The 65,554-nt window shown below is 34.5% G+C and overlaps 3 protein-coding genes across 3 annotated transcripts; 2 read left to right on the forward strand and 1 right to left on the reverse strand.

Moving 5' to 3' along the window:
- Positions 1–13,676: 13,676 nt before the first annotated feature.
- Positions 13,677–15,598, reverse strand: LOC121806567 (GSH-induced LITAF domain protein-like). The gene is made up of 3 exons (XM_042206670.1): positions 15,208–15,598; positions 14,069–14,195; positions 13,677–13,982 (listed from the first exon to the last, which is right to left on the reverse strand). The coding sequence occupies exons 1-3, from the start codon at positions 15,435–15,437 to the stop codon at positions 13,899–13,901; spliced, it is 441 nt and encodes a 146-aa protein (XP_042062604.1). The 5' UTR covers positions 15,438–15,598; the 3' UTR covers positions 13,677–13,898.
- An 8,937-nt stretch (positions 15,599–24,535) lies between these two features.
- LOC121806298 (NKAP family protein-like) lies at positions 24,536–26,545 on the forward strand. The gene is made up of 2 exons (XM_042206293.1): positions 24,536–25,031; positions 25,977–26,545. The coding sequence occupies exons 1-2, from the start codon at positions 24,828–24,830 to the stop codon at positions 26,361–26,363; spliced, it is 591 nt and encodes a 196-aa protein (XP_042062227.1). The 5' UTR covers positions 24,536–24,827; the 3' UTR covers positions 26,364–26,545.
- Positions 26,546–40,498: 13,953 nt separating this feature from the next.
- Positions 40,499–44,670, forward strand: LOC121809214 (protein TIFY 9-like). Its single transcript, XM_042209753.1, has 7 exons — positions 40,499–40,757; positions 40,827–40,965; positions 41,061–41,121; positions 41,210–41,318; positions 41,410–41,467; positions 42,464–42,604; positions 44,652–44,670. Exons 1-7 carry the CDS (start codon positions 40,634–40,636, stop codon positions 44,668–44,670), a joined length of 651 nt encoding a protein of 216 aa, XP_042065687.1. The 5' UTR covers positions 40,499–40,633.
- Positions 44,671–65,554: the final 20,884 nt, after the last annotated feature.

The raw sequence follows: 65,554 nt of genomic DNA on the forward strand, positions 1-65,554 counted from the left end.
CGTAGAAGCTAGCCGCCCTCGGCCCTTCGTCGGCTATAATCATGTTGTGTAATATAATACACGTGAACATGATGTCGGCGATATTATTCACGTACCACAGCCGAGCCGGGGCCTTCACAATGTTGAATCGAGCTTGAAGGACCCCGAAGGCTCTTTCGACATCTTTCCGCGCTGACTCTTGACGCTGCGCAAAAAGAACCCGTCTCGGGTCGTGCGGGTTGTGGAGCGTCTTCACGAACGTCGACCACCTTGGGTAGATACCATCGGCGAGATAGTAACCCATGCGGTATATATTTCCGTTGATGGTGAAGTCGATCGCCGGTGCTACACCATTCATCACATCATTGAAGAGTGGTGACGAATATAGCACATTCAAGTCGTTGTTGGATCCAGCAACGCCGAAATATGCATGCCAAATCCATAGGCGGTAGTCGGCGACCGCCTCAAGGATAAGCGTTGGGCCGCCGCCTTTGTGACCGCTCAAGTGTTGCCCCCTCCAAGCAGTCGGACAATTCTTCCACCTCCAATGCATGCAGTCAATGCTGCCAAGCATTCCGGGAAAGCCATGGACTGATTCATGAAGACGAAGCAACCGTTGGCAATCATCAGTGGTGGGTGCTCGAAGGAATTCATCCCCAAAAGCAGAACGAACGCCCTCGCAAAAATTCTTTAAACATAGGATTCCAGTGGACTCACCGATATGCAAATACTCGTCGAACATGTCGGCCGTTTGCCCAGTAGCGAGTTGTCGGATGGCACACGTACACTTCTGCAACGCCGTGATACTTTGCCGGCCGGCTGCATCTACACCTGTTTGAAAGTATTCAACACGTGCGGACAATGTGTTGACAATTCGCATGAACAAGCGCTTTGACATGCGAAAACGGCGCCTGAAGTAATCTGCCGGAAACCGCGGCTGGTCGGCAAAGTAGTCGGCAACGAGCCTTTCGTGGGCTCCCTCCCGGTCACGATGGATGTACCGTCGATTTGATCTGGTTCGTTGAGGAGGAGGAGCAGGGGTATTCGCCGCGACATATGCTTCGTAAGCGGCACGATGTTGTTCGTAGTATTCTTGTTCTTCGCGTTCCGCTTCCGCCATAATATGGGTGAAATCCATTTGAGATTTTGAGTGGGGGATGAATGTGTTGATAGTTTGTATGAGAATTATGAATGAGAGATGAATGAGAGATGATTTGATGTGATAAATGGATGATGAATGTGTGTATTTATAGATGATTTTGGGGAAAAAAAAAATAAAAAAAAATAAAAAAAATTCAGAAAAAACGGGAAAAAAACGGCCATATTTTTGGGATTTGGAAAATATTTTTTTTTTATTTTTTAGCATTATTTATAATTAAATACCGATTTTTAAAAAAAAATAAAAAAAAGTTTAAACACAACGGCTATGCCGTTGACGAATGGGAGCGCGCCACGTGTGCGTCCGCTGGCACGGACGTGCTCGATACATCGAGCAGCGCCGTGCCAGTGGCGCGGCTGCAGCGGCGGCGGTCCTGCGCCTTGCCAACGGCGCGGACGGCGGTGGCGTCTTTCGCCACCGCTGCGGATGCTCTAATTATCGGTAATGTTGTATTACGATCAAAGTTTGGCGGGGGTACGAAGTGGGGACCACTTCTAAAATATCTTTACCTTTTTGCTGAGCTGGCATGTGCATCTTTTTTCTTTTCCTTTTTCTTTATCGACAGTATTCTATTTTTCCGTCCACAAGGAAATAAAATGTACTCCTTTGCTACGTGTCTTGCTCTCTACTCCCTTCGTTAGAGCATCTCCAGTAAGACTGGACGTCAAATAGCCCTCACATAGCCTTCACACTGCCACATCATCAGCACTACAATTCTCCTGCCACATCAGCTTGCCACATCAACTGGACATCAAATAGCCCTCACATAGCCTTCACACTACCTATCCACATCACTAATAATAATTATATAATTTAATTTACACTCGTATCAACATACGGAATTTAATTTACGAGACAAATACGGAAAATTCGAATAATAATATTAAAACTTAAAAAGTACATTAATTTTTTAAAAAAAAGTACAAAAATTATAAAAAAAGTACAAAAATTAAAAAGTGCATTAATTTAAAAAAGTAAAACAAAATCACTCCTCGACGCCGTCTTTGTCTCCGTCGTCGCCCAGCGCTTCTTCACCGTCGTCGCCGCCGCCGCCTCCGTCGCCACCTACGCCGCGGCTATTCCCGCCGATGTCCCTCCTCATCGCCTCCAATTCTTCACGCTGGCTCTGGAGCAATACACGAAGAAAATCCTTTACCTCGGGGTCCACCGCCGCTTGGAAGTCGGCTAAGGTCTTCACCATTTGAGCGCGCGTTTGTTGGCGCGCGAAGAATTTGAGCTCCTCGGTAGACCTGCCGAGGGGGGATGTCGAATGGACCCCCTGGGAACTCGGGGTGCCCCCCCTCGCAACCTGTTGCGCCCGCCTTTGGCCAACCGGGCGAGGTCGGCGACCGAACGAACGAGGAGTCGGGACCTCCTGGGCCGTCTCGGGGAGGTCTGTCGAACCACCGCTGCTGCCGCTATAATCTCCGGTATAGTTCAGTTTCTGCCTCTTCGGCCAGCCAGCGTCGACGCCTGCCCGGAATTTCTCCGACTCGTTGAGCACAACGTAGCAGTTCCAGTAGGTAAACTCATAGTACTTCTTCTGCGGATCGGGGTAGGCTCTTTCCGCAATCCTCCTGCAGTCTTCCTCTGTTTGGCCATTGGTCTGCATGCGGAGGGCGTTGGCGTACAAACCCGAAAATCGAGAGACGCCAGACCTGATTCGGTCCCAGCACTTCCGGACCTCCTCCCCGGTGCACGGTCTCCCTTCAGGGCAAAATGCCCTGTAGGCTGCGGCTACCTTGGCCCACAAGTTGACGATCCTCTGGTTGTTCGAAATGAGAGGATCGTCGCAAACACTCACCCACGCCTTGGCAACCGCAACGTTCTCCGCGTCCGTCCACTTCCTCCGGCCCCGGATTTCCGCCTCCGGCTGCGACGACTCGCCGACCCTTCTTCTTACCCCGCCCTACTCCCTGGCTTTGAATGAGAGTTTCCGGAACCTCGTTCATATCAAAACCCAAGTCCGCTAAGGAGAAGGTCTCCGTATACTGTGCATCCGTTGGGGTCGATGTGTGTGAAGAACCGGTGGAAAAATCAAAAGTCGGCCGATAGGCGTTGTCCCCCCCGTGCGTCCCCTGCGCCGGGGGAATCATCTGCTGCGCCGGTGGAATCATCTGCTGCGCCGGTGGCTGCATCCCAGGTGCCCAACCCGGCATCATCTGCATAGGGGGCTGCATGCCGGGTGCCCACCCCGGCATCATCTGCTGCCACGGGTACATGTTGTAGTACCTGGTCATCGGAGGCCAACCACCTCCCCCAGGAGCCGGGGAAGTATGGGACCCTAGCCCGGGAGTCGGGGCCGTCTGAGACCCTACACCGGGAGGCGGGGGAGTCTGAGACCATCCCCCGGGAGTCACTGGAGTACCTTCGTAGTTGTTCTCCATTGCTCGTTATTGATCTTGAACAGAAAGTAAGGTAGAGAGAGTACTCGTTAAAACAAGTGGTGCGAATGAAAATGACGTTCAAAGCGCGTATATATAGTGTTTTCAAAAGAAAAAAAAATAAAAAATAAAATCTGACGCCGGTTTGACGCCGATCCGGGACCCACAATGGCGCCGTGAGGATCGGCGTCGGAACCGGCGTCATCGCGCGAATCGGCATGGCCACGCCGATTTCGCCGACGCCGGTTCCAATGGTTCGGCGTCAGAACCGGCGTCGGCGAAAAATCGGCGTCGCGATTTTGACGCCGTTACTGGAGATGCTCTTATTCCACGCAAATGATAAACTTTGAAATTTAAGAAAATGATTGTATTATTTATTACATTAAGGGAAGAAAATAAAATATTGAGAAAAAATAAAAATAAAATAATAGAGAATAAAGTATTAGTAGTATTTTTTACTAAAAAATAAATCAATCCTTGAATTAGAATAATCAAAAGTTGATCACTTGAAACAATACAGGAGGAGTATTTCATTTGGGATCTATAAAGGTTGTAATTAATGTGAAGAATATTAGTAGAAACAATTAGTAAAATTGCAATAAAATTGATAAATGCACTCAAAAAATAAAATAAAATGATTTTTTGCATTCTAAAGAATTCGGTTCCTAATGTTGCTTCATTCAACGAAGATATAAATACACTATAGATCTTAAAAATTGAAAAATTATTGCATTTTCTTATGATAAAAATAAATTTATATTGAACCTTATATGCATGTGTGAATGTAAACATTTTAATTGCATTGCATAGTGCATACTAATCACCAACAAATAAAACTTGATTGTGTACTTGTTAAAGCAAAGACATTATAGTGGCAATGAGAATTTCATTGTTGTCGTTTTCAAGAAAAAAGAAACCATGATTAACATTTAATTCAACTTGCACTAATTTCATATACTAATTAATACTGTAGTATCCATTGTATAAAATTGATACTCCATTATTTCTCTTTTTTGCACTTAAAATGTTACGTATAGTATTTAATAGAGGAGAAGACAGTGACCGGACCAATGAGAGTAGATAAATCTTATTGAAGAATTTGTATAGCTTTAAAGTCCATTACCTATTGGTGGCTGCCTATTTTGAAATTTCTCTTGAAATATGAATCTATCTTCGAAGCATGGATTACTCTCCACTATGGTGGTGTTCGATTTTCAAGATAAAATAATACCAAAATAATTCAAATTGAGTTGTGAGATTATTTTAGTTATAGGGAGTTAGTTATGACTAATTATCCCATGACTATCCATCTAGGATTGAGTTGTGGGATTAAATCTCATAAACCAAACACACTACAAATTTAATCTCGGATACAATCTTGCAAACCGAACACTTCCATATGTACGGAAATTTTATTAGCTATTATTATCAATAGGCCATATGAGTTATTTGTAGACCAAATATTGTATTAAATGTCATCATCTAACAAATAAAAACGTTTTACACCTAAAGTATTCATATACATCATTGATTCGTGAGTATGCTTGGAAAACTAAATAAACATTTTACGCCTAAAGTATTGATATACATCATTGATTCGTGAGTATTGTTGGAAAACTATTGCCCGCACAAACAAACCTCATATATACCTCACGTTAGGGGCAGACACAGAAATAAATATCAATAGGGAATGAAATTTCTAAATTTTATTTTGATATATATTTTTTAGTAATTTAAATAATTTATAGGGGCTTTTATATTAGATTTCATTGAGGGCTTAGAGCATCCGCATCGCCGTCTCGATGCGGGCTCGGTCTCGTCTCGGCGAGACGAGACGGCGATGCGGGTGCTCCGTCTCATCCCGTGTCCCTCCTCCAAGAGGAGGTTGGCGAGCTGTCTCGCCACGCGCGTTGGCCACGTGGCGAGCTCTTGTGCGGCCGTGACGCCCACTCGCCGGCCCACGAGTGTGCGTCGTTTATATCCGTTAAAAATGTTTTTTAAAATAATTTATAGGGGCTTTTATATTAGATTCATTGAGGGCTTAGAGCATCCGCATCGCCATCTCGATGCGGGCTCGGTCTCGTCTCGGCGAGACAAGACGGCGATGCGGGTGCTCCGTCTCATCCCGTGTCCCTCCGCCAAGAGGAGGTTGGCGAGCTGTCTCGCCACGCGCGTTGGCCACATGGCGAGCTCTTGTGCGGCCGTGACGCCCACTCGTCGGCCCACGAGTGTGCGTCGTTTATATCCGTTAAAAATGTTTTTTAAAAAAATCTGAAAAAATTCGGGAAAAACATTATTTTCCCCCCCAAAATACTAGCTGTTTATAGCCGTTTTTTTCAATATTTTATTTATTTTTTTAAGCCCCCAATCACTTCTATAAATATCAAATCACTCCCACAAATTATCCACCATCAAAAAACTCTCTATTCTCACTCAAACACTCTACATTCTTCATCTCAAAACATTATTCTTCTTCCAAATTTAATCAATTATATATTTTTCGCATTTCCGGATGTTGTAATTTTCGTGGTTTTTAATGATTTTATGAATTATTAGTATTAATTTAATATTTCAATGAAATATTAATTGAATTTGTTGGAAATAAAAATAAAAAATAAAATTGAATGAATAGTTAAGAGATGAAATGGTTAAGAGATGGAGGATTGCAGATGTTGTCTCTTAGTTAAGAAATGGAGTAAAAGTGCAGTGGTGCCCATAAATAATTAAGGGATGAGACGGTATTGAGACATAGATGTGGATGGCCTTAATCCCCTCTCACTTTCTCTTTGGGTCCGCCCATGCTCACATACCACACGAGCAACAACGGGGAGATCGAAGACAATAAAAAAGTAGGAAATTTCATGATTCAGATAGCTACGAGATAACAAGGGCTTCAATGGCTTATGCAATAGTAGACGATACCAGGGAGTCGACGGCAATCTTCGCCGAAAAGAAAACCTAAAGCCATTCTATGGAATCGTCGCTATGACGAATGTGACTAAATTTCACAACCTAAGTTGAATTGATGTAACACAATTACAATTTATCTAATGTTCCGGCAACATAACTTAAAATCATAGACCACTATAACACTATTGTGGAATGGTGTAATGCTAATGTAATAAAGCATGTCCATAAAGTTCACTCTTGTCCATATTTCCCAAAAACAAAATAATGCATAATAATATCAAAGGTAGTACTCTTCCTCCACACTAATTAGTAGTAGTAACTAGTAATTATACACTCTATATTGATTAAAGATTCGAATAATTAAATTACATAAGTGTCCTTGAACATTATATATCTATATGTATGAAATAAATATTTTGGAGTGCACGAATCAAGATCCAACTAAAAACAGATAAAGGACATTTTTAGTTAGTTAAATACGACAATTTATGTTTTCAAACTACACCACCGCTTCAAAAAGCTTTATTACTCCTTATTTATCTGGACTAAAATTAAAGAATATAAATAGAAACGTCACATAAAAGCAAAATATTAAGATTTAACTCATGGCAAATGTGTTCTCACCTTAATAACATTTTTCTTTTGAGCCATAATTTTTGGATTTTTTTCAAAAAAACCAATACAAATAATTACGTCTTCAATTTTACTATGTCTTTATATGATGGTTTTGTTGGATCGAAAATGAAAGATTGCAAAAGCAATCGACTTTTCAATATATATGCCATTAGTCGGGAGTCGGGAAGTATTACTTTTTCTTACAATAATTGTTGTGGATAAGTATAAGACATTATCTTCTCTAATTCATGTAATATGCCTTTTCCAATAATTTCATCAAGCACATATATACTGTCTATTTTTTATGTTCGTCAACTCTTGTAATAAAATGTTTTTTGCATGTGTTAGTAATTTCTCATAGTAATAATTTTTAGAAAAGAGTAATATATATATATATATATATATATATATATATATATATATATATATATATATATATATATATATATATATATATATATATAACGACATAAAGTTAACGAGTGGTTACAAAATACTAAAATTATTAGATTTAATAGGAAGATGGAGGTTTTGAGTTATTCTTTCAAAGAAAATGATGTAGGTCAATGATAAAAGGATAATAACAATGTCGTTGCCAACATTAAAAGGTGAAGCTCAAAATTGTGATAAGAAGAATTGATCCCAACTTTGCATAATTAAAGTTTGAAATGCATAGCATATAACATAATGGCTCCCTTTGAGTATAGCGATGTTTGGTGTGGTGAAATTCAGTGAATTACTACTATTTATTTTATTCTTTTCAAATAATGATAATTGGATTTATTTTATTTTATTCTTTTCAAATAATGATAATTGGATTTATTTTATTTTATTCTTTTCTAAAAAATGATAATTGGATTTTTAAGTATTTGATTTGGCATGCATGAATATTTCAAACCAAATGAAACAGCCATTTCAACTAACTGATTCAGAATATAATAATTTAATAGTTATTGTACATACAATCCTATCTTAATCCAATGTGATATGTTCCTCCATTAGTTCAAATCAAACTAATTTTTCGTTTGTCAGTTCGTCATTATATATTTCATTTTATTATAAAATTAATATTCTCTTTGTCCTATTATATTTGACACATTTATTTTTGTATGTATTTTAAAAAAAATTATACACAGATTAAACTGAAAGAAAGTAAAATACGAGAAAGAATAATATAGTTGAGACTCTCTTTTACACCGACAATTCTTTCACAATTTTATAAATTCAAATTGAGTCAAAGTAACACACATGCACAATGAAATGAAGTGGTATACATCGATATGTTGATGCATTTGTGCACTCGTTCAACATGGATTATTACTCAAACGAATTTGTTAAAAGAAATTTCTAGCTACTCATGTATGCACTGCTAAATACTAATAATAATAATTTTTTTCTCATTACCTTTTTTATTAGACTGGCTCCTAGTAAGAAATCATCAAGAACTAATAATAATTTTTTTTTCTCGTTACCTTTTTTATTAGACTGGCTCCTAGTAAGAGGTCATCAAGAGAGTTTAACAAAAAGTAATAAAGACCTTAACAACAACAATACACTTTTACGAACCAATAACAACTTGTAACTATATGACAATCAAAATGACAACTGAACATGAACCGAAAATTATTCAACTAATTGCTAGGGAGGGAAAACCAAGCAAGAAAACAAAACAACAAGATAAATCTAACAACGAGCATAAGGCTAAGGTTCCAATCAAAGACCACTAAAGAGGTTTATCTTGCTCTCGGTTTGTTGGAAAGATTTTTTAACTTTGCTTGTTCGGTGGTTATTTGCTTGTGGTGTGAGATTTGGACGCGGTTGTGCGCCTGTTTTTATTTTTTGGTTTAGCCTTTGTACTTAATTTTCTCATTGGTCTTGACTGATTTGTACTTTTGTTGGGGTATTGTTGTTGAACTCTTGCTCACCATCCTTGGTTTGAGTCTTTTATTTATCAAAAAAATAATCAAACAACGACCCAACTACAACATGATCAATAAATTCAGCATGTGTGAAACGACCCTTACGTGCTTCATCCCGAAGCCACGTTAAAAATTAAAGGAGAAATAACATACCAAAACACTATATATCTCTCAGACGTCAATGGATTCTACATTTTGAACATTTTCAAGCTGGCTTCTAAAACTTTTTTAAAACTTCTAAAAGTTGCAAAATAGGTTTCTAAAACTTCTCCCCATCATGATAAATACTAGAGATATAACAAGTTCTAAAAGTTGAATAGTCAGTTAAAAAAAGAATATTCTGTCTAGAATAAAATTGAAGATTTATGAAGTGGTGTAAAAATTATAGTTGTAACAAGTGGCTATTGACAGCGATATTAGATAGAGGGACAGATATTTTTCCAGACAGTGGAAAAGGTGGAACTGAAAAAGGCAGTGACAATATATTATTATGGGTCAAAGTGAATAAAATTAAATTATTGACAAAAAGCAGTCATCGAGAAAATAGGGGGACCATTATTTTTATTTTTGGTAAGATTCATTTTATTAACCCACACTCAAGACTGACAATGCCACGCACTTTACTTTAAACAGAAACTACTTAATTAATTTAATTATGCTAATCATTTAGACAAGCCTATAATCATAGAAAAATCAAGGGAAAAACTCTCTTGCCCTAAACCCCTAATATAGTCTCATTTATCATGTGCTTGTGATAATTCAGAGTCAGATTTATCGGTTAAACAATAAATTTTTTCGACTTTATCAAATACTACTATCTTATATTTTAATTAAATTTTGACTCGTCGCACTTCTTTAAGAACTAGTTCTGAAATCATGAGTTTTTAATATTTTTAAATTTTCTCTTGACAAAATATATTGATTCTCCATTTATAATATGTTGATGATTTGATAAACACATGTTTCAAATTGATGAGTTATTGAATTATTTGTTAAATGTCTTTGTGGAATAGAAATTGGACAAAGGTTTATGACTTTTCAAGACTATTGCGTATAATCTTCCACAGATGGATATGTATTTACAAAAAGAATATTTTTATGATATCATATACTCCCTCCGTCCCGAACTACTTGCACTTATTTCCTTTTTGGGCGTCCCAAGTTATTTGCCCTCTTTCCATTTTTAGTAAAAATTTTCACCTACAGCCGTAATATTTGACTTTGCTATACACTCATTCCTTAATCTCCGTGCCGAAAAGGAAACGTGCGAGTAGTGCGGGACGGAGGGAGTAGTATAAAGACAAACAGTATTTAAACTTTAAATAAAATCACGTGCAATAATGTATCGTAACAGCTGCCTTAAATTTTATTTTTGCCATTTTCTAAGACAAATTTTTGCGGCTCCCTAGGTATGCTTACGTCACGCGTGACATTTTCATCATGTCCATTTTGGTAATTTCGTATTTATTTAAATAAAATAATTATGGTCTATTACATCTCTAGAATTAATCCTTTTTTTCTTTATTATTTATTCATTTCACATAGTATTTTTTTTAACTTCCACGAATTCACTTTAGTTGATGTGTGGTCCCGTTAGATCTCTTACCAATTACTACTACTATTACTCTTTTTTCCACAATAATTGAATCATATTTTTTTTATTTTGAACATTTTATACTAGTAAAATTATTTTTTAATAAAAATAACTTTTTTTTTATTTTGTCTCCACTACTATGGAAAGGATGGAATAGTATTTAAGTGTTTCTATAGTATTGATACACCATGTAGCTTATATATTTGTTAGATGAATCTATAGTAATTTATAAATGTCAAAAAATTTAAGATCTAATTTTGAAGATATTGTTAACAACATGATGATATAATTGCATCACAATCCTTCGAAATTGGATTCACCTTTCTTTTTCATTCGGTATCTATTGTTAGTAGAGGCCATTGCACCGTTTTTATAATTAAGCGTTGACAATAATCTTCTTCACGGTGTACGATCCAATAACTTCTGGTTTCTTGGTATGACATTCAATATTAATTTTATTTTTGAGCTATTTTTCAAAAGCAAATATAAATTAATTATATTTCAATTGATTTGAAATCTATACATTTATATACGACCAATCAGGCTATATTTCAATCAATTTGTGATATAGGTCAAAATAATATCTTTAGTTAAATATTATAATAATAAAATTTAGAATTTTTACATGTATTAATTTATTTATTCGAGACTAATTCATATTAATGTAAACATACTAGAATATTTCAGTATATAAGTATTAATTAAATAATTTTCATAATTATAAAAATAACTAATTATAAAACAAATTAACTTTAATTTTTTCATAATTTAAAATTAAATCTTATTAGAATCTTCAACCTAGAATAACCAGTTACTTATTCAATATTTTCGTATTAATCAAATAAAATCATTTTTGTATTTATTATGTATTAAGTAACAATTCTAAAAAAATGTGGTAATGGATTAGTGACCATGAATATTTATGTGGACACTAAATAGCACTACAGCCACTATTATAAATTTATAATGGGCCAAGCCAGCATAAAAATGGCAGGCAGCCCATGTCTATTCCATGTTTTAATAATAAACGATTGGTGTTATATATTAGGTCAAGAACTTTATAAATTAGTTATCAAGGGTGTGTTATATTGCTAACTCACATTTAAATTGTTAACTATAACTAAATGATATACATTGGATTATGAAATCAAGGCACAAGATCATTCATATCAATACAATTCACATAAAATGTCAATTAAGGGTATTAATGTCAATTGTCCAAAAATTAGTTATAACTAACTTTAAAAAAACATTCAAAATTTTTAAGTGATTATAACTATCTAAATTTAAATTTAAATTTTAAATGATTATAACTAACAGAGATCTTCACTTCCATATATTCTGATGTTAAAATTTGAAAAAAAAAATTGAATTTTTGTATTTTTCTTATCTTTTTAAATTGAAATAATAATAAAACGAAATTACAAGTGGCAATTTGTAGTCTCTACTAATCTAATAGTTTTAAATTAGTAATAGTTAGTAATTAATGATTGAGTAGGTATCAATATTACATAGGTTGATTTCGAGATTACTGAGGTTGGATTATACTTTAAAAGCCGAAAATGTAAAAGTTATTCAATCGGCCTAGATATTGTGGAATAGTACTACTCCTATTCCTATATAAAGAAAGTCTTAACGCTAAACAAGATTGATTGAGAAATTAGGAGGGATCGAAACATCATGAAATCAAATCCACGTTCATGAATTACAGTGCACATTTTATTTGAATCTTCACTAGCAAATGTGGCCTTTTCGTTTTGCCAAAGGTCGACAATCTCTCTCTCTCACTCTCACACACACATGTAGTATTTCGTTATATTAATATTTCCAAATCAAGTTTTGATTACGTTCAGTAAAACAGATCCATGGATCACACAGTAATAAATGAAGTTGATGATTTAATAATATAAGTATTTAGTAATATTTCTAAAAATAGTTTACATTAGAAAATTATTAAGAATATGAATGGAATCTAATTTTTAGGATCAAAATTTATAGAAGCGTTTCTTTTCGGCACGATATTTAAGAAACTTATGTTAAATGAGTTAAGTAAATGAATAATAAAGTAGAATATGAAAAAGGTAGAAAGATGAAGAGAGAATAAAGTAACAGAGAATTAAAGTAAGAAAGAAGAAAAGTTATTGCTTTTTGCCAAAAAAGGAAATGAAACTACTCCCTCATCCTATGCTGAGAGACATTTCTTTTTGCCATGGATTTAAGAAATTGTGTTAAAAGTGAGTAAAGTGAAGGAAACATAAAGTATGAGATGAAGAGAAAATAAAATAATAAGAGTTAGTAAAATAAGAGAAAAAATAGGTTACTTTTTGCCCAAGAAAGAAATTACTCCATTGGGAGAATATGACACAGCTACAAAAGGACTGTTGTAGTAGGATTTATGATTTACATATCTATTACTTAAAATCAATTAATTAGCAAATGGAGTATACTAATTAAATATGTTTATTTTTAAAATTATAAATTGAAATAATAACAATAATAATATAATATACTTCACAGCAAAATATGATCAAATTTTAAAAATTATATTAAGATTTGCTTACATAATTATTAACGGAAAACTTAATAATAGTGATAAAATAACAATATTTATTGCATTATGTTAGTTTTTATTATAATTAAGTATGAATGTATGATCCGTGATTAATTACATTAAATTTTGATTAAAAATGTAACTCTTACTATGAGATGGATTGATATAACAAAATGTGACTTTTATCGTGGAACGGAGGGATTATATTCTTTGAATGCATAACAAAGATAAATCAACTAAGATTTTTCTATTTGCCTCCTCCATTCATTCCACTCTTATTCCATTCCATCTTCTACCTAATATCACCTTATTGCATGACTATGTCAATGACTCTTAATATCCAAGCAAGAAATGGATTTTATACATTCCTAATGTTTCAGCCTTTCAGGCATGAGGGTTTATAAGCTTACAATAAATCCTAAAACAATACCAGAAAGAATAAAGTAACCTTAAACATTCAATTAGAATGCATATCAAAAAATTACCACACATCACATGTCTCATATTGTGCCACATCCCATGATAAACATTCTATATGCTCCTCCATGCAGGGGTGGAAGGGAGGTTACAAACAAAATATGCATCAAAAGAAATTTTGGCAATAGTCAAGGGTTGAGAGATGATGGTTTATATACAAAACTCAACTCAACAATTTGTTACAAACATATACACACTCACAGTCTCACTAACACATGTATATAAATGTATTGAAATTTTCAATTATTTAAAGTTTGTAGACAGTATATAGAAATTGCAAAGGGTTGAAAGCGATACTGGCCTCATCACGTCACGCAGGCAAGGCAAAGCTCCCTTGTACGTAATGTGGAGGATCCATCACAGCACAGATATCGGACTTCTCAAAATCAGCAACCTAGCAAATGAGCAAAAGCAAAATTTTCTCAAGAATTGGTATATGGCAAATTCGTGGAAAAGGTTAAGAAAATTAACGAATCAAACCTTCTCGTTGCAGCTGGGACAATAATGATATTTATGCCATAGACAATCCATTGAAGGGCATAGAAAGCATACTCCAAGCATAAAAGGCATCATGCAACCAACAACTGCAGCTAAACTTGGTTTAGACCTGCATTACAACCAAATCAGAGTAAGCAAAATGAAAAAAAAAAACCATCTGGTAAAGAGTTCATTTTTCTATTCATATAACATTGTCGAATTTTCGGCATTTTGTGTGATTTACTGTAGGAACTAGGAAAGCCCTTATCATCAGAGCAAACATGGAGCATAATTATTGACTTGAAATTCTGAACTCAATATTTGAAGTACAGCCCCTGCCGAGACAAATTTTTGTGTCCACCATTGAATATACCGAATTTTACTTCCACTATTTGAGCTATTACAGCCAGTGCTCGTTAATTTCCTATAAGTTTAACAAGGAATGAATTGTTAAGAAACTTGAGTGTGGACAAAAGCTTAAGCTTTGATTGAATGACTCTTCAATACAGAATTTCCATTCCTGATCCAGTCCATGGGGGAAACCAAAGCACATACAATGTATATCAATGTTCAACTGAGAGTGATCGATCTGTTGCTCCCCACAGTTTATCTAAGCTCTAAACTAGTCAGAAGATTCCATTCCAATCTGGAAACATTACTATCATATTTTAGTGGCACTCTATCATCTTCATATTGCTTGTCCTAGTTAATTGTCTATAAATTCAACAAGGATGGAATTAAATGAAAGAAAGTTGGTGTGTTTGGACAAAAACTTGAGCTATTATCCAACAACTAGATTCTTCAATACAGAATTCCCATTCCTGATCCGATCCATGGGGGAAGCCAAACGACACACGGATTGATGTTCAGCCGAGATCAATCCATCGATTCCTCGCCACAACACAGCTTCCCCAAACTCTAAACTAATTAGAAGATTCGACCCCAAACCATCAACACTATGAATTAGGGCTGTCATATTTCAATCGATGCTCTAACCTAATTAGAAGATTCCATCCCAAATTCCCAATCCATAAACCCTAGAAATTAGGGCTATCAAGTGGTGCGTAATAAAAAATTGCAACAACAAAACAAATAATCACAGAATCCACAAGTAATAGAAAGAGGGCAACAAGTTCACTCACTTGACGGTGGTGACGCCGGAGCCACCGCAGTAAGGGCAATTGAAGGGCGCAGGGGTATCGCGATAAAGAGTCTGCTGAAGGGGGATTCCTTTGGGGTCTCCAACGATGGCGTTTGGAGGGATGGCGCCAGCTTGATGTGGATTCTCTACGTAGAAACGCTGCGGCAATGGCGGCTGATAATTGTACGGAATCCCAATTGCGGGTTCTTCGCTCTTGGCCGCTTTTTCCATAGTTTGTCGAATACTGCTTCAGGGGTGATGGAAAGTTTGTTCGGATCCCCCAAAATCCAACTACTTGATCGTAATCAAGAAGTTTCGATGAAGTTTCGATGATTTTTGTAGGGAGAGACTGGGAAATTAAGCAGGGGAGAATAGTAAGTTTGAATATTGGATTATCTTCCAGAAGCAAAAATGTTGACTACTCTCCCTCTATTTAGACCATCCACAATAACCGCCCAGCGACCGCCCAGCCGAGCGCCGGCGCTGGGCGGTTCGCTGGGCGGTCTATTGCAGCCGCCCAGCCGCTGACTGGAGAGAGAAACCGCGCAGCGCTGGGCGGTGGCGTGGCACTGGGCGATCGGCTGGGCGGTCCTTTCGGCGCTATTACAGCTCCCGGATCGCCCAGCGCACCGCCCAGCGCGAAAATTAATTTTTTTTTTCCGAAACACTATATATACGCGCTTTGCTCGTCATTTTCATTCGCACCACTTGTCACTCTTTTTTATTAATGTATTTTTTTTAAAATTAATGTATTTTTTTTAAATTATTGTACTTTTTAAAATTTTAATAGTATTATTAAACTTTTCCCGTATATGTCTCGTAAATTAAATTCCGTATATTGTGTGATTGTTAATTATGTCATTTTATATAATTGTTATTAGTGATGTGGCTATTGATGTGGCTGGGCTATTTATGATGTGGCTAGGCTATGGCTGGGCTATTTATGATGTGGCAGGAGGATTTTTAGTGCTGATGATGTGGCAGTGGCTAGGCTATGGCTGGGCTATTGCTGGGCTATTCCTATTGTGGATGGCCTTAGGATTAATGAGATTTTAGAAAGTTATTTCTTTTTTATATATACAATTAATATATTTCCTCGGTTCTTTTTAGTCTGTCTCATAGACATATTCTTCACCGACAATACTTTAATTATTTTTACTTTCTCTTTTTATTCCTTTATCAATTGTGTGTTAAAACTTATGCCCAACTAAAAGAATAATGCTATGCGGCCACATTATGGCCAGCCATAAATAAATTAATTAAATAATAAAATAAATTGATTTTTTTCAAATTTTTGGTTTAATACTACTTGATTTTACTTTTATATCATCTTCATTATATGTTGCTCAACATGTTAGTGTTGCTCTTTCGTAGTTTTTGCTCAACTTATTACTACTGTCATTTCTTGATTGTTGCTCAACGTATATAATAATTCGTGATATTAATGTGTTTTACGTAATGGAATTCAAAGATAAGTATCAACTCACAAGTCCATTCACACACATATAAGTTTATATCGATAATTCTAATTTTTTTATACATGTAAATAGACTAAATTAACTCTTTATGACCGGCCACATTATGACCATTTAGCATCACTCCAACTAAAAATGCATATTCTTATGGAATAGGAGAATAGATAATTAAAGTATAAAATGCGTTATTATTCGTGTATATTTAAGGAGAGAAAAGTAGGGCAACTAATCAATTTAAAACCCTTCTTATTTCCTAAATAAAATGGAATAACAAAAAAATCAAATCGAGGTAGTAATGCCTCTGTCTGTGATGAAATGTTCCATATTTGACCGGCACGTGTTTTAAGAAATTGTTTGACTTCATATAGTAAACTAGATAGAAAAGTTAGTGGAATGCGAGACATACTTTTATATATTGGTTTTATAATAAAATGTGAGTGAAATGAGTTAGTGGAATGTAGGGTCCACTTACCAGATATAGTAAAAATGAAATGAGACATTTATCGCCGGACAGACGAAAAAGGAAAAATAGGACATTTAACGGGGGACGGAGGGAGTATATCATAATAACAGGCCCAATTTAAAAAATGGACCCAGAGTGAATGGAATTTTCTTCTCACTTTTCATAAAACCACATAATTTATTGGGCCTAATAATAAGAGGCCCATTATGTCAATATCAATGATCACATCAGCTTTTGTTGATGAGGGAAACAATATTGAAATGCAAAAAGAGAATATTTACAACTTTATACGATTTCATGAATCAAGTTTGACCACTAGGTTCTAGGTCTAACTCAACTAGGTTTTATTTTTATTTATAGATATAGTTTAAAGCCATAACCTATTTTAGATTTAATAGGTGATAGATACAAGACAGTGTTTTGAGAAACTCTTTTTATTAGAGAAAATGGTTTGTAGATTGTAGTCTAAATCAAACCAAATGTGTTTTCATTTTTAATTTTATACAATATAATTGTAATTTACATACATTTAAGTTGGATCTATGTGAAATAAAATGGAATTTGAGGTTAATTGGGAGGTAAAAAAAAAGGGAAAAAGTAGGAATAATTGAGGGGAATGGGAAAGAGAGAGGTCTTAGATGTCAGAGAATTCAGTAAAAGAGTTCAGAATAGATTCCACATGCGGAAAATTACGAATTATGTAGAAGTACTTTTCTGATTCTCTCACACATTCCACCATCTCGTGATTCACCCACTCCTCTACCAACACCAACCAACATTCATTTTTTATGACTAATATTTTTCATTTCATTTTTCTAATTTTTTTACAATAGTTTTTTATTTATTTGAGCATGACTTGATGATTGAATACAAATATAAAATCATTATCATTTAAATCACAATTTGTCATTAACTTCAGGTAATTTTATAACTTTTTAAAGAGGAGTATAATATAAAATCAAAACTTTTCAATGTTTTACTAAATATGTTGTGACTATTAAAACGACATTGTTTTCGACAAATTAGTGTTTGTTTTGGACAAACCGAAGTCATTTTATTTGGAAGTGTTGCTTAAAACCACACCGATTTATGAAAAACGATAATATGATTGTTTGTCATTTTAGATTTGATTTTGATCGCTAGGTTACAATTGTTTAAAACTACTCCTATAAATTTTATTGTATCAATTTCAAAAGCTATGAAGTTCAAAAAAAAAATGATTTGGATAACAACTATATCAAAAAATATTTTTGAAGATTACAGAACCAATTCTATGGGTGGGTAAATGAAATAGAAGTAAAATGTAGGACGAATATGCAAAGTATGTGTGCCTACATACTTGCTCCCCCAAAATAAATTATTAAAAAATTACTAACAATTAACTGAACTATAAAAACGCCCAGGCATTCTTTTCGGTTACTGTGTTTTCAATTTCACACCTGTAATTATTCCTTATTTTTTTTGATACCTTAAAAGATGGAAAACTGATTTCGAGACATTCTGTCACGTTACATGAATCATAAGCTCTACTAATATTCATAACAAAAATCAATTAATCTTTTATGAAAGTTCCTATGCATAACATGCATGTTACTCAACAATTTTATTGTTAAAGAGTAGTTGCCGTATAAAATAAAATTGAAGACAAATAATTGTATGAGGAATCTTGGAATGTTTATCTTTGTTGTCACCTTTTTGCGGGGCAAGGTAATCGCACATTGGATCATCGCCAGTTCAAAAATACGAATTTGATAGAATTTATCAGTACCCATGGGCCAACAATGGGATTGGCGCACCCATGTGAGCCCACCCCAATATAACGGTGCATCACATAATATATATATAATAAAGAAATATCTAGTTTTGTGGGAAAAAAGAAATATATAATGGGAAGTATGTAGAAAAGAGTAATAGAGTTTCAATTAACAATAAAGAAGGTTTCCATATAACATAAAATTGAATATAGATCATCAGGCTAATGACGAATCTAGAAAATGTTTATCGTGGAGATGCATCGAATGGAAATGTGATTGCGCAGGGAAAAACTACCCCACATTGTATCGACGCCAGCTCGAAAGCCCGAATTTAATAGAATTTTTCGATACTCATATGCCAACAATATGATTCGCCGACCCATGTGAGCCCACCTCAATCTGTCAGTGCATCACACAATATAGTTTTTTAAAGATATAATACCTATTTTATGTGGAGAAGAAAAGAAAGAGACAAAGAGAAGTGTAAAAAACTAAGAGTTTCAATTTATAATAAAGAAGGTTACCATATAAAATAAAATTGAACAAATATCATCACACCAATGACGAATCTAGGAAACATTCATTAAGGAGTCGCATCGAATGAAAATGTGATTGTGAAGGCTAAATTTGTTGCACATTGTGTAGACATCAGCTCAAAAGCCGAATATAATAATTTTTCGGTATTTGTATGCAAGAAGTGAGATTGGCCAATCTCACTTGAATCCATTTTCATGTCACTATATAGCATAACATCTTTCATAAAGAAATACCTATTATATTATGGAGAAAATGGATAGAGATTATGAGAAAGTAAGTGTAGAAAAGTTTCATTTTACACCAATGAAGGTTGAGTCATAATTCTTATTGTATAAATAAAAGTATTAGAAAATAGCATAAAACCCTAGCATATAATATAATATGTTGGAAAGCAAGAAACATGGTATCATAATTACAATATAATTCTTGATTTGGAAACAATATCTATGAAATTCATGAGAAATAACAAATGCTTGAAATTAATGATTTTTCACCTGCGTCATAAATACTAACCTTGGTTGCAATGGGGGGAACATTTATTCTTTGTAAGAAGTTACTATTTCCAACTAAACTAAAGAAACATATGTTACTCTTTCATGAGTTTGAGAATCTTTCAGACAGCATCGTAATGGGACATATACATTAAAAAAAACATCTTCATGGAGTACATAAAAGAACATACGTTACCATTTCATGAGTTGAAGAATGAAAAATAGGAAAAAAAGAAAACACTTATAATTTTAAGAAAATAGTATTGCTTTGAACATCACTAAAAATATCATTTTGTATATGGATGAGATAATAGCAAAAATTCAAACTTTATAATTTAATAATGACAGACTAAATTTTAACAATTTTTTACTTAAATGATTGTTATCCAAAAAAATATAAACATCAAATTTCTCATCTTGAGCCTACGAGTCCACTATAATGTATCCGCTATGTAATTTATTGCGTTGGACTAATAAAATTCTAAATATGTTAGAGCATCCACGATGGGGCGTCTATAGTCCGCTCTATGCACCGCCACATCATCATTCTATGCTCCTACCATTTCCACATGCAGTAGGACGCCCTAAAGTCCGCCCTATAGTTTTAACTACTATTTTGTTAATTATTTTTTTATGTTTTCAAATATGCCATGCAAAATTATAAAAAAAGCACCACGATGAAAGGCAAATCCCACATTACTAATTAAAAAAAAAGTTACAAGAGTTAGAAATAAAAAAACAAGTTCACTACAAATAATAGGAAGAGCATACTCTACATCATTCCCAGCTTGGCGCAGATCATCGATCATCAACTTGAGGTATTCGGCTTTGCCCGGGTCCTCGCACTGCATGAGGGCGTGGTGCGTGTCCAACAACGTCCTTCGGTTGGAGGCCGCCATCAATTCCGCGTAGGCATTTCCCGCAGCCAAAGTCGGGGCCGGGGTCGGGGTCGCGATCGGGGTCGGGGCTGGGGCCGGGGCCTGTGAGAATGTCGCCTCTGCCTTGCCCTTGTTCTTGGCAGCCTTGCTGCAAATGGGACGCCGGGGGGACATCGGTGTGCCAGAACTCTCATCCTCGTACATCAGCCGGTTGAGGTCCATCGGAGGTGCGCCGCTGTCGCTGCTCGTAGAATCACCGGCGACGGTGTTCTTCGCCCTCTTCGCCGCAGCCGATAGGGGCAGAATCATCCTTTGAACTTCTGCTTGTCCTTCAAGAGGAGCCATGAGTTGTAATGCTTGAAATCGCTGTACAATGAAATGTACGACGCAACCGCTTTATCGCGGACATCCGTCAAGCTCTCACTGCTGCCCTTCCCCTCAAGCACTTCTCGTACTCCGACGAGAACAAATAGACATGCTTCTTCACCTGATCCCAGTGCTTGCGGAGCTGCTTCCTATTGCGCTTGTAGGCGGCCGGCGGCTTGGCCTCGTTGTAGCGATCAGCGATGCGCTCCCAGTACAGTATTTGTTTTTGGTTGTTGGCAAACACCGGGTCCTCTGAAATATCAATCCAACACCTCGTCAAGAAGATGGTTTCATCCGGGTTGTGGTTCGTCCTCCCTGGGGCGAACTCTTCATTATTCTCCTGAAGCGGCAACTTCTGGGCCCTTTGCCTGTTCCGCTTCTTCTTGGTAGCGGAGCCCGAGGCGGCGGCGGCGGAGCCAGAGGCGCGGCAGGGTGGGGCGGGGGCGCGGGTGGAAGACGGCTCCATGTTTGATAACCCGTACGAATCCGTACTGAAATCGGGATCGTACTGGGTGTTGGAGTCGAAGGGCCGGTATTTATCAGTGTCTGTACCCGGCCGAACATCGGACTATTCGGACTTGGGTAATCACTAGAATTCATTTTATAGTGTAAATAGAGAATGGAAGAGTGAATGGAAGAGTGAAAGGAAGTTGTGGTGTACATATAAATTTTGAAGAATTAAAAAAAAGGAAAACGCGTTGCATCATCCGCGGTATCATCCGCGTCACCCGCAGTGGGGCGGACGATACCGCGAACGATGCCTGGTCGAAGGCCTATCGTCCGCCGACGAAGCATAGGGCGCGGACGATGGACGTGGCATCGTCCGCATGACTACAGTGGCGGATAATAGTCCGCCAGATGCATCAGGCGGACTATCGTCCGCCCCACTGTGGATGCTCTTAGTAGTATATAATATACTTCAGTGCAAATGACAAAATTGCTCCTAACATTTTAATCTAGATAAAATTTACTATATTTTTTATTAAATGTATATTACATAATGAATCCAATACTTTTATGTGTTCCAGTACAAGGGGGGGCTCATGAGTCACAATAAGGAGACGTTTAGCATGTATACGAGTTAGTTATCGCATCATACCTATAAAATTATTTGTATAATCTAATGGTGATTGCCAAGTGAGTTACGGGCCATGTGCTCATAATATATGAGCAAAAACTACATGAATGCATTATTCATTTGCGGGACAATTTTTACAAAAAAGTCACAACTTTCTCGATAAAATTAGGGATAACTACCTTAAAAGTCACAAACTTTGCCCAAATTTTGATTTTTCCCACGACCTTTAAAATTAGCGTATAAAGTCACCAACTTTGCATTTAGTTGCCGATTTCCCATGATGGTTTTTCCGGCGAACGAGTGAGCTAGCGTGTCATTTTTAATTGACGTGGCGGATCGTGGCGGCTGACATGGTCAACAATTATTGACTATGCAATAAAATAAAAAATAAATTTAAAAAATAAAATTAAAAAATAAAATTAAAAAACAAAATAGCCTGTGAAGAAAGCTAGCACATTTAGCCCGAGGAACGGGAATCAGAGCCACGACAGATATGAAGAGGGGGATCAAGGCGTTGAGAAGGAGGTACACAGCTGATGAGGAACGATCGATTGACTTCACTACGAGGTTGTATAGAGTAGCGCTTACACCAATGAAGCTGACGATGAGGGAGAGCGCGAACGACATTGCAGAGGGGAAATTCTTGATGCAGAGAACAAAGCAGACTGTGTTGAACCAGCAGATGCTGCAACCAGCTAACAAGCAAAGTATAAATACCTACAGTTGAAATTTAGGCTTCAATTCAATCAAAATGATTAAAATTGGGGAGAAATGCACACACAAACACACATGGGCATTTCAATTCAGTGATAAAAAATTTCATTTACAAAGGAGCAAATAATTCTTCATGGATTCAAATATTTCCAGATCAATCCACAACCTAATCAAATTACTATCGAATTTGCAATGTTACGAGATACTAGATTGCATTATTGCATTTTACTGTAACCGATAATATAGAATTGGAGCTGAATCAACAAAACCTAATCAAATTGGGGGGAAAGAGAAAGCAACTAACCACCGAATACGGCAGCATAATCACTTTAGCAACGACGAGCCATTGCGCGCCGTAGCCGACGAGCCCCATCGCCGCGACAACGAACATTACTGCCCAAAGCGGCATCCACATGACGGCAAGACCTGCCGACCAGCCCAAGGCCTTGCCGAGGTCGGAGGCGGTGGCGAGATAGTTGAGCTGGACCTGCGAAACCCCCAAAACCGACTTGAGCTCGGAAGAGTAGGGGAAAAGTCGAGGTTAGTCCCCGTGAAGGCCTGTATCCAAATAGTGGCAACGAGCACCATCCATTTCCCCGATTGGGCCACCATTGTTGAGAAGAGAAGGGGAGAGTAGCGTTTGATGTTGAGCAAAGCGATTGTGAGGGATGAAACGATGTCGTTTTAGGTGTTAGAAACGACGCCGTGTTACGATTTTCCGATGCCATCCACGTCAACATTCAGGCATGCCACATATGACACTTAGTTGCCGGAAAACACAGGGTCGAGTCAATTTGTGAGATACCAGCGACCCGACAAAGTTGGTGACTTTATACGCCAATTTTAAAGGTCGTGGGAAAAATCGAAATTTGGACAAAGTTGATGACTTTTAAGACAGTTATCCCATAAAATTATGATCGATGCCAAATATCCACACGAAGCTTTCAAAAAGAAAGAGGCTAGTGGCCTTGATCGCAATTAAGCTAAAATCACACATATATATCCAAAATTACAGAAAATTTAACCCAATACATCAAAGTACCAATTTAATGAATAGCCTCTAGTCGCCACCGTTGCCATCATCGCTCATCCCAACTCTCCCCCACCTCTATCAAATACTCCTTAAACTCATCTCTCCTTCTGTACAACAAACCAAAATCTTCCTCCTCCAATTATCAATCGACGAGCATCAATGGAAATCACTGGAGTTCGTCACAAATTAGAAAAAAAGGAAGGCGAAAATCAAAGAAGAAACAGAGGAGAGCTAAAAATTAAAATATGCATAAATTAAAATATAAAAAACACATATAATCAAAATAAACACTAATTTTAAACCAAAACCTCCATATTTTAACAAAGAAAAATGCATTAACTTTCCAATATATATGTGGAACACTCCAATTACATAAGATGTATAAGTAGTTAATAACATTAGCAAATCCAAGGTACATACCGAGTAAAACGGATGGTTTAGTTAACAACAGATTAATATTGAATTAAGTGCAAGAAATATATTTTGATATTGATGTAAAATATTTACATGTATATATAGGTTGATATTGAATAGGATTAGGAGAAAAAAAAATAGAAAATGGTGTTGTCCCTAGTTTTGATTCTTTCCAAGATATCATATCTCACGCGCACTCCCAACCCTCTCTCAAACACTCCTTCTCTTCCCATTTAAATATTTCTATTTTTCTTTTTCACAACACAAATTCCTCTCAATTCTTCTCACCAATCTCTCTCCCCATCCATTCCCTTTTTTCCCTTTCTTTTCTGCAATTTTCAGTTTTGATTTGGCCGATTTATTAGGAGTTTGTTGAGATTTAGGTGGGATTAGTTTTATTAAGAAAAAAAAAAAGAAAATGACAAGTCCAATTCCAAACATGGCTACTATCACAGCCTCTCTTGAGAGATCTCTGCAGAACTGCTCCTTGAACCACCAGCACACCACCTCCAGCAGCAGTAGCAGCAGCGCCAGCGGTGGAGGAGGCGCGGCGGCGGCGGTGGAGTTGAATTCCGAAGGCTCATCCCTTCCTTTCCATTGGGAGCAATGCCTTGATTTAAAGGTCAGGACCCAAAAAGGGACAAATTTTATTTTTTTTGGAGATCGCTTTCGCTATTATTGTTGTGATTCTGGATTTTTATTTGTATTTTTTTTGATTTACTACTACTACTATTACTACATTTAATGCTGGGAAACCTTAAAGAGATTTCTACATCTTTGTGTTTGTTTTGTTTCTTTTTGTCCCAAAAATGTTTCCTCCTCTTTAATGGCCTCTTCTTTGTTTGTGATTAGTACTTCATTTAATGCCCTTTAACAAAGATTCAATCTTGATAAATCCCTTTTCGTTTTTTGTGATTTATTTTGTTTCTGGGTCTTCTTTGTTGTGAATACTAGTACTACTTCATTTAATGCCCATTAAAAAGATTCAATCTTGATAAATCCCATTTCCTTTTTGGCTTCTTTAATGGCTCATCTTTGCTGTGTATTCTACTACTCCTTTTAATGCCCTTTACAAAGATCCAACCTTGATTAATCCCATTTCCTTTTTTGTGATTTATTCTGATTCTTTTGTCCCAAAAATGCTTCCTGGGTTCATCTTTATTGTGACTGCTACTACTACTTAATATTATACCCATAAAAAAGTTCAATCTTGAAAAATGCCATTTCCTTTTGGTGATTTTTTTTGTTTTGTTTCTTTTGTACCAAAAATGTTTCCTCTTCTTGACTGGCACTACTTTATTTAATGTACTCATTAAAAAGATTCAATCTTGGTTAAATCCCATTTGTGATTTACTTTGATTCTTTTGTCCCAAAATTGTTTCCTCCTCTTGAATGGCTCATCTTATTACTACTACTACTACTACTTCATTGAGTACCCTTTACAAAAGATTCAATCTTGGTAAATCCCATTTCCTTTTTTGTGTGTTGTTAAAACTACCCATTAAAAAAGATTCAATCTTGATGAATCCCATTTCCTTTTTCATTCATTTTTGTTGCTCATTTACAGACTGGTGAACTATACTACATAAACTGGAGGACTGGCATGAGGGCCACGGAGGATCCCCGGACAGCAGCAGCAGCCGAGTACGTTGACGACTGCTCCTCGGAGGAGGATGACAGCAGCTCGTACGACAGCGATGGGTCGTCGTTGGAATCATCCCCATGCTCCTCAAGAGAGCAATGGAGTGGTAAAAGTAATCAAGAAAATTGTTACTATGATGATGAAGAAAGGAATACCAACAATAGCAACAGCAACAATAGTAATAATGTGTTGGTGGTTGCTGGTTGCAAGAGCTGCCTAATGTACTACATGGTGCCCAAACAGCTTGAAATTTGCCCCAAATGTTGTGGTCAACTTCTCCACTTTGATCGATCTGAAAATGCCTCTTCTTGAATTCTTTCTTTTCTCTCTCCCTATTTTCGATTTGGTGGAGTGTTTGGTGTTGGGTGTTGATGTGGGGAGTGGATTTTCTTGATATAAGACAAAAAGAATTCTCATTCTTGTTTCAAATTGTTCCATCTTTTTCTTGCTTCTCTATTGCTATGTAATAATATTGTATTCATTGTTTTTGGTTTTGATATCTTGCATTTATGAGTTTTGGATGATTCAGTCATTTTTTATATTTTTTTCATGCACTCAAAAGGGGGTATTTGTACTAAGATGGTTTGGTGTTGAAGATGTTTAAGTACAAAAATGTGAGATCTTTGGCTTCTCCATATTTTTTATATGGGTTGTGTATTTTGTTATGATAATTAAATTTGTTTTGAAAGGATATTGTGATGGTATATTTCTAATTAATTTAAAGGGAATGCATGAAATTGAAGAGATAAAAGAGGATGATTTTATAAAGATTTTGGTCATTTTTTTAAATGTTGCTTTATATTTTAGAAGTTAACATATTTTTCTTATTGTTATTTTTTTTGCTCAATCTATCACGTTCAAAATTGGTTGGCAACTTAATTTATAAAGGTTTTGGGGCATTTTCTTTAAAAGGTCTAATTTAATAACATAATGTTCCACTTTTTTGCCCAATTTATCATGTTCGAAATTGGTTGACTTATTAAGTTGAAATGAATGATTTGATTAAAGAGAAAAAGTTTATCCATCAAATATGAGATTGACACCTCGTATCCACGAATTAAAAAATTTATTTCCCTTTTCCCATAACTTCTTCTTATAAAATTAATCAATTGCTTATAGATCACAAACTATGACGTTTGTTTTAGGATAGTACTATATTAATATGGGCATTTTTAAAATTGACTTTATTTTTTGTACGAATTCGAGTTTAATCTTATGAAGAAAATAAGAGAAAACGACATAATATGAAGAAAATTGAAAATGATTTTTTTCCTCAGGTAAAATTTTTCACTCATAAATTATAGTGGGACATTCCAATGTGCAAATGGAATGGATGAATTATGCAATTTCACGTATAAAATTAATTTATAAACGTTAAGAAATAATCGCGCGAGTTTATAAATAATGAAAAATGTCGGATTATTTTTTAATAGAGGGATCATCAACGAAACATCATCACGGAATGGAGTCTATTTAATTAATAATACTAATTAATGTGATGAAGTGAATACAGCTAGATCAAATATGAAGTCGTATATAAATAGAAATATAAAATTGTAAGTTGCAAAAACATAATACACGATTGGATGATATTTCTTAGTCGTAGGAGAAAACATCCTCTCCACCATGTTGCACTAATCGAAGTCAAAACCATATTGCGTTATAATATAAACATTAATTATATTTTTAAAAGGAGCAAATAGTAGGAAAAAAAAATTCAACTTTTGGTCCAATTAATGTTGATTCACCCCACAATTTAAAAAATCAGCAATAAATTATTGGAGAATTGAGTTTTTACATTTAAAAAAAAACTCTTACTAGCAAATATTCTGGCTATTTATTTGTAATATTACGTCCAATTTTTAAAATTGCACACAAACTAGAATTGTAAAAAAAATCATGGCAATTTGTTTTTTTTTAAATGTACATCCATCCGATAGTATTAATATTGGCAAATTGCTTTAAATTTTAAAATACAAAGAATTTTTGGGGCCATACAAAAAAATCAATCTATAGAATATAAATTTTCCTTATCTTGGACCTTAATAATATTGATTAAACTCTTGGAGGTGGGAGTAATGATTGATCTTGAGCTAAAATTTCCCTAAAATTCCGAAAGAGTTTCATTATCACAGCTGGTGAATACACGAATTCAAATATTAAATCACGATATAGGAAATTAATTCTCCATCCGTAATTATAGGACTTGACTTTGGATCATCCCAGTAATAATTAATTAACACTCGAATCTTGAAAATGCAAAAATTCTAATTATAATCTATTAAGATGTATGCACGGGACGGATAGTATTTCTTTTGCCAATTTGAGCTGGTCTTGGGTGCGGCTTCATTCATCCATTAAATTACTAGACAAATTAATAAAATCTAATCAAGAATGAATAAATTTTACCTATGCAAATTTGACTTTAATTGGAATTTTAATAAATCCTCTTTATACAACCTACCTAAATCTATTTATCATTAAGGTCCAAATAACTTTCGGGGGGTTGTAGATTTTCGACAAACTCTTGTTTTTATCTAACTACATTGGACCATTGGTCCTATTGAACTACATTGTATATTATCAAGTTGATTAGAGTATGTATATTTGTAATCACAATTTGAATACAATTCTATTTTCTTAAGAAAATTCCATTGAATAATTTGGAATTTTGGATTGATCAGAATTGAATAGTTAAAAGGTTACTTGAAACATGTTAATTCACTTTATTTTATTTTCTTTCTATTAAAAATGTTAAATAAGTCGATGGAAGCGGGTTAGACACGTGTGTTGTTGTAAAACTCCGTTAATCGGGTCGGGTCGGGTCGGCAATCCATATAAGTAACCCTTCTGATCCTAATCCTTCTAATGGGTTTGGATCCCCTGCTGTGCAATCCACCACAGCAGGGGATGCTGTTACTCACACTACATAATTTTATATAAAAGATATTAATATTTTAATGTTATAATTTATAAGTATAATATTGGTGTGTTTGTAACAGCATCCCCTGCTGTGGTGGATTGCACAGCAGGGGATCCAAACCCCCTTCTAATTAGTATACTACTATTAAATAGTATATTTTGAATTAATGAACGATGCTTTCGACACGGATGGTATAATTCTTTTATAGATTTACGAAATCCATAAATTTCTAATTCAATTGACACGAAATTTTTCATTGATTCATCATTCGAATTTGTCATTTCTTTTTTTGCTTTCGATTTCATTGCAATCTTTTATTGTCTTTTACAGTAATATTTATTTGCTAGATTATGAATTGATTCACTTACGGATTATTATAGCCTAAAATCAATTTTGTTTTCATTGCAATATCATAATATATTCGATATATTATGAATTGTTTCTTCTGCCGAAAATTTTCTAGGCATTTTGTTTCAATGTTTTAGACTTTTGGCTCAAATTTGTTGTATTTTGTAAGCACATTTGAGATGAAACAGATTGCAGGATTTATAGGTCGTCGTCCGATGAATTGTGCGACGAGAGAGGATGTAGCAGTAGCCATTACAGAGAGCATGTCATCTTGATTGTATAAAGGTAGATGAAAAGTTTGAGTTGACAATAAATCCGTCACCAACAAGAAATGTGTCGTTCAGAGTGGGACGTGAGAAAAGTATTTAGGAAAATGAGGGACATATAAGCAAAAATGAGAAAGAGATGGTCCATAGGAATAGAAGGTGGGGCTGATGATCATAGCTGGAGAGAATGTAGCAAACAAAGGAACCTTTTGATTCAAATTGCATGGCAGAGAGAAAAAAGGAATCTCTGCAGAAGAAAAAAGCCCTACAATCAAACTTTTCAGAGAGGAACAACCCATTCATATATACTCCATATGCACCAAGCATGGACAACACACACATACACACACAGTGTGTGTGTGTGTGAGAGAGAAATTAATAGGCCAACAGAGGACATGAGATGGACCTTTCTTTATCCTCATTGGTACACTCATTGTCTCAATCCATCAACATCTCTCTTGAAGAAATGGCTTAGCTATCTGTGTGTTATATACATTTCTACATAATATTTTATTATATGTAACCAAGATATATATATATATATATATTCCTATATATATATATATATATAGAGGGATGTATTCATTTCCTTTTCCTATATTTCCTCCTTTTTCCTTCTTAATGTCAGCCATTAGATTAGAGAAATGGACGGTCAAGATCAACATTGGGTAATTAATCCCGTGTTGCATTATTTGTCCTATTTTGTGCATTATGAGGGTACAATAGTAATCTAATAATGGCTGGAAACCGCTACGAATAATGCACCACATGGTCACGAGTAATGCATATAATTGACTATATAATGCACAATATGTGAACTGCAATGCATACGATAAGATGTACCATGTTATGATGTTTGGACACACGTTTCTTGTTTCCCCTAAGAGTTTAATAAGCTTAGGGGCTAGGGTATAGCATGTACGCATTAATAACAAATTATAAAACGATACGAATAATTCACCAAATTGTCACGAGTAATGGATGTTATTAACTATATAATGCACAATATGTGAACTGCAATGCATCCGAATAAGATGTACCATGTTATGATGTTTGACACACGTTTCTTGTTTCCCCTAAGGGTTTAATAAGCTTAGGGGCTAGGGTATAGTACGTAGACATTACTAAATGCACGTATGTAATCTTCAATCCGTTGATTAACCCATATACACAATACCTCAAATAATGCATAATATATTGAGATAATGACAATTAACAGCTACATAATGCACTACCTAAACCAAATAATGCACATACGTATATTCCAATAACAACAATTTGTTAGTAATGTCTACGTACTATACCCTAGCCCCTAAGCTTATTAAACCCTTAGGGGAAACAAGAAACGTGTGTCAAACATCATAACATGGTACATCTTATTCGGATGCATTGCAGTTCACATATTGTGCATTATATAGTTAATAACATCCATTACTCGTGACAATTTGGTGAATTATTCGTATCGTTTTATAATTTGTTATTAATGCGTACGTACTATACCCTAGCCCCTAAGCTTATTAAACCTTTAGGGGAAACAAGAAAGTGTGTCAAACATCATAACACAGCACATCTTGTTCGTATGCATTGCAGTTCACAAATTGTGCATTATATAGTCAATTATATCCATTACTCGTTACCATGTGAAGATTACATACGTGTCTACGTACTATACCCTAGCCCCTAAGCTTATTAAACCCTTAGGGGAAACAAGAAACGTGTGTCCAAACATCATAACATGGTACATCTTATTCGTATGCATTGCAGTTCACATATTGTGCATTATATAGTCAACTATATGCATTACTCGTGACCATGTGGTGCATTATTCGCAGATACCAAAATGTGGCAGTACTTTTCCGTCAAATGTCAATAATCCTGTAATGCATACAACCACCTTCTATAATGCAACACGGAACCAGTTTTATAGAATCAATCTGATCCGTTGATGTCTTAGATCTAACGCGTAATATTAAGAAGGAAAAAGGATCTAAGATGTGAAAAGGAGAATAACGCTCCCCTATATATAGGGTTGTTTTATATATCAAACTAATTTTAAACGCTAAACACCAAACACATCATTATAAAACAATGCGGAGTTCATTACAATTTTATTTGTAGTTCATTATAGGGAATTCAAAGATATAAAAACAATGACATCATCTAGCATAATATAAAGATCTGAAGTTCATTATAAGTTTGTTATTAGTTCATTATAATGAACTCCAGGCAACATTTTGACATCGAAAAATCAGAATTTGGACACCCCCGTCGACAGAATTTGTACACTCCGTACATCCCCCGGTGACATAATTTGTACATTCCGTTGACATCGACCCCCGGTGACAGAATTTGTACAGTCCGTTGACATAATTTGTACACTCCGGTGACAGAATTTGTATACTCCGGTGACATAGTTTGTATAGTTTGTATTTTAGAGAGTTTGTATTTGATCACACCTCTATATATATATATATATATATATATATATATATATATATATATATGCAATGTCACATGATGCATATAGGATAAGGTGAGGGGGTTTGTATTGCGAATATTGCACAGTCCTTTTGTTATAATAATTAAAATATGAATCATTAAAGTGGTGAATATATACTTCAATAATTTGCATATTGTGTATTTATAATTAAGTAGGCTTTGATGTTTTGGCTTTGTGGTAATATTGATATTGCCCGAGATGAACGAGGTCAAGACTAATTCTATGTGGTATGATCCCGATATTACGCATCTAATCTTATTTATCAGACCGAACAAAATTTGTAAGACTCATTATTGTCTACTAGAGAGTTAACGTTTGGTGGTGCGATAAATTGGCACAGATACGCTACGGACATACCTAGGTCCCGTCTAAATAATTCCTTCACCCGTCTATGAATAACAGTTATGTTTTTTATTTTCATTTGGTCTATTTACTAATATTAGGCACTATCTATTTATGACACTTGACATTAAAGAGAATGCTATATAGTGTGGAGGAGAGGATTTGTTGAGATGTTGGAAGCAATTAGATTTGTGTAGCATTGATCGATCGTCCATATTTTATCGTTTTCACAAAGTGTTGAAATTGAAGAGAATCTCAACTTGTCTTCTTATTACACGACTGGTCCTTTTGCTACCTTCCATCTCTTTCCAACCACTCTCCACTCTCTTACTTCTACCAATCTCATAAAGTATATCATCTAATTTACCTTTGAGCTTCATATCATCCATACACATTTTTATTTAAATTAGTTATCATAAAAATTACTAGAGTTGACTATTTACCAAAATTCGTATCACATCAGAGTATGTACTTTATTGTGTAATGAACACCTTTTTTTATTGTGGAAACATAAAGATTTTATTTAATTTTCAGTGCAAGTAATTTTAACCATATTACTTTGATCCTTGTGTAGCTCTAACTAGAACCGGTTTGACCCACGGTTCTTTCTCTCAAACCGATCCGATTTTTTAAAAAAATAATCAAAATGCTCAACCAAAACATTGCATAAATCCAGAGCCTTTGTCCTAGCGGCTAGGAGCTTAGACATTATTGTATGAAGTGTTGAGTTCGAGCCCTCTTAATATCAGCTGTAATTTCCTCTTTCATATAAGAGTTTAAAAAACAATAAAAATAAAAATAAAAATAAACATTGCATAATCAATAACTGAATATATGAAAAGCTGCATACTTATTCACACAAATACTACTATAATACTATAAAATATTAAAAAAATCATTCGGAATATAATATTTTAATGGTTTTCCCTCTCCTATTTCCATAAATGAATAGAAGCACAATTATTAAGCAAATTTTGGCGATGAACATAAAAATAAATAAGATAAAGTTTATAGTTGTGGGATTTTTGCCGACATCGAAGGTGAGATTTGACATAGTTAATGATTTTCAAATTTCATGTGACGTGTTTAGGGATTATTGTTTGAATGTTTTGTTTTCCTGTCAACTGTGGTGGGATCAAATCAATTAACTTCATATTCTCCCTGTCCCATTAAAAATGACGCACTCTTCTTTTTTTATTTATCCCATTTAAAATGACTCATTATTAAATTTGAAAATCTCTTTATCTCTATTTTATTCTCTCTTATTTTACTCTCTCCACTTAATATACAAAATAAAGTAGCATAAAATCCCGTGCCATCCAAGGAAGAGATCATTTTTCTTGGGATAGAGGGAGTACATTTCTTTTCTTTTATTTCTTGTATTAAAAAAATTGTAAATAAACTGAACCCCCACAATTGATGTGAAAAGTTGTGCAGATAATTCACATGCCGAAATATTCCTTTCATCGGGTATTTTCACATATTCAATTATTGAGTTCAGACACATTTAGTATATATCCATTGATTTGAAAGGACATCACTCAAATCTAAACACACATACATTAATAATCCATACAAACAACTTTGACATATGGTTTCAAGCATTCTGTTCTGAGATACGAAATCACAATATTATGATGACACCATAGTTAAAATGACAACCTAAGCAAACAATCTATCATACGTAGGCAAATAACTCGGTATATAGTTCCAAGCAATCTGTGATACGAAGCCAGAGATAATCAAGCATTCTACGATACATAGACAAACATAACTATCACGTGACAGACTAAGGTTGAATCTAGTTCTAAATCTAAGGATTCTCATTGGTGGTAACTTGTCATTTTAATTTAAGTTGTCATTATAACTCTATACATATATCCAACTAATCTTTTCTCTCGCATCCCTTTGCGTTTCTTAAATTTAGTGCTAATCTCAAATAGGTTTCTTAAAATTAGTGCTAATCCTAGATGGAAATTCAATAAGGGATGAAGGAAAATTTTCTTAAGCTTGTCCAAGAAAACTAGGAAAATGTAGTACTCCACAACTAGGCCCATTTACTAGTATAGTCCAGTGTCATTGTTTCAAATACAAAATCAAGCTTTTGAAAAAGCCCAATATATTAGAACCATACCAAATACTACAATAGTCCCTGCAAATGAGAAATACCAACACTACATTATGACATACTACTTATAACACTACAACATACACAAATCAGACAAGAAACAACACCAACACTTGATCAACCCTATTAACACACACACACACACAAACCAGAACCGAAACCGACAAACAAGTTAACCGCTCCCTAGCTCGGAACGTGCTGCTGCATGCTCCTGTAATCAGAGACGCTGTCGAGCAGATGGTGGGATGCTTTCTCAAAGTTGACAAACCCCATCAACCAAAACTCGTGCCCGTCCACGGTCACTAGATGTATATTCTTCTGGGGTGGATTCTGCTTCAAGACCACAGGGGCGACATTGTGGATGTGCCCAGGGACGGATCCGGAAATGTAAATGGAAGGGGGCAAAATTATATGTATAGGAAATTTGAGAATTTAAGAAGGGGCAAATATAAAAGAATTTTAAAATTTTTGCAAAATTATTAAATAAAATAGTATATATCAATATATTTGAGGAGGGGCATTTGCCCCACCTAGTAATACATTACATCCGTCCCTGGAAGTGCCCCAACGGGATGGTGACCTTGTAGTAGGCCCACGTCTCCTGCCCGGAGGGTGCCCGGAAGGACAGTGGACGATCGTTGCAGAAAGCCACGCGGGCAGTGGAAAGGTAGAGGGTCCCAGCAACAGGGCCAGTGGTTGTGGAAAGATAACAAGCAAATGTTTTCTTCAGCTTCTCGTCTGCACCCGCCTCGAATATCTGCTTGAACAGAGACTCGAATCCCCCTTCAGTTCCGGATGCAGATGGCCCGGTTTTCACTGCAAACACACAATGTAGTTAATTACCAGAATCATATCATCCATTAATATAAGCAGTAGCGGATTTAGGGGGCGAACCCACGAAGTTAATGGCAACAAGAAGCTGATGATTTCGGGTTTGGCCTTATTGGATTGCGTCGACCCATTCCCCACAATTTGCTAGCCCTACTTAAAACTAACATAATTTTACACATAATAATCTACTCAACCACAAACCTTCAAAATCACTCCATCTTGTTTCTATTTTAACGTTATTGTACCCAATTAAATCAAACATTTAGCATCACAATCTAGTGAAAACATACACTAAACTTAATGAAATCAAATTCAGGGGTCTGTTAAACTTGTGTCAAATGATGACTTTAATCCACATGTAAATTACAAAATTGTTGATTTATTCAGGTTTTGGTGGTAGCATAACTTAATATAAACCATATTAAACAAATAAAATAAGTTAATTTAATAATATTACAATATTTTTTCGCTACACATTACTTGTTGAATATATTGCCACACATTACTGCCGCTTCAATTTTTTGCAAGATATGTTTGATTCATGTTTCTTAACGATTGTTAAAATTTAAGTGAACCTTACTATTAATATATGGAGGCCAAAGCAAAATTGGGCTTTGAGTTAATGCTTCACCACTAGTATTTTGTCATTTTTGTAATGGGCAATTGAAAGACTTTAACTTTCTGTATCACAAACTTTTAAATGGGTGGATGTACACATTTCAATTGCAATGCTCCAACGTATCGATATTTTGGAATATAGTATAATTAAAATTATCAATGGATTAATTTCAATTTTCAACGAGATCTAGAGATTTAACCTGAAATTAACTTAATGTTTTTGCAAAAAAATGTTCAAGATGGTTTCATGGCTCTAAACTAGGTCTTCCAAGTTTTACCATGACATGAACACGTACAAAGTTAATATATAAGTGTATAAACAGGATAAGGATGTGATAATTTTGGGTTGATAAGGGTAACCCATTAATAATTAATAGTACTACGGTAGTATTATTTTAATTAAATTTATTATTTAATTTTAAATCGTTTATTAGAGTTAAATTATGTTATAATTTTCTCATTTTTCGTATGTCATCTTAGGTAATAGTGTCAAGTTCGCGCCGCTAGCAATATATTGTTAGTATAATTATTATGTCATGTTAACACGAATCATGATGTGCTGATAACAGATTCTTTTTTGTACAAGTTGTGTTTGAATTCAAATATAGCATATTGGATTCATGTTAGAATTTCCCTAATTAGTATGTCGTGTTATTAACATATTAATCTTCACTAATTGTCGACTTAGTTGAAACTCAGTTGACATTCTAAAATCTTCACTATTTGTCAACCTAGTGAATTATAATTTTAAAGATATTTCCTAGTATCTAAATCTTACAATTGCCTGATCATCTGACAAATTGCAACTTGTGAGACAATTTTAATTTAGGGATATATTGGTCGTTAATATTTAATTTAGTTTAATACTATAACGATTAAGTGTTTGAGTGCAAATTCAGTGTAGTAAAGTTTCCCTTCCATCTCCCCCAACCCTAATCATCTCTTCCAATCTCTTTTATGCTCGCTTATCTCCTTCACCTCTGAAATCAAGCTAGCTCCACAAACTCTAACAAAAAGATGAAGCTCGACTATGATCACACTGATACCACGATTTATTACCAATCATATTCCTTTTGTAGTGAAGGTTGAAGGACGAAGATGACATAACGTACGTTTTGTCCACATAATATTTTGTGTCTACCAGATCAGAAATAAGATCACGAGACAATTAAGAAAAAAATACTCCATAATATGAGCTATTTCAAAAAATTGCGTGATTAATTAGAAATTGACTAAACTTTGTATTTTTTCGACAATTTATCCTTTAAATTGCACCAAAAGTTTGGTTTGCTTTATGTGAAATATGCTAGCATAACATTTACATTCTGCACACCATACACTTCCAATGTGTGTTAAACATATTTCTATAGAGATAGAGGAGAATCTAATTTGAGACATAACTATTTGAACTAAGAGCATTCACAGTGGGCGCCCTATAGGACGCCCTATCTTCCGCCACATCAGCATTTTATCCTCCTACCATTCCACCTGCAGTGGGATGCCCTATAGTCTGCCCTATAGCACCACAATTTAATTTTGTATTTAATTTTTATGTTTGAAAATATATCAAGCAAAATAAATAAAAAAAGCACCACAATTAAGGCAAATCCTACATTTCAAAGAGTGGAGATAAAAAAACAAGTACACTACAGATAAAAAGCGCATACTGGGTGTTGGAGTCGAAGGACCAGTATTCGTCAGGGTCTGTACCCGGCCACCGTGCACCACCACCGAACATCAGAAATCCGTCGGGACTATTCGGATTTGAGAAATCACCGGGATTCATTATAAATTGAAATAGAGAGAATGAGATGAAAGAGATGAAAGAGTGAATGGAAGAGTGAAAGGAAGAAATAGAAGTGTGGCGTATATATATAAATTTTGAATAATAAAAAAAAGGAAAACGCGTTGCATCAGGCGTGCTATCGTCCGCGTCGCCCGCAATGGGGCGGACGATAGCACGCCGATGCGTATTCAATGGCCTATCGATCGCGGACGATGCATCGGGCATCGTCTGCATAGCTACAGTAGCGGACGATAGCACGCCCGATGCATCGGGCGGACTGTGTTATGGGTCTGTTTGTTTTTGAAATGTGTTATGAAAATGTGTGTTGTGTATACATCAATTATATGGGTCTGTTTGTTTTTCTTTTCCCTCTAAATGGATAAATAATACTATAATAAGATATAAATTCATTTAAAATGAGAATCATAATTTTTAATATATATCTTTTCTCATATCTTATTTGGTTAAAAAAAATTATCTCACCTTTTATATTACATTGTATTTGGTAAAATATGAAATACTACTTATTATTAGATGTCCTTATCATATTTTGTTCCTTGTATTAAAAATGTGTCTAATTAGACGATTGCAAAAGTCCTTTAATCAAAAAGATAAAAGTCGGTAAATGATTACTCCTACTATCTAATATTTGATCTTTCATTTATTTATGAAAAATAGTCTTATTTTTATTTTTCCAATTGTCTCTTAATCTGATGTTAGGGCATCTCCAACGCCACTGCAAAACGCAAATTTGCAGTGAAAACAACCTCCAACCATACTCAAAAACGCATCCAAATCTGTCCTTTTTTTTGCGTTTGTGAACAGTACTACTCCATGTTTGCAGTAGAACTGTAGCTCGACGCAAAACTTACCAGAAATTGCAATTGAGTCCTTTCTTTTTTATGATATTTGAAGAAGGCCGAGGGCTGAGAGATGCTGAAACAGAAAATTGGAGAAGAAGAATTAGATGAAGAAACTACTTACCTAATTATAGAGAGTTGTAGATGGTTGAAGAACTTGTGAAGAATGTGGAGATGAAATCGAATGTACAGAGAAGGAAGAAGGGGAAGATTGAAGAGTAGCGGCGATGGGAGAGAGAAGGGGAAATTACAGAGAAGGGGAAGATGGAAGAAGGTAGCGGCGATGAGAGAAAATTAGGTTTAGTAGAATTAATATAGTTAATTACGAGATGGGCTAATTAATGGGTGATGAGAGAAAATTAGGTTTAGTAGAATTAATATAGTTAATTACGAGATGGGAAAATTAGGTGTAGTAGAATTAATATAGTTAATTTATTGAGTATTAGTTATTTTATCGAATATGAATTGTAATATTAGTATTTAATATTATAATATAATAAATTAAATAATAGTACAATATTTAGTAATAAAAGTACTCATATTACGTAACACGTCCTACAAATGGAAATTATGTTACAACGATATAGAACTAAAATAAAAACAAACGACATATTACAATAACAAAATGAAAAACATAATCTAATAATTCGGTATACCAGAACCAGAACCTCCTATATTATCGAAGTATCGAAGTACGAAGGATATGCAAAACGAAGGATATTATCGAAGTACGAAGGATAAAGAAGTGTTGCGTGACATAATGATTACATGTATAATTTTACATAACATGATAGGTGAAGATGAACGTGACCTGAGTTCTCCAATCGAAGTTGCTAGACACGCACCACAATCAGAAGTTGAGATGACGACAAATGAAGATGTTCGATTTCAAGAGTACTTGACTCGGTATGCCGCAATAAGAAATAAAAATGCACATCTAGAACTTCGAAATGCATTAGTTGATCATTTGTGGGAAAATTTCTCAAATACGCAATCTTGAATTTTAGCTACTTTTTATGTGTTGTCTTATGTTTTATATAAACATGATGTCTTTGAATGTATTTTAATTTATGTATAATCATGTTATCTTTGAATGTATTTTAGTTTATGTTTGAATGTTATTATAAGTACGTTTGATTTATTATAATTTGAAGTTAGTGTATATTTTATTGAATGCATAATATATTTAATATATATATATGTATATATATATTATGATAAATAATTGTATCAAATTATTTAATTATATTTGGAAAATTATTGATAAAAATGTTGTGGGGTGAATGTGTAATTTAAATAAATATGTAGTTAAAATTGAAAAAGTAAAAAAAGTAGGTGAATATGGAATATTCTTTTGGGTTTTGAGTTTGGTGTAAATGATTGGAGTAGAATTACTGTTTGATGTGACAGAACTGAAAAAATGGGTTTGTGTTTAGTGTAAATGGTTGGAGATGGCCTTAGGGGAAAATATCTATGATGTGACAATCATATAATACTATACGAATAAAATATTGGACTACATTATCTACATAAACAATATCGTTTATTAATACTACAAAACAACTAAGTAAAATGTAAAAATTATGATATAATAGACATTTTCTTGGCAATTTGCCACTTTTTACAATACTCTTTCATAAATCATCGCATTAAAACATGTATGGTTACGTATTTTTTTTCATAATGTGAATGGTAATTGAATTCAGGAATATCCACTTTAGTAGCCTAGAGAAAATTTCAATTCCCCCAAATTTAAACACCGAGACCAACCCATCAACAACAATAGAATATATTATATATACACATATTTAAATTAAAGCGGTAATACCTCACCTCCATAAAGCACTACCCTGAAACCTCATTTTCCTCGTTTCCTTGCTTTTCTGTTTTACTATTCAATATTCAACACAGTTGTATTATATATATATATATATATTTAAACCATATATATTCACCGATAAGAAGATCAAAGCATTATGAATGAATCGAACGCGATCACTCACGCAACAATCCATGGCTAAATCTCCTTCTCTCGAGCTTGATTTTTTCGGCATGGAGAAACGCTCAACCGCTCCCGTTTTTCAGCGCAGAAGAAGCTTTCGCGGTTCGTATTTCACACAAATTCTCTCTCTAGCTATCTAGCAATCTCTCTCTTAATTTTTTGAGTGTGCAGATATACAAGGTGTTATATCGAAGATGAATCCGGAGGTGGTGAAGAGCGTGATCGGGAATGGCGGTTTGGGATCGAAGAAATCAACATCGTCTGCTTCAGTTGCACCTCCTCAATCGCCAATTTCCGATCCTAAACTCAGGTACTTATAATTTCTTCTTCCTACTCCAATTTCCAGCACTTGATTTTGCTAATTTCTGTGATTTGAATTTTTTTTTGGTTGAATGGTGGAAACAGAGCTCCGATGACGATTTTCTACAACGGAGTGGTTTCTGTGTTTGACGTGTCCCCACGCAAGGTGCGTGACTTCACTTTTCCACGAATTCTTCATCCGCTAAATTTAATCAATTTTATTTTTATATTTATTTATTAATTAATTTGAACAGGCGCAAAATATTCTGAAAGCTGCGGATGAATCACTTCCTCCTAAATCGGCAGAAAACTTGGAATCCAACACAAAGACGGAGAGAAACTTGCTTGAATCTCTCAATGGAGGTTTGTTTAATAATTCAATTACTATATATGAATCTTAATTTTATTTAAATAATTTTCAATTAGCTCAAACAAATGGATGTCTTGTATGTAGATTTGCCGATATCAAGGAAGAATTCTCTGCAAAGGTTTCTGGAAAAGCGAAAGGAAAGGTTGGTAATAACTGTTGCTTTAATCTTTAATTATCTTTCATTATTGGATAAGTACGGTTAATTTGTTAACTAATCTTTCTTAGATAGTGTAAATTTTCGTTTTATCCTCCCTTTACTGACATTAATCAATTAATTTAAGTAGTTAAGCAGGCCTATTTAATTCGGAATTTACTGTTTAAAGAGTCAAATAATATTCCCCTCGTGTTGCCGACTTGCCGCCGGCTGATTATTTGTTAGCAATTGAATTTCTAAGCTGATTTTTTTTGAAGAAATTGTATCGGATATGTGACGAGGACATTAATTTTATTGATAAAGGCTTTTGCATGACATAAAATTTAAATAAATTAAAAATTGGAATACAATAAAAAAAGAAAAGAAAAAGACTTTACAAGTGGCTTAAGCCTCCTAGGCTATCCTCTTGGTCAATCCATAGATATGGCCGTCAGAAAATTACATGATGACGTCACTGTGGATAAGTTAACTATTTATTTATAAAGTACAGTGTTGTTTAAAAATAACAACAACAAAATATTAAACGTAGAAGATTGGGTTTATTCGCCATTTAATGATTGCGAATACTTCATAGTATATTTTTTGAGTTAATTTTTAAATATGTGTGTAGAAGTAGAACCAAAACTTAAAAAAGCTTCATAGTACTATAATTTTTTTAACAATTTGCCCTCCCTTCTCTTTATTGGGAATATCTTTGATAATTCAAGTTTGAAGTTAAATGTTTTACAGTGTTGAACATTAATGAATACGCAATACCATAATCTTGCAAAAACTAAGGGCGATAGCTTAATTTGTCTGAGAATAATAAACACATTATTATTTATCTTTTTTCTTTTTTCCTGTATAACTTAACAAAATTCAAGAACTAAAAAAATGAAAATATCTAAAATTACAATTCTGTATTCGTACTTGTATTTAATTATTATAAAAGTAAAAGAACACGTGCGTCAAATGTAAGTAACGCGGTTTTGAAATTTATTGCAGGCTGGTGGTGGTGTCCCCATATTTAATACCGCTATGTAGGGATGTCAATCGGGCCAGCCCACCGGGTTTCGGGCCAACCCTATTCGGGTTGCGGGTCAATCGGGTGCGGGCTAATCGGGTTGTTATTTTTTCGGGTTATAAAAGTTCAGCCCTAACCCTAAAAGCTCGGGTTTCGGGCTATCCCATCGGGTTAATCGGGTTGCTACCGATAAAATTAACATGCAATCAATCCAATAAATAATGGTGAAAATTAGTTATATTTATAAAATGTAAAATATTTAATTATGATAAATTTGAGATATATGCGTAAACTCAAATATTAACATGATCAAATACTAATATTTGAGATTTATGCAACATAAAACATAAACATCAAGAAATTTTAAAGCATGTTTAGAAATTTAAATATATTTTTTTACTGAATTTGAAGTTTCTAATTCATTTATCTATTATTATATTAATAAAAACTTAATATATAATTTATATATTTAATATATAAAATGGAAAGTTATTTTTTCAGTAATCTGTATTATAAAATAATCAATGAAGTGTCGAATTAGAGTCAAACAAATAGAACAATATAAATTTTATCGGGTTTCCGGGCCAGCCCATCGGGTTTTCGGGTCTGGCCCTAACGGGTTGCGGGTTAATCGGGTGTGGGCTAATCGGGCTGTAATTTTATCGGGCTGGAAATTTTCAGCCCTAACCCTATAAATTTGGCGGGCTATTCGGGTCAGCCCACGGGTTGCGGGCTAAATTGACATCCCTACCGCTATGGGATAAAAAAAATGCATAATTATGTTGAAAAAAATATTACTACTATTATTTGTGGTAATTACGGGAGAAAGAAGACAGGCATGGGCGTGTATACAATGGGTAGGGCTAAAGCCCTTACTAGAATTGTATTTTGAGTTTTTTTCTTTCATAAATTTTTATAATTTATCCAAATTTAAGATAAATTATCATGTAAAAGCTCTTATCAAATATTTAAAACGCTCAAAGATATACTTTAAAATAAAATTTAGAAATCACAGCCCTTATAGTTATTTATTTCTGCGTCCGCCCCTGAAGACAGGTGTGATGAAAGTGGGAGAATCTTTGGTGGTTGGAACGGCAATAAGCACGTTTTTAGTACTGTTTTAGGATTTTATAATACTGCTGCTTTTTTTCGTCGCACTTTTTTCTGCGTCAATTTATTGTCTGCAGTTTCGCGTTTTAGTCACGTTGATAGTGTGGCATGCTACCACCCACTTTTTTCATTATTGTAACACTAATTTAACATTTTATTGTTAAATTAGTTGTTGTTGTTTCAACGCAATGTTACGTTGTGTGTTGTACAAGAGTAGCCCTATGCTCCGCTACATCAGCATTCTATCATTTTACCCTTCCACATGCACTGGGACGCCCTAAAGTCCGCCATATAGTTTTCACTACTATTTTGTTAATTAATTTTTTATGTTTTCAAATATGTCATGCAAAATTATAAAAAAAACACTACGGTTAAAGGGCGGGGTGGGAGACGGCTTCATGTCTGACAGCTCGTATGAATCCGTACTGAAATCGGGATCGTACTGGGTGTTGGAGTGAGAATGGAAGAGTGGAGTGAATGGAAGAATGAAGTTGGAGTGTATATATATAATAAATTTTGAAGAATTTAAAAAAATATAAAAAAAGGAAAACGCGTTGTACCGTCCGCGGTATCGTCCGCGTGACCTGCAGTGGAGCGGACGATACCGCGGATGATGCGTGGTCGAAGCCCTATCGTCCGCAGACGAAGCATAGGGCGCCGACGATGGATGTGCCATCGTCCGCATGGTTACAATGGCGGACGATAGTCCACCTGATGCATCGGGCGGACTATCGTCCGCCCCACTGTTTTCATTTTTATTAGGATACAGAGAGTATTATATATTATACTGCTATGAGCAATGGAAATCGATCGGTTTGAATAAGAACTGCTCATCGTTTGAACTGATTTTGATTAATTTTAATTTTTTTTAAACTATCCATCTTCGCTTAGTTTTTATGTTTCTTTTAGTACATGCAAACCCTCAGCATAGTAGCTACCAAATCGTCTTTTTTTAATATCATACTTTGAGATTATAACTTTCAATTTATTTTTATATTTAGAAGATTTATGCAAAATTATTTCATTAAGTACTAATTGAACTTACTTTTGAATTTCTAGATTTGTTGGTAAAATTTAAGATGATATAAAGCAGCTTCAACTCTTTTGATATCCTTCCTGTTGATCATATGCTGAATTTTACTAATGTTTTTTTTGTATAACATCATATTGCTAGTTGCTACTAGATTTGTTACTATTGTTAGTCCAATTTTTAATACCACAGTTCAGTTTTGAAGGCTATGTTTGCACAATTTAGTTGCTACTAAATTTCAGTTTTGATCGAGCACGTAATTGTTGACCCATTCAACTGTTGAAAATTTAATGTATCAAGATTTTGAGACATGAGGGGAGTATAGTATACCTAAATTATTTTCGTATTAATTACTATTACTATATAATAATGGGATTATAATAGTGTTAGTGTGAGAAATAGATTATGCGTAGAGTGGAATAGATATTTAATCTATTGGTAATAGGAGTACTACAATTTAATTTGGTTTGACTTGAGATGAATTAGTTAGCCTACCCCAATATTTCCTCTCAAAGTGTAGAGTCAAGTAATGAAAAAGGGAAAAACAAGAAAAAGTTGTACTTGTTCTAATTAAAAGCATCACCAAATTTATACGTGTAATGCAATTGATAAAAACTGAAATTTTGTATATAAAATTCTTTCAAATTCTTTATGATTAATATAAAATGATTGTGATATTTTATAAAATGGCCAATTTGTTTCTTGAAGTTTTGTTCTTCCCTTAAATGATATATTTCAGTTTTTCCGAAATTGCATATTTAAATTGAAAATTAAATTAAATAAATAAAAACAAATTAGTTACTTCTAGTAAGGTAAGAACGAACCTAGTCCTTATAGCTTAATTAAGGCTAAGATATAGGTTTTGTTAAATAAACTAAATTTAATTTATTTGTTTTTTTAACTTCATGTGAATTAATTGCATGCACATTATTTCCTTAATTTGATTTTAATTTCAACTTTTCAAGTTGTACTTGTTATTTATAATATATAAATAGTAGACTTAGTTAACGATATTAGATTTAATTTATAAGAAAGAGGAGACGCATAAATTTGTTTTAATAAAATCTACTATATATTTAAAATTTTGAATTCAAATTTTTTGAAATAATCATTCGTGTATGTATGTTTGATCATGTGATGGTGAGTGTTTTTCTATGAACAAATACTCCTACTAATTGACCAAATAATTTCGATATTGCTACAATTGAATTATTCCACTAGCAATTAACACATGTAGGTCGGCCATTATATTGCTCGATACCAATAAAAAGAAAAAAGCGATTTAAAATTTTTAAATAGGACCATGTGCTATATTACAATATAAAAGAAGTGCAAAGAAATTAGGTTTTAGTTGACCTTTTGCACTAGTAACTCATTGTAAGCACGTTTATTCATTTTGTCTCTTTTTAAAGAATTTTAGCTTGACAAAGACTTTCAAAATTTTGAAAGTACACCAAAAAAAAATAATATACATCAATTAATTATATAATATATAGCTAATTAGGAGTTAAGTCAAATTTCCAGATATGTTTTTTTGGTCATAATATAGTTCGCTCCAAGAACCGGAACCGGAACCGGCGCAATATTCCCGAACCGGAACCGTCGCAATTCGGTTCGCGGTCCGGTTCAGGTTCAAGATATTTCGAACCGGAACCGTCACCGAACCGGCGGTTCGGGACGGTTCGGAACCGGCGGTTAACCGTGGAACCGCCGGTTCCGGCGCTTAAATCGAGGCAGGGGGATGGGGGCCGGTGGTGATCTTCAAAACCGGTCGAAACCGCCGGTTTTTCGGCGGTTAACCGGCGGTTAACCGGAAAAACCGGCGGTTAACCGCCGGTTTAGTGGCTTTCGAGGCGGCGCGGAGCACGAGGCGACAATGGAGCAGCTTTTGCAGACGGTTCGTTGACCGAACCGGCGGTTTTATTTCGGAAACCGGCGGTTTTCCGCCAAAACCGCCGGTTTTGTGAAAATTCAAATTTTTTTTTTTTTAAATTTCAAATTCGAATTCTTCCATTTTCCCCCTCATTTTTTTCTATAAATACCCCCCTCTATCCTCATTTACATTCACCCCACTCTTGTGTTAATAAGAGTTTCTCTCTTCAATCTCTCAATTCTCTCTCTTTGTCTCCAATTTCTCATTTGTGCTATTGTGCTTCCATTTAATTACGCAATTGCTACTCTTATTACGCATTGTTATACACTTATACAGTTATACTTGTTCCCGTAGTTCTATAAGTTGTCTTTCTTGCTAGATGCTTGAATAATATTCTGACAATGTGTGTTCGAGATGCATTGATTGCTTTGGAAGATCAAATTGCCCCTATTAGAAATGCAGCAATGTGTATATAGCGTGTTGATATGTGTTTGCTTAGAAAATGGGCAACATTTTGCAAGAAAAAAGGGTTGATCCCAAGGTAAGAGAACTACGTGGGCTTTGATTCCTCAATAAAATTGTGGATACGTAGGCAACTCAACTTAAATTTGAAAAGTTTAACTTTGAAAGTTTAAGTTGATCTCAAGCCTTTTCAATTTTTCCTTTTTCCCCCCCATTTCATTTTTTTTTAAATTTACCTTCCGAGTCCGACGAGGCGACGAGCCGACGCCCGACGACACTTGTAAATTATATTACATTGTTGTATGTTGTTGTATTGTATACTTATGTATTGTAAATTGTAATGTATCGTTGTCCGTTACAACTCAAAATCAATAAAATTTATTTCATTTTCTCCTTATTCGTCTTATTTGTGCTTGAATTATGCATTGTCTTGTTCCGATTTGTTGTATAAAGCCAAATTTCAAATTTAAAAAAAAAAAAAATAATTGAACCGGCGAAACCGCCGGTTCAAAAACCGGAACCGCCAAAACCGCCGGAAAACCGGCGGTTCCGAACCGGAACCGGAACCGCCCGGTTTTCGAACCGGAACCGGAACCGTGAAATAGCCTCACGGTCCGGTTCCGGTTCCGCTTCCGCCAAAACCGGAACCGGCGGTTCCGAACCGGAACCGCCGGTTTTCGAACCGTGGGCATCTATTGCCTACTCTAAACTATGCTGCCGCAGCCGCAAAATCGGCAGGATCCGCCTCCACCTCATCATCCTCTATTACGGACTTAATTCTCACGTCAGTTATGTGACGTAGGATATATAGACTAAATAGAATCTCATTCTTAACGGATTAGTCTTTTGCGATTAGTAATCCTGTTTGGTCGGTATCATCCTCCCCCTTAGCGCCGCCTTTAACTGAACATGTGCTCTTCGTACATTTTTTTAGGTTTATACGAATATGTGCTACTTTTTTAGTTTATTTAAAGAAGCTAATGCTTTTATTTTGGAACTTTATTTTATATGGAAACTCCTTGGATCATGCCAACTTTACAATACTCCCCCCGTCCCACGTTATTTGAGGCGTTTCTTTTTTGCACGAGATTTAAGAAAGTTGTATTAGTAAGTTAAATAAAGTAGAAGAGTGAGTAAAGTAAGAGAGATGAGAGAGGGTAAGTAAAAGAAAGAATCAAGTAAGTGTGATTAGATGTTTTGTTTTTAGCCAAAAAGAGAAATGACTCAAGTAACTTAGAACAATCCAAAATAGAATACGACTCAAATAACTTGAAACTGAAGGAGTATTACGTTCCATTCTAATTAGTTTCTCTTTCTTTCCTTTCATTTAGAGGGGTAATAAGGTATATACAAACTCTAAGGTAATATACATTTATAAAACGTAACAAATTCTAAAAGGAAAATGTATATCAAAAGGTAAATTATATTGGAAATACAAAAATTGTACGTACAAGAAAACATAAAAATATAATAAAATCGATCTTGTGAAACTTGAAGAAACTTGGTGGATAATTACGGGATAGTTCAAGTGGAACGAGGAAGTTGTAATTGAGGTAGTGGGAAAATGGTGAACAAATGTAGTGAAGTAAAGTTGATTATAATCAGAGTGAACTTCAAAAACATTCTCTGGATTATGGGTTTATCTCGTCCATAGTCCATGGACTTTAAAAATATTCCCAGACAACCCTGGACTAAGGGTTTATCTCGAAAATGGTGTTTTTGGCCCTTTTTCAGTCGAAAATACCCTTTTAAGGGGTTTGGGTAATTCGGTCATTTTAAAAATTTGACTTTTCAGGTGTCAGCTCATTAATGGGAGCTCATTAATGGGAGTGTGTCATAGGCGTGTGACTTTTTATATTTCTCTCTCACCTTCTCTCTTCCAATGTTATCAATCTCGTATGGCGGCTTATGGCGGTTCGCCTAAAAACCGCCACAGGAATATGGCGTATTAGTATGGCGGATATGGCGGTCAATAATTAAATAAATAAAATAATACTTATATATTTATATATAATTCAGAAATTAGAAAATAATTAAAACATAACATTTAAAACACTTTAAACAATTAATAAAGTATAAAATACAACTCTAACCTCCACGTTTCTTGCATAATGCCCCATTCCTGAATACTGTACACATGCAATGTTGTCAAAAGTCGGATATGGCGGTGCTATGGCAGCGACATGGTGCTATGGCGTTTCCACCACTGAACGCCATGCCATAGCGCCATGGCGCTGCCATATCCGCTATTTGATAACATTGCTCTCTTCTATTAAATACACCTCTCTCTCACCTTCTCTCCTCTATGTCTCTTCCCTTCTTCTTCCTCTCTTCCCTCTGCTTCCCTTCATATGTCACACCGATTCACACTCCACATCTAAAACACAATTTTACCTATCGAAAACACGTTCATACCAATGTATATTACTCACGATATTGCTGATTATATACAGTCCGATATTTAAAATCTCAGGTAGCTTACCAAATGTAGTTATTTTAAATTCATACGTTTTCAATTTCCTCAAATATCAATTGCTTTTTGTGCAATTGAAATATATTAATTGCCATTTATGGAAGATGAGTTGTTCAAGAATGTCTGCCTAATTATTTATAGTAGTAGTGATTCTCTAAATCACTAGTCTAAAGAACATTATAAACGATATTAGCAATTAATTCAAAATCAATAAAATTGTATAGAATCCCCCCAATTTTTTGGAGATTGCCTCTATAATTTAAAAAGGAAAGAATTCTGGATTTGACCAAGAATGGTGGGCAAAGAAAATAGGGCTGTCAAATCGTGCAGGTTGGGTCGTTATCGTGTCAACCCATTATCGACCCAACCCAATAAGGTCAAACCCAACCCAACCCAAAATCATCGGGTTCTTATCGTGTCCCAACCCAACAGGTTTGTGTCGGATTCGTGCGTGTTATCGTGTACCCAAGAAAAAAGTCAATCCTCTGTTAATGATAGTAAATTAGCTTAACACGACACGATAACGACTAAAACATGATGTAATTATACGATTTAAACATGATATTACACAAAAAAAAATAATCAAATTAAAATTATAAAATTGAAGTATAGGAATATGGAGTATCTAAATAATAAAATGAAGTAATTTAAAATTATAATTTTTAATAAAATCAACAAAAGATTGCAATTAAGGAATATTTAAGAAAAAAAAGTCAGTAAATTAATTGATAGTAATAAAAAAGAAACAAAAACATGACGCGTGAAATCCATTCCATAAACCAGCCACCTTGTCGCCTGCATTGTTCGTCTTCGTCATCATTCTTTTAATTCACATAATTACTATTCAATTCCAAACTAACCCTTCAAATTTCCATTCAACAATTCCAATCCTCCCATTAAATTAATCGAAGAAGCAAATAAAAGAAGAAAAGAAGAATCGCACCTCCTGCAACATTCTTCCTCGTCTCCACATTCTTCACACTTTTTATAGAGGGAAGCACAGGAATAAGAAGGGAAGAGGGATAGAGGAGAGAAGGTGTATTTAATAGAGGAGAGAAGGTGAGAGAAAGAAATATAAAAAGTCACGCTATGACACACTCCATTGATGAGCTGATACCTGAAAAGTTAAATTTTTAAAATGAACGAATTGCCCAAACCTCCAAAAAGGATATTTTCGGCTGAAAAATGCCAAAATGACCATTTTTGAGATAAACCCTTAGTACAGAGTTGTCTTTGGATATTTTTAAAGTCCATGGACTATGACCAAGATAAACCCATAATTCAGTGACAGTTTTTGAAGTTCACTCTTATAATTATGGTGAAACAAACATGTAATCCTGTTGAGATACCTCCGGACTTTTAATTTATTGTTCATTTTTTTTAAATGTAATTGTTTATTGCAGCCACACCAACTTCTTAGCAACTTCAATAATCAACGCCATGGTAATACTGGTAGTTGATCTTTGTTTGGGCCAACTGGCTAACGAAGCTTTTGTCATATGGTCTTATATTGTTCGACGAAATGCCAGAGAGAAATGTTGTTTCGTTGGTTGCAGTGATTCAGGGCTATTCTCAATTTAAAGAGTACTATGATATATCTCTAAACTTATGCTTCTGTGTCTCCATGTTTGCATTTAGTTATGGTTCTGATGCCTTGTTAAGGAAAGCTCCTATTGATGCTTATCTAGTTTATTCTCTTAGATTATCTCTCATTTTTCTAATTTTGTTCATGACAAGGCTTGATTTTCCTGTTCTTGAAACTAAAATTCTGCGTGAGTACTGTACGGATATGACTTCAGATTTAACTCAATCCAAAGTGTTTTAACCTTGCAGTTGCATTACACTACATTCCGTTCCCGATGATAACGTGCATCGCCTTCTGAAGTCTCCAAAATCTTAGAGGTACTGAGTTAATAACTCGTGGAACAGATTATGCTCTTTCTTGCAACATTTCAGTTCAAATGTTAGACATGAGTTTGCTGTTTGTTTGGACATTCATGTTTCAGATTCAGTCCGTAAAGAGTTTGACATCTAAGAGTAACTTCAAGTAGTTTTGCTTTCTTGTCACTGCCTCAGTTTTGAAAATTAGCAGATGGGGTCAACATCTGAATCTCTCAGCTCATTTGTATTTAATGTTGAAGATTGTTGATGTTTGAGACCAAATTTCGAATATCTTGGCCTCTTATGAATTGCTCCTGTGATGCATCTTTGTCTCACTGAAAGCAATGCCTTACCTTACTATGTGGTTTGTTATTACAGTCATGCTGCAGGAAGAATTGAAAATGCAACTGCAGATTTTCCCTTTCGAATAATAAGATGCTAACTAGAATATGAATCAATACAATTAATCCATTAAAAAGTATGCCAACCATTATACTATTTATTTGTATACTAAAATTTCTTATTACATAATTCAATGTATTATTATTGTTGTTATTAATTATGTTGCTATTATTATAAGGTACATGATCATTTGTGTATTAGATTGAATAATAGTAGTATTATTACTATTGATAATAAAACTATCATTGATTAAAATTCCTCCTTCCATCCCCATAAATAAAAAAACATTCCTTTTTAATCCGCCGTCCCTGAAAAATAGAAACTTTCTATTTGAGGAAATTTCTTACGATATCCATTTTCCTTTAACACATTTTTCTTTCTATCTCTTATTTAAAAAATTCTTATTTTTAGGAGACGGAGAAGGTATATACTATTAAGAGCTATTATTTTCTTCATAATTAACATATTCTTTTCTCTCCACAAACCATTCATTTCCTTTTATCCTAATAAAAATATTTTATGCAATCAAATTAATAGTACTATTAAAATGACCAAGATGAAGATCGAATTAAAAGGGAGATTAAAGAAGTTGTGATATAATATATAAATATTAAATATTTTTTGAATTAATTTGTGAGATAATCAATAATTGGCTATGACATCATAGTTAACGTGTGATGGGGGGATGGGGGTGCTACGTAATGATATTTTGTCTATATAAGTTTTAATTTAAAATTAAACTCCTAACTTGTTATGTTTTTTTATAGAGTATATTTTTATTTACTTGTAAGAAACGAGGGATGAAAATGAGCTTAATGGATGAGTTTTTGGTAGTTGGTGCCCTGTGATAGACTACTCTAAGTTTTATAGTAGTAATATTTTATTTTTACATAATACAATAGTATTATATCATGATATGATATTATATAATTTAATAAAAATATTACATACTACTAAAATTGATTTCCTAATTAACAAAATATTACATAATAGTAAATTAAATTATCGACAATTAATTTGACTTATATATTTAAATGGTGATATTCACAACTATAATGATTCATACACTACAAAAAGATTATTTTTTAAGAACACAAATTAACGTCATTAGTTGTATTAAAAAATATCTTTGATACTATTTTTTGTTGTAAACATTTGAATTAATCAATTATAGTATATATTACTTATAAATTATAATCATTGAAACATGTAATTAAATTAGTGATCAAAGTTGAAACTGAACTATGATTAATTTACTTATCTTGGTATATTACTCATTTTCGATTAATTGACAACTTTGATCACTAATTTATTTACTTATCTTGGTATATTACTCATTTTCGATTAATTGATTGTTGAATGTCTTAAACTGATTATAAATGTTTTAAACTGATTATAAACTATATATGAGTCTTTGTCATAACTTAGCTTTATAAATTATCTTGGATGTTAATTTATTTAATGGATGTTCAATTAAGTAATTTCCAATTGTCTAATTTATGTTTCCAGAATAAGATATTTTCTAAGTATACTTTTAATATTGAAACATTATCCCCTCTAAAAACGTGAATTACTTTTTTTTATAATGTATACTAATATAATATTTACATATATTTTGTTATAATTATATAAATACTAATTATTAATAATTGATTTATTTTATATAAAGGAGAACAAAAATAATTAGTAACAATTGAAATTATAATATCATTAGGTATTTATATTATAATTTTAAAATTAATTTTACACAAAATTTAAATAAAAATACAAAATAATACTAGTAAATAAAATATGAAAAGGGATACGAAATCAACATAAAAGAATTGAAAAGAGGGTTACATTTCTCTTTGTTATTTATGGAGTGTTAATGTTCAAGGATAATATAGTCCAAAACAAATTGCTACTTTCTAGATGAAATAAATTAAAGTGAATCAGCGTACATTTTTTATTAATATTTTAATTTTATGGCTTGCCATGGCCATTTAGCACAATTCTTTTTTTTAATAGTACTCCCTCCGTCCCCAAAGAATATGCACTTTGAGGTCGACACGAGTTTTAATGTAGAATTTGTGAAGTAAGATGTAGAGAGAAAAAGTAAATAAAGTATTGTTAGTGAAGAATGAGTCTCTTCCCATTAGAGAGAAAAGACTTTCTAAAATTAAAAAGTGTATATTCTTGTGGGACGAACTAAAAAGTAAAGAGTGTATATTCTTGAGGGACGAAGGGAGTATTTTTTTCAGTTTGAAGAGAAAATTTAAACTATATTTCATGAACGAAAATGAGTTTGAAATTCATGATTGTCTAATTTTGAAATACAACAAAAATTGAATTGTAGCATATATTCTAAGGGGGGACCCACATCAGATTTGATGAATGCAAACATGTAATTATGACTTTGCAACCTTACAAAAATAAATTGGGAGTTGACGTAACACATACTCCCTCAGTTCCATAATAATAGAGTCATTTTACCATTTTAGTACGTTCCATAGTAATAGAATCATTTCTCTTTTTAGTTTAAGTCAACACATTTTTCCACACATATTTTACTCTCTTTTACTTTATTCTCTCTTCACCCCTCTACCTTTTTCATTTTTCCATTTTATTCCCTCTTTACACGATTTTTCTTAATCTCCGTGCCGAAAAGAAACGCCTCCATTACTATGGAACGGAGGGAGTATATACAAATTCTGACCATTATATTCTCCAATTATCCAAAACCATGTTTGGATGTCTTTTGAATAGATGTTTGACAAAAGAGAAAAGAGAAAAGAGAAAAGAGAAAAGAGAAAATTGAATGAGGGGAATGAATTTGTTTCTAACACTGTCATTAAAGAAAACATAGGAAAACTTTTAAATGTGTTTAATATTTAACTAGGAAAATATTTACAACAAAAAGGAAAAACAAAATTAACATGCAGTTGATGAAAAAGTTGCATTAATTATTGGGATAATTAATGATTAAATAAGAAAAACTGTCATCGTCTTTCAAGAGTGAGAGATACAAATGCGTTATCGAGTTACGGAATTAAATAATGAGTAGTGATTTAGAGACATAATGTCTCTATGCCATAATACCCTTATGTACATTTTGACATAACACATTTTATACTATGACTAATTTACCCTAATGGTATTTTAACATCAAATCAATTATCCTTGTCCAAATTCCTACTATTCTACGCATGATTATGAGTTTATGACTCATCAAATTAGGAAATTTAATTAAGTATCCTCAAAATGTCACAAGTTTTGTAAGTGATTGAAATTAATTTTAGTTATTTTTTTAATACTAGCGATGTTTATAGAATATTTATTTAAGGACATAATTTGCGATATATATTGAGTTCTTTTTTTATAACACTAGCTAAAAATCTTCCACACTTTGATAATTAGTTGCATATTTGATGTGATTAGCGATATCTCCAAGAGGAAATTATATGAGTATTAATGACTTAATATTTTTGATAAAAAAATATCAATTCAATTATTTATTTATTTAATATTTTAATTTATTTCATGATAAATTAAAAACTTATGCAGTTAAAATTTTCTCATTTTCTTTATAAAAATTAGACCTCATTAACTCAATCCACCATATGCAACAAATTAATAAAGTAGTATATTTGAAAGTACTCTACTACTAATTTATTTCATGATAGGGTGAATGCTTTAGAAAAAAAGTACTACTAAGCATTAACTATACAGATTTAAAATATTAAATGAATGAGTTAAAAATATGTAATTAACTAATTTTTTTTATTGAGGTTCGACTTACGTTCTTAAAAAGATATTAAAGTTTGAAAATTTGGAAACTAAAATAAAATATTGAAATTCTTATAATGAAAATCATAAACTCAATTAGTATTATGAAATTCTTATTAAGAATTTTAAAGAAATTAAAATTTTTGAATGTAAAAAAATTAATATTATGAAAATTTTAAAATCAAAACCACAAACTCAACAAGTATTAATATATAGAATCAATGAAATTACACTATTTTAAAACTTTAAATATGTGTCTTTAAATAAATGAATAGAAATATGAGATAAAAAACTATTTTAAAACTTTAAATATGTGTCTTTAAATAAATGAATAGAAATATGAGATAAAAAAAAGATTGTCAATCATAAATATAAAGGTTGTATGTAAAGAAAATAATTGAATACGCATAATTAGAGCAATGTCCTTAATTAAGTATATTAATGAACAATTTAATGTTTTTATATGCACAAGGGTAGTATGGTATATGCACAAAACATTTATTTAAAAAAAATTATAAAACAATCTAAAATGACTACTTTAACCTCATTATGTCTTAGACATTATGTCTCCAAAACATTTTTCTTAAATAATTTTAACCTTAGTTGAAAAAGAAGATTCGAAGAAGAAATGAGTGGGTTGTGATAATGATAGAGTAAACGAGAGAGAGAGAAAAGGTAGTAGTATTTGGGGTTTTGTGACATGCATGAAAAGTGTAATAGTATAAAAATGCATTCATTTTTGCTTAACTATTTAATTAGTACCATAGCTTATAGTTTCACTTTCGCATCACACGCAAATAATATTAGTATTATTATATCAATATATAAATTCATATCCCTGTATTAGAAATGCATGTCTAATTTCAGTTTCAGTGATTCATAGCGTGCCTGCTCTTTCTGCAACAAAATAACCCAACAAATTTGTCCAGCCAATTTACCAAATAGCATTGCTAGGTAAAAAGATAGAATGGCAATTCTAAAATAAGTAAATAGCAAAAGAAGGCCAAAATTAAATAAGTAAATAATAAAAGAAGCCCAAATTTTGATTCGACTCCCACTTTTTAAAAATCGAATTTTGAATCACGAAGTTTGCAACTTTTGAAATTATCTTATGTGTCACCTATTGGCAAAATACGTTGATGTTGTGGCATCTCATTTTAAACACAACACCTATCACATAAATACTTAACACTCAAAGAGTTAATATTCCTAACATAGTCATATACTTTTACATGTTTAAAATTGATCGTCACATCATCATATATATTGCTGAAATGGAGAAATGAGATAATTACAAGAATAACAAATTTTGTGATTTTAATTCAATTTTTCAAAAGTATGGGACATACTAGAATGTAGTCATGTTTCATGATTTATTTAACAATTTAGCTGAAAACTCAATTTTACTTTCCATCAAAATATGCCAGCAACTTATGTATAAAAAAGAGCAAGGACATTTAAATCTATCTTTAAAACAAACTTTTTGTCAAAATATTACTCGATATTATCTCGAAACACATATAAAGAAAAACACCAAGGAAAGCGGTTGAAATAGAAACCATTTCCAAAAATTGAAATGACAATAGAAGTGACAATGAATTATAATGACAAAGATAAAGAATTGAACTAGTGAGAGGGGCCACGAGACATGAATGTCAAAGTGTCTATTTTTGTAAAAATAAACAAAAAAGATAAAAGTGATAGATATCTTGGACGTGAGAGCTATGTTTTCCTTGAGCCATAAATCAACATGCAGAGTAAAAGTGCATCCCAAATAAAGGGGAACACTTATGCTATATAAAGTTTCCACTCTCTCTCCTTTTTTCTTTTCTTTATTCTTCTTTTGGATAATTAATGATTTTAGATGCACTATAAATATATGTATGTAGAGAAACCACACCCTATATATCTTCAACGTCCAACCACACTACAAAAAGTTCTCCATTAGTGGGCATGCATGTGGACGTTGTTTTGTCCATGACAATATTGTTTTGTTGTCATATTATATTTTGATTTTGTCATATTAGCTTCGATCCAGATCATGATATGCAATTTTGTGAAAAAAAAAATACAAAATTGGAGTATGATTTTATATTTCAATCTTGAAAGTTATGGGATTGACCAGAAGTCAACGCAAAAATTGTAATTTAAATTATAATTTGTTCTGAAAATATATAAGCTTTTATCCTTTTTTGCATATAAATTTAGTTAAAAGTCTTTATGAACAAATGGGTAAAGTGACTCCACTATTTTTTTTAGGGTATGTAGCATTTAGTTCCAACCTTCATTTGGAGGTGTGACAAAATTATCCCTCATCACTCATCAGCTTTCTCTTTTTTCAAATATAGGAATAGGTATAGTCTCCATAACAAGATTTTTCAATACAAGTCTGCATAAAGAATGTTACATATTGAACCTGTGTATTGGTCGGAATGGAAGGAATATTTTTACGACAACCTTCGACAAATAGCATATTTTACATTCTTAATACTTTTTCTTTGTGGGTCATTGTGTCAAGTTGTATGGGCGAAGCATAATTTAAATATTGCACTGAGATTATAGATGTGTATGTGGAGAGAGTTGAAATGTGAATTCGTATTATTGGAACGAAGAATTGTTAGTATTATAGTGTCATGCAAATTTTAACTTATCGTGACTATTTCAATTTCGTCATCTATAATTGTATCACGAGTAGTTTTTTAAGGGTGATAAACTCATTTAATTTATAAATCTACAATTAGTTGTCTTTCACAATTGATGGTCCCGTTAAAGATACCAGCATAATGACATAAATCCCAAAAAATTAATCTATCGAATTCAAAAGAATAAACCTACTTAATCTATAAACCTCACATCATTACCCTTGTTGTAGATCTCTAACCTTCCATATTTTTTTATTCTTTGCTAGACTCTTTCCCGAATCTAATGGAAAATTTAATTAAAGTTACTACAAAATGGAAGTAAGGCCATCCACAATGGGGTGCCCTATGCACCGCCACGTCAACATTTTATCCTCCTGCCCTTCCACCTGCAGTGGGGCGCCCTAAGGCGCGCCTTAAGCATTTTACTATTGTTTTGTTATTTAATTTAAATGTTTTTAAATATATAAATGCAAACTTATTAAAAAACACAACGAATCCGTACTGAAGTTCGGATCGTACTGCGTGCTGGCGTCGAACAACCGATATTCGCCAGGTTGTGTACCCGGCCACCGTGCGCCATCTCCAAACATCGGCTACTAGGACTTGAGTATCCACCGGGATCCATTTTATAGCGTAATTTGAGAGTTTAAAAGTTAATCGAAAAGTTACAAATGAAAAGTGAAGCTGGGGTATATATATTTATAATAAAATTTTCGAATTAAAAAAAAAAACTAAAACGCATTGCATCGTCCGCGTCGCCCACAGTGGGCGGACGATGACGCGGATGATGCCCTATCGTCCGCGTTTCGTCCGCGGACTAAGCATCGAACGTGGACGACGCATCGTCCGTCGTCAGCAGTGCCACAGTGGCGGACGATAATGCGCCCGTTCTGCCCGATTGTGGATGGCCTAAATACATGATGTGCATGCATATAATAGTAGTAGTAGTTTAATTATTTTGGGTTCGCACTACTTTTCTATGTAACAAAAATATTGATGATGGTAGTCATGATGCAATCATGACGCTTAATTATTATCTTTGATTGCTCTCAACTGTACAAATGAGAAGTGGGAACCACACATTCTCATCATCCTCTATATACATTGACATGCATATTGGGAATTCCAATTAGAGCAACCGAATACATGATGTGCATGCATATAGTAGACACATTGACATGCATATCGGCCGGAGATGAGGCGGAAACATGGCAACCGCAGAAGGAGCGGCGGGGAACGCAGAGGTCGTGGCAACGCCGATTCGGGAGAGAAACAGAGAGAGAGATAGGCGGCGGCGGGCGAACTGGCGGAAGGAGAGGTGGAGGCGGGGCACGGCGGAACGAGGGGTGGAGCTGCGGTGGTGGCGGGGCCGATTTGGGAGAGAAACAGAGAGAGGTGGTGGTTGGTGGCTAAGCTCGCCGAGAATGAGAAGGTAAGGCTAAGATTCAAGAGGAAGCAAGAAGACGATTGAGGGGTTTCAATTCAGAAAATGAGCGGCGCATATAAAGACAGTAAAACCCTAATTAGAGCATCAGCAATGGCTCCCGTCCCGCGGAATTTCGATCGGCATGCCCGAAGTCCGCGCGGGTCGTCCGCCATTGTGCAAGGGAGGCATGGATACAGACATCCGCTGCGGACACCGGAGTTCCGCTTCATATTTTTATATGTGGTTACTCAATTGTGAATATTTCAATAATTAGGTTATGTTATCTATTTTGGGAGCGCGTACAAGAATTATAAATACTTATGTAGTGAAATTTCATAGCTAATAGTATATTATACAAGTAAAAGATTAGTTTAAGAAAATATATGTGGTTATATTGCAAATGATATATCTCAAATGATAGGAGATGTAATTCGAAACAATATAAATGATCATGACATAGAATTTGTAATTTACTTTCAAAAAAGAAAAATCCGTGAAAAAAAAGAATCTTGCTCGTGGACAAAAAAATAAAATGTAAACCCACAGCTTTCATAAACATAATTATTGGGGTCCAATCAGTTTCCTAATTATGGTGATTCACTAAAGATTGCGTAAGTAAGTATCTCACACACATATTTCGTACGTGATTAGATGATTGTAATTATCTTTTTAATTATGACCTTGAATATATCTAATATCTAGCACTTTGTTTTTGTTCAATTAATTAAAACATCAATCAAATATCATTTTTTCCAAATTAGTATAATATAAAATATTTATATCACTAATTTGACTTGCAATAATTAGCACAATTGATAGTAAAAAATATTTATATCACTAATTTTCAATGAGTTATAACAAACCTTGATTGGTAACATACTATATAGTTTGTACCCTATTCTTTTTTTTCTTTTTAATCGTAATAGAACTATAGAACTTTCAGCTTAGTCTTGGATGGCGAATTATCAATGTACTGCCTATAATGAACTGAAAATTACTGCTTGCAAATTTATAAATCTTTTTGAATTATATTTTCTACGTCCACCACAAACATTCCGTTTGGGAAATCTAATTAAGAAGTAGAAAAAAAATTGTGGTGTGGTAGAAACATATATCCATCATTGCATTTAGTCTCCCATTCCATGCACTCTCTTGTCACCAAATGATGCCCATGCTAGCTTCCCTTTTCCAATTAAACTGATGCTTTACGTGGCACTTCATCATGCACCATCAAAATATTTCTTCTTTACAATTGGAAAACCCATTATTTCAAAGCTTCTTCCCTTTTTTTTAATCATTGTTTACTACATTCACTAATTTGACTTGCAATGGATAAGTGTGTATTTATGGATATGCTTTTGGTACTTTGTCTCTTTTAAATGATCGAGCTGCCTAGTTGCATTTTAGTCACTGAGACAGAATTTTGACATTGGGTGAAAGAATTTTTATTTAAAAATTAAACTAAATTTTAAAAATAAAAGTGTTTTTCTTCTTACGATAGATATAAAAAATTATTAAATTTATTAATAAATAGTTGGAGTGGTATACAATTGAAAAAATGTACTACTCCAACTAAAAGTTATGCTCATTTCTAACTGAAAATATGGGAATATTCCTCTGTGTTTGTTGCAAATTAACAATTTTAAATTATGGAATGAGAAAATATATGTTTTTTTAAAGAGGGATAACAAAGAGCTTAGAAGAGACCAAATTTAGTGGGATGATATCAGCTTTTCTGAATAACAGGCAGTCTATAACACGCCTGCCTCCCCTATTGCCACTTCTATTTTATTTATTTATTTATTTATTTATTATACTAGTAGTACTTACATCTTAATCATATACTAATCACAACTTAATTTATCTCATTCACCAATTCTAGAACATTATCAATAGCTTGAATTCATCATCAATGTACACATATTTCATTAATTGATTATCAGTTGCATCTAATGAATATTCATATCCTATACATGTATATTATGTAATACATATATTGAGTGAAAACTAAAATAATGAAGTAAAAATAAAAATAGAAATAGAAATCATGGCAATCGGTCACTAAGGGTCGAAAACTCCATTAAATTGGACGTAGTGAGTTGCTTTCAATCTTACGGTGTAGCATACTAGTAGTTCCCCTTTAATCCTTTGAAGATTAAGTGTATTTATATTTTTTGTCTGGCATCTATTGCTAATGATCAACTGTTATGTCATCTCTGCCTTCCAATAATGACAATAATCTTTTCTTTACAACAGAGTCAGAAGTGGTGTTAACATGGAGGCCAATTTAAGAGTTTTTCTAAAGTATTCATAAGCCGAAGATGAGATGTCCTACCCCACCTAGCTTAGTCCCTATATGCATATACAAATATAGTCCATTATAATATATTATGAGCCTAAAATATCTTTTACCATATTTAGGATTTGTTTCCTTAGAGTATATTTCTTGTGACATATATTTCTTATTATGATTAAAACTAGAGTTCTTTATTGTGCTTATAAATATAGGTATTCCCTCGTGGTAAAATCATCCTAAAATTATACTATAGTGAAACCTCTTACTTGACATTACTTTCGGACATAGATACTGTTGGGATTCGCACACACAAGGCTTTCACACACTCAAGAAGATCACACACACACTTACTGTTGTATGAGATCACACAATGCAGAAACACACACACTCACACTTTGAGTATTGAAGATGATAATCTTGGAGAGAAACTGGAAAACTCTTTATTGATTAAACTCCTACTAAACTACATACACGGTTTATGAGCTATTTAAAGCTCTACAAACAAGTAGCAACTGCTACTAACTAATTACAACCAGAATCAAGAAAACAAGAAGAATAACCGCTACACCTCGGCTAACTAACTGCTTCTTCCTTCTCGGCTCAAGACCGAACTGGTTGCTTCTTCCTTCTCGGCTCAAGACCGAACTCCCTTCTCGGCTCAAGACCGAACTCACTTCTCGGCTCACAACCGAACTCCCTTCTCGGCTAGTTCCAGCTCAAAGCCGAGCTTCCTTCTTCTGCCTTCTTCTTCTCGGCTAGTTCCAGCTCAAAGCCGAGCTTACCGAACTCTGCCTTCTTCTTCCAACTGAAATGAGCACTCCATTATTACAATTCTCCACCTGAGGGCTCATCTCAGTTCTTGCACAAACATTGATCAACTTCTTATTCCACTGTCTAGGACTTTGCTTAAGTCCATAAAGACTTTTCTGTAACAGGCACACCTTGCCTTCTTCTCCAATCTTCACATAGCCCTCTGGCTGTTCCATGAAGATAGTTTCCTCTAGATCTCCATTGAGGAAGACTGTCTTCACATCAAGCTGTTGTAGCTCCCAGTCAAGCTGATTCACCACAGCCAATAGGATCCTAATTGAAGTGTGCTTCACAACAGGTGCAAACACTTCATTGAAATCGATTCCCTCCTGCTGTGTAAAGCCTCTAGCCACCAGCCTTGCCTTGAACCTGACTCTATCCTTATCAGTGGTCTCAATCTTTCTTTTAAACAACCACTTACAGCTTACCAGCCTCCTTTCCTTACCATCTGTACTCAGCTTGGATTTGTCCACCAAAATCCATGTTTTGTTCTTGAGTAAAGACTCTATTTCCTCATTCATGGCTTCAATCCATCTCTCTCTATCTTTACTCTGCATAGCTTCTTTATATGTGAGTGGATCTGCACCATCAATGTTTTCAGCTGCACACAGAGCATAATACACAACATCAGAGAACTTTGTTGGTGGCCTTGTTTCTCTTCTAACTCTGTCCCTTGCAAGCTGATAGTCTCTGATAGAGTCTGATATAGACTCACCAGCCCGGTTGCCCTGAGTTGGAGCCTCTTCTTTATCTGAATCAGACTCACTCCCTGAGTCAGTGACTCCACCTGCTCCTAGGCCAACCCCCACAGGCTCCACCTTGAAGAAATCACCCTCATCTTCACTGGAGTCCAGCTTATCTTTCAGGTATGGCATCTGATCCTCCAAGAACACCACATCCCTACTCACCAAGACCTTCTGCTTACCGGGCTCAATACACCAGAGCCTATACCCCTTAACACCCCTCTGATATCCCAGCAAGATACATTTCAGAGCCCTAGCTTCAAGCTTACTTTGCCTAGCATGAGCATAGGCCACACACCCAAACACCTTGTACTTTGAGTAGTCACTATGAGCTCCATACCACATGTAATCAGGAGTTTCAGATTTCAGGGCAGTAGATGGGCATTTATTGATAAGATAGGCTGCTGTATACACAGCCTCACCCCAGAACCTGCTGCTCAAACCAGAACCAAGAAGCAGGCACCTCACCCTCTCTAGGATAGTCCTATTCATCCTCTCCACAACACCATTTTGCTGGGGATTACCAGGAACAGTACGGTGCCTCTTCATACCCTTCTCTTTACAAAACAGATCAAACTCAGCAGACAAGAACTCTAGGCCATTGTCTGTTCTTAAGCATTTAACACTTCTACCCTTCTCTAGCTCAACCTCCTTACACCATATCTTGAACTTTGTGAGTGTTTCGGATTTTTCTTTAAGAATATATACCCACAACTTCCTTGTATAGTCATCAATGATAGCTAGATAATACTTTCCTCCACCAATTGAACACACCGGTGAAGGCCCCCAAAGATCACTATGTATGTAGTCTAAAGGGGCTGTAGAAGAGTGAATACCTGTAGGATAGGGTGCCTTCTTTGCTTTTCCAAGTATACACTGCTCACAGGGGTCCATCTTGTTGAAATCTCCAGAGATCAGGCCCTTCTTGATGAGTTCTTTCAAGCTTCCTTCTGCTGGATGGCCCAGCCTCTTGTGCCATAGCATTAGGGAATCATCTGACACAGCATTGCTTTCTCCATCAACAGCCTTAGCCTTCAGATAATAGAGAATATGCTCTCTGTCAGCCTCCATCATCACTGCATCTCCAGATTTAACAAACAATTTTCCTTGACTCATCAATATGGTGAACCCTCTCTGCTCCAGCATTCCCAATGAGATGAGATTCCTCTTCACTTCTGGAATATACCTCACCCCAGTTAGGATCTTTATAGAGCCATCTTGTAGGCTTAGCTTTACCTTCCCTATTCCTCTGATCTGACAAATGTGATTATTTCCAAGAACAACCGTACCCGATGCTTCTTGAAGATCATGAAACCAGCTTCTATTGGGGCACATATGGAAGCTGCACCCCGAGTCCATTATCCACCTGTGACTGACCCCACTGTCACTAATATTCATAAGTTGAGCCGGGGGATCAGCACTCTCCACACAATCAGATTGGTTGTGTCCCTCAGAGGCCATCTTTCTCTTCCATGCATGACAATCTTTCTTCAAATGTCCAGGTTTCTTGCACCAATAGCAAGCTCTGGTTTCCTTCTGAGCATCAGAACTTGAGGGTTTAGGGCCCTCAAACTTCTTCTTGAAGTTCTGCTTCTTGAACTTCTTCACATTCAAGGCCTCTGCAGCTTGAACATTGGAGCTTGCAGAGCCTCTGGTGGCTGTCTTCTGGAGTTCTTTGGCCATCAAGGCTGAATAGACTTCTGCATAGGTGATAGGTTTATCTCTTCCATAGATAATTGCATCACTTAACTGGTCATACGAGCTAGGCAAGGCATTCAATGTGAGAATGGCCTTATCCTCATCTGAAATCTTGACATCAACAGATCCCAGGTCATCAATGATCTTGTTGAACTCCTCTAGCTGCTCAATGATGGACCTATCTCCAGAAAAACTATAGGCATACAGCCTCTTTTTGAGATACAGCCGGTTAGCCAAGGATTTGGCCAAGTAAACTTCATCCAACTTGTCCAAAATCTCCACCGCAGTCTTGGCTTCTTGAACATCCCTCAAGACCTTATCTCCAAGGCACAGAATCACTGCAGAATGTGCCTTGAGCTGCATCTCCTCCATCTTTGCCTGAGCTTTATCATCAAGCACTGGAGCCTTTCCTTTCTCCTCTGGTTTTGCAAGAACTGCGGCCAAGCCTTGTTGAATCAAAA

Source organism: Salvia splendens, chromosome 6 (assembly GCF_004379255.2).
Source record: "Salvia splendens isolate huo1 chromosome 6, SspV2, whole genome shotgun sequence".
Lineage (NCBI taxonomy): Eukaryota > Viridiplantae > Streptophyta > Magnoliopsida > Lamiales > Lamiaceae > Salvia > Salvia splendens.

Excerpts from the sequence above, each read along its gene's own strand:
- LOC121806567 (XM_042206670.1), bottom strand. The coding sequence starts at position 15,437 with ATGGAAAAAGCGGCCAAGAGCGAAGAACCCGCAATTGGGATTCCGTAC. Across the intron at positions 14,196-15,207 it reads TCCGGCGTCACCACCGTCAA|GTCTAAACCAAGTTTAGCTG; the intron begins GTGAGTGAACTT and ends GTTGTAATGCAG. Across the intron at positions 13,983-14,068 it reads GTCCCAGCTGCAACGAGAAG|GTTGCTGATTTTGAGAAGTC; the intron begins GTTTGATTCGTT and ends CTCATTTGCTAG.
- LOC121806298 (XM_042206293.1), top strand. The coding sequence starts at position 24,828 with ATGACAAGTCCAATTCCAAACATGGCTACTATCACAGCCTCTCTTGAG. Across the intron at positions 25,032-25,976 it reads AGCAATGCCTTGATTTAAAG|ACTGGTGAACTATACTACAT; the intron begins GTCAGGACCCAA and ends GCTCATTTACAG.
- LOC121809214 (XM_042209753.1), top strand. The coding sequence starts at position 40,634 with ATGAATCGAACGCGATCACTCACGCAACAATCCATGGCTAAATCTCCT. Across the intron at positions 41,122-41,209 it reads TTGACGTGTCCCCACGCAAG|GCGCAAAATATTCTGAAAGC; the intron begins GTGCGTGACTTC and ends TAATTTGAACAG. Across the intron at positions 41,468-42,463 it reads CTGGAAAAGCGAAAGGAAAG|GCTGGTGGTGGTGTCCCCAT; the intron begins GTTGGTAATAAC and ends AATTTATTGCAG.